The sequence below is a fragment of the Hydractinia symbiolongicarpus genome, chromosome 3, assembly GCF_029227915.1.
Source record: "Hydractinia symbiolongicarpus strain clone_291-10 chromosome 3, HSymV2.1, whole genome shotgun sequence".
In the NCBI taxonomy this organism is placed as follows: domain Eukaryota; kingdom Metazoa; phylum Cnidaria; class Hydrozoa; order Anthoathecata; family Hydractiniidae; genus Hydractinia; species Hydractinia symbiolongicarpus.
This window is the reverse complement of record NC_079877.1, coordinates 28,792,612-28,864,080: the sequence shown is the minus strand read 5'-3', so window position 1 is coordinate 28,864,080 and position 71,469 is coordinate 28,792,612. Positions and strand designations below refer to the sequence as shown.

The 71,469-nt window shown below is 33.2% G+C and overlaps 6 protein-coding genes across 8 annotated transcripts; 3 read left to right on the top strand and 3 right to left on the bottom strand.

The window, feature by feature from the left end:
* Positions 1-3,821: 3,821 nt before the first annotated feature.
* Positions 3,822-6,431, top strand: LOC130636685 (uncharacterized). The gene is made up of 2 exons (XM_057446489.1): positions 3,822-4,113; positions 4,253-6,431. The coding sequence occupies exon 2, from the start codon at positions 4,584-4,586 to the stop codon at positions 6,429-6,431; it is 1,848 nt and encodes a 615-aa protein (XP_057302472.1). The 5' UTR covers positions 3,822-4,113; positions 4,253-4,583.
* Positions 6,432-13,872: 7,441 nt separating this feature from the next.
* Positions 13,873-19,577, top strand: LOC130636689 (sequestosome-1-like). Its single transcript, XM_057446493.1, has 4 exons — positions 13,873-14,162; positions 17,360-17,461; positions 18,127-18,875; positions 19,213-19,577. Exons 1-4 carry the CDS (start codon positions 13,994-13,996, stop codon positions 19,426-19,428), a joined length of 1,236 nt encoding a protein of 411 aa, XP_057302476.1. The 5' UTR covers positions 13,873-13,993; the 3' UTR covers positions 19,429-19,577.
* A 203-nt stretch (positions 19,578-19,780) lies between these two features.
* On the bottom strand, positions 19,781-25,845 carry LOC130636688 (TNF receptor-associated factor 3-like). Its single transcript, XM_057446492.1, has 5 exons — positions 25,364-25,845; positions 24,699-24,750; positions 24,305-24,409; positions 24,106-24,219; positions 19,781-23,733 (listed from the first exon to the last, which is right to left on the bottom strand). The coding sequence occupies exons 1-5, from the start codon at positions 25,531-25,533 to the stop codon at positions 22,594-22,596; spliced, it is 1,581 nt and encodes a 526-aa protein (XP_057302475.1). The 5' UTR covers positions 25,534-25,845; the 3' UTR covers positions 19,781-22,593.
* A 2,187-nt stretch (positions 25,846-28,032) lies between these two features.
* Positions 28,033-38,233, bottom strand: LOC130636684 (gamma-tubulin complex component 3-like). Its single transcript, XM_057446488.1, has 18 exons — positions 38,062-38,233; positions 37,818-37,863; positions 36,722-36,783; positions 36,513-36,580; positions 36,358-36,432; positions 34,994-35,816; positions 34,560-34,837; positions 34,330-34,435; positions 33,376-33,512; positions 32,416-32,480; positions 32,155-32,290; positions 31,667-31,735; positions 31,449-31,584; positions 30,853-30,941; positions 29,990-30,121; positions 29,461-29,601; positions 29,235-29,354; positions 28,033-28,434 (listed from the first exon to the last, which is right to left on the bottom strand). Exons 1-18 carry the CDS (start codon positions 38,159-38,161, stop codon positions 28,261-28,263), a joined length of 2,757 nt encoding a protein of 918 aa, XP_057302471.1. The 5' UTR covers positions 38,162-38,233; the 3' UTR covers positions 28,033-28,260.
* Positions 38,234-45,483: 7,250 nt separating this feature from the next.
* Positions 45,484-50,858, top strand: LOC130636687 (mitochondrial import receptor subunit TOM70-like). The gene is made up of 13 exons (XM_057446491.1): positions 45,484-45,774; positions 45,854-46,027; positions 46,427-46,463; positions 46,718-46,807; positions 46,973-47,082; positions 47,549-47,612; positions 47,976-48,104; positions 48,266-48,393; positions 49,038-49,172; positions 49,504-49,728; positions 49,908-50,005; positions 50,229-50,351; positions 50,568-50,858. The coding sequence occupies exons 1-13, from the start codon at positions 45,553-45,555 to the stop codon at positions 50,731-50,733; spliced, it is 1,701 nt and encodes a 566-aa protein (XP_057302474.1). The 5' UTR covers positions 45,484-45,552; the 3' UTR covers positions 50,734-50,858.
* Positions 50,859-52,510: 1,652 nt separating this feature from the next.
* On the bottom strand, positions 52,511-69,134 carry LOC130636690 (uncharacterized). Of its 3 annotated transcripts, none has more exons than XM_057446495.1 (3): positions 68,464-69,134; positions 54,459-54,817; positions 52,511-54,357 (listed from the first exon to the last, which is right to left on the bottom strand). In XM_057446495.1, the coding sequence occupies exons 1-3, from the start codon at positions 68,742-68,744 to the stop codon at positions 54,122-54,124; spliced, it is 876 nt and encodes a 291-aa protein (XP_057302478.1). In that variant the 5' UTR covers positions 68,745-69,134; the 3' UTR covers positions 52,511-54,121. The 3 variants fall into 3 exon arrangements, with proteins under 3 accessions (XP_057302478.1, XP_057302479.1, XP_057302480.1); XM_057446496.1 differs by lacking the exon at positions 68,464-69,134 and adding an exon at positions 56,899-57,038; XM_057446497.1 differs by lacking the exon at positions 68,464-69,134 and adding an exon at positions 56,678-56,834.
* Between the last annotated feature and the right edge of the window lie 2,335 nt (positions 69,135-71,469).

Genomic DNA, 71,469 nt, shown 5'->3' with positions numbered 1-71,469 from the left:
TTATACTTGTATAACATATTCTCATGATTTCTTTTTCTCTTTTATTTTTATTATTCATTATCTTATTTTTGCCTTTATTTATACCTGGTTTGTCTCAGTGCTGGCGTTGAATTTGATCTCAACAAACCTCAACACCAGATTTCCTTAGTTTCTATTCAAATAAATATCATTACTCCCTCATCTTTTTCTTTACTCATCTATTTTTGTTACCAATTTTTTTTATCTTCTTTTACCTGAAGCTTTTCACAAATGATATGTTCCTGTTTTCGAAGCCCAATTTTTCACTCTTTTTTATTGTATCAATTTGTCTTTGTTTATTGTCTTGATGTCTACCATTTTCTTTTTATTTTTATTCGAACTTATGTTTAGTTGTCAGTATGGATATGATATGTTTGAATTTACTGTCTTTTTCGTGCTTTTAATTAGAGACTAAAGTTAAGTTCTGTTTATATGGAGGCGAGCTGGTTTTTGACTTGTGTTTATATGCACAAAATAATGAAAATAATGTAGAGAATAATAGACACATTAAATGATGTAGAACAAGAGAAATAATTTTCATAACAAAAGGTTTGACTACGTCAGCATAATAAAACATGTCGCCTAGGCGAGCCAGCCCGCTTTGTCAATGTTTATATCTTGTTTGTTAGTGATCACCACCTACGTCATGACTTTGTCGATATTTCTAGACAACTGATGTGTTAGAAAGTATACAGATATATATCGTGTACTCTACTACGTTCCTTTTCATCGCATTTTGCCAGCATATTTTATACATTTGTTTATATAAATCACATTTCTTTCAAATTTAGTTGTAATAATGCCTCTGTTGTGGCCTAGTTAACTAAGCTTTCTTCAAGGATATCAAATTCAGTTTCTCTGAAACAAAAACTTAGACGCAAACAAATGTCAGGAAAATTATAATGCGTCTCCTAGTTACCTCTTTTGTCGTGGTCTAATAATTTATTAGGATAATCCCCCGAAATTCTTTATTGTATTCATCTGGGAAATTAAATTCCCGAAAAATTTTTTGGAAAAAATCAAAAAAAAAAAAGCTTTCACATCACAACAAAATATTATGCACCATCGTGTTCGAAGCTGTTTTAGACTTCTACAACGGTATGCCACACTGGTCACATAACTTTACACAGCTTACCCATTAAAAATGACGTAGTGTAACTTTCATTTTACTAATTTTGTTGAAAAAATATCTGAAGTACACTAAGTTTTACCAGTTTACGATGTGATCTTGCCAATGGCTTCAAGGACTTTAGAAAACTAAATCAAATCAATGTTAATGAAATTGATTTAACATGTACAAAAACGAAGTGGAAAATGCATCTACTTTTTTATCAAAATTGTTTTTATTCGTGGCCGCCGTTTTGCACTTAACGTACCAAAGCAACCCAGCGTATGCAAGGTCTTTTTCCCGCTCATGATTCGCAATAATTTGTCGCAAAATTATCCTTAAATTTGCAATTCGTTAACTTGTTGTCTAGAATTTGCTATACAGTTTAATTTTTGCGATGGTATTCTAATGTTTTAGAGCAATAAAATGACAATACGCAAACTCCCATATCAATTTTTTCACTGCGGTTCTCTTTGTATTTGTATGTTTTTATTGGTTACTTAGTGTTTGTTTTGGACCTCTCCAGCATCTCAAATTTTTTTCAGAAGGAGAAAGGTAGCAATAAATATAGCAACTCATCTTCTCACCATTTTTTATTTTTACGTCATGGTAATGTCAAACATTTTTAAACATCTTTTCTGGAGACAAAGCTTGGTTTCGTAATGTAAGGAAGTTTACTTTGGTTACCAAATAATTCACTAGCTCTTGTTTACCAGTGCACGCACTACAGCTTAAAAAAGTGAAAGTTTTAAAATAGCTGTTTTTGAATGGTGGGGGTAAACAAACCATCAGCATCATCATCAATATTACATGTGGAAGAGCTACTCTGACTTTGGATATCTGATGGAGACAGGCTTTTCCGGGTTTTCTAATTAGAGTCATAATGCAAGTTAGTTGTAGGATCTGGATTTGCAGCTGTTGGGAAACCATCAAGAAAGTGTATAAAACATAGAAATGATTAATTGCTTTTAATTCCCAGTTCCCATTTTAATCACCATTTGTCCATATTTTCTCGTATCGTAGCATTAATCCACTTATACCTTCAACCTCGTCCCCAGGGTCTTGTGGCCCCTGACCCGTTATTACGGAGTGGCCAACAATGACCCTGGAACAGGCTGGTCATGTGACACAAAAATGCCCTATACTGGGCATTTTTGAAATTCCAAAGATAATGAGATACAAATTTGGCGCTCGCCTTACAAGCAAGATGGCGGGCGAAAAAGACACAACGTTAAAGAAACTATTTTGTTGATGAAAGCAAAATTGTCAGAATATTACTGACGTAAAGTCTATTAATCTCGCTTAGCTTGATTGTTTAATATTGGCGAAAGGCTTTTAAATTAGAAAATGTTTTGAAAGTTTGTTTCCATTAAAATTCATGAGCTCTAGCTAGCTAGCTGGGCTGGGCTGGGCTTGTCACGTTAGCCTAGCTAGCTAACGTGACAACCTGAGACAGCTTTACTCAACCACATATTTATAAAGGACATGTTAAATGGTTGCACACAAATTTTTCTAATATGCACAACAAATTTTCCTATTTTTAAAATCAAAAGTAAGAATGACAGGTTGTAGTGCTAAATTTATGGATTATTTTTTTAGATTCATATTTAGAGATTTTGCAAAATCTTATTTTGTTAAAGGGACAATATTTGATATCATTAAACGATATAAATAATAGGTTAAGTTAAAGCTGGTTTATTATATACGTGCAGGGTGTTAATTCCAAAAATGCAATTTGTACTTGGCCACGATATGTAAAAATATGCTGGTGGAGCATAATCAATCACTGGCCTAAAATAAAAATAGGACAATTTGTTCAAAAACCTTACTTGTTTGTTTATATTTGGTCAAGATTTAGAAGTTTTGTTACAAAACCCTTATCGGCCTCATTTAAATTGCTCAAATTCTGAAACTTAGAAAGTATATATAGCTAATACAAAATCATTCTTTATATCTATCCTTAAGTATATAGGTAAATAGGAATAAAATTTGTGATATGACAAATTTGTAAGAGCTTTCTTCATTTAAAAGGCAGTGACAAAAAATGCACAATACAGGTTACATTTAAGTGCCTCACTTAATGTAAATTCCATGGGCCTGGTTAATATATTAAATAAGCTCATCATATTAAATTACATTTTTTAAAGATTCTTGTGCATGGTCAAAAAAATCAGAAAATCGGCAGGCAAAAAAATGCAGACCTTAGGTGAAGAAAGCCAAATTATGGTTAAAGACTTTTGTACTGTTTGTGTTCTAAATCTAAACTATATGCAAGTTATATATATATATTTTTTGATTTCATTTTCAAAATATGTCTCTACCTGAAAAAAAGTTTGGAATGGACGGGCGCACGGCTTACCGTCTGCATTTTTGCCTGCTGCTGGTTTGCGTAAGAGGTTAGGGAATTATAAACAACACACATCAAGATGAAAGTCAGCTGCAAAATTTTGTCAAAGAACACAGTAATAAATAATTGTAAATGTAGGGCACGTATAATGAAATCTACTACTGTTCATTTCGATCAAATAAGTCTTTAAACTTAGTTGTTATGTACCGTGGCTGATTACAACGTTTTGTTTTCATTTAAAATAGGCGCATTGTAAAAGACGCGGCCGCGTGAAATTATGTGCGGCCGCGTTTTAAAAAGCGCGGCCGCGTCTTTATAGCAGCGGCCGCGTGTTTCACCGCCAGTTTTACCGCCAGTTTTCAAATCTGGTCCGCAGAATGTGGCAGTTAAAACAGGTACTAAAATACGCGGCCGCGCTTTTTGCCACTTATTCTGCCGTTAATTTTAAAGTAAAACAGGCGGTAAATGACGCGGCCGCGCTTTTCTTCCGCAGAAGATTTTCGAAAAACAACGGCATGTGGCCAAGGGCGCAGTGTTCTGGTCTGCAAATTAGAGCCCTGGAACACTAGAACGGAATTCTTAGAAAGTTACTTCTCAGAACTCACAGAAAATGGCAGCTGCAGCTGGAAGCTTTGAAAAGGTAAACAAGCAATTAGCTAGCTTATTTCGCTTTATTTTTTGCAAATCTACGAAGATAGTAGGCAAAGAAACACACTGACCTAAGAAAATCTTTCACATCACACAAGTCAGTTTTGATAATAGCTATATGTTTTGTTTAGGTGAAAACTTTCCTTGAGTCCAGAGGTATAGAGTATTTGTTGAATTCGTTCATCCTGAACAAAATTGACGATAATGTGGCTCCTCAAGTTGAACAACAAAAGCTTGTGGAGCTAGGGTTGGCGTATGGAGATATATTATCATATCGGCTGATATTTGCACTCCCTGTGGTTGAAGAGAAGTCCTATTCATGAAAAGGCAGATGAACTAAGAAAAATATTGAAAAGAGCCCACTCTGGGAAATATGATATTCATAACCGTCCGATAACTGTAAGGGAAACCTACAAAGTTAATGTTGGATTGAAGTGTAAAGATAAGTTATCAAAATATACAATGAAAAACAACCAGAGTTATTTGACACTATTTAATCGATCTACAAAATACCCTGAGCTACATGACGAAATACGTAAACACTATGATATACCACAGAAAGATCAAACATTTGTTGGTAATTATAACGGTCACTCTCTGGAGCAAGATTTCATTGATATAGAAACATATGGTTTGAGTTGTAGAGACAAAAAAAAAGGAATACAAGTATATTTATACTATCCTAAATCATTTGCGAAGTTGGAGTTTTCAAAGTTGTGCAATAAGTCATATTCAAGCATGTTTGAATTAGATACAGAAATTATTGGACCAGAAGAAACAGTAATATCATCTGCATGGGCAGAAGGTACCTCAACAATTACTGTGCCACCCAGCTTACCAGGATCGAATTTTGTTGACAGAAGTATATGCAGTGTTTGTTCTTGTACGTATATTGGTAGCTGTCTACGCTGTGAGCAAAATGAAAGTTACACAGCAACTTTGCTAGCAGATCAAACAGACAACATTATGACAGAGGATACTTTTTTAGCATCACCCGATCCAGATGCTGTGACAAATACTGCCAAAACTGACATAGATGTAAACGTAGAAAATTCTACTCTTCGTGATTTGAGATTGAGACATTTTTCAAGAAACACACAAAAACCAGTGAGATATAGACATTCAATTGGCTCACCCTCATTGTCTCTTCAACTAGAATCAACAGAGGACAGTTCAGCATTTGGTGATGATGAAGTGAATCGTTTTATGGAAAATTATGAGACAGATAATTTTGATAATGCTACTCCACAGTTTGAAGAAACAGAAACTGATTCTATCGCATTTATGCAAAACTGTGAAAGCTACTTCACCAATTTACCAAAAGTAAACACAAAGCATATCATCATACAACGAGATTCACAGCGTTTTTGGCCTGTATTATTACGTCAAAATTTTGATCTTTCGTCTGAAAAAATAGCTATCAGATTTGCAGGTGAACCCGGTGCTGATGCAGGTGGACCGCTGCGCGAATTTTACTCATTGTCAATGAGACGGTTTACCACTATCCCTGGGGTATTTTTCGGAGATGACAAAGGAATTTGTTTCAAATTAATGCCAGATGGTGTATTAAAAAAAGTATATTACAAGCTTGGGCAGTTAACAGGTGCATCTATTATACATGTTGGAAGAGGTCCCGAATGTTTCTCTGAGCTCATTTTCAATGCATTGTATGATTTGCCATATCCTGATAAAATAACACCAATAAATGATGCAGAATTCAAGTATAAATTGGATAAAATTGAGAGTGGCGAGAATGAAGATCTACTTGATTTGAACATTGTTCCTGTACCTGATATCGAACAGAACAAGCAAGTTTTTTCAATCAGTTATTTAGTGATGAAAAATCGTGCCGCAATATCACAATTTGGAGAAGGACTAAAAAGTATATGTCCAGAATTTATGTTACAATCCAATTGTCACACTATGAAAGCTTTTTTATTGCCAGATGAAAAGATCTTAACTCTTGATGAGCTTCTTGTTATTCTATGCTTTCACAACGACGAAGAAATTGGTTCTAATTTACACCGTGATATTTCCAATGCCATTTGTGACTGTGAGCTGTTTTTAGCTGATGTTGCTAATGGAAACTATGATGAGATATCTCTTAAAGACATACTGTTTTTATTCACTGGAATGGATAAAATTCCCAGAAAGGGTTTGGATAAAAACATTGATATTTTTTTTAACTGTGATTTCAACTTTCCAAAAATTTCTACATGTGGACTTAATGCCACTCTACCAACAAAAAAAGTTGAGCATAATCTGAAGATTGCTGCTAAATTCGGAGGGACTGGATTTGGTGTTGTTTAAAATATTCATGTTTTGTATCATATATTATTGAAAAAATGTTTTTAGTCTTTTTTTAAATGAAAATTTTGTTATCAAGTTTTTTGGTAATCACTTTTTTAGGACTTTTTAGTGTAACCTTATAACCCCCAAAAGATCTCAGTTCTTCATATACGTTTCATTGAAATTTTTTTGAATTTGTTAAAGTGCTCCCAGTGAAAACGAGCGAATTTCGCCTCTTTTATGATATTGGAAAATTTATTGATTGTTATTCTCATGATTTATATGTGATATTTTGTTTGGATATGTTATGTTTCATCAAAGAGACTTAGTATATAAATGTTTCTTTTTGTTTAGCTTGTTAAACTATAAACCCGTCATTCCTTAAGAATCCAAGTAATTGCAAATATGTTTCCAATGATTGTTGTGCGTCCATGGGTGCTTGCAAGTGATGTATCCCCATATAACAAATCAATAAATCATGCAAATCTTTATTTTGGAAAACTGGATGATGATCAATTCCCATGACATTTTCAGCGACAGATATTTCAGTGCTATCCACAAGCATCCCTTGATTTGAATAGCCACTTGCTGACGGAATATGAAACAATAGGTCTGGACGACCTCCTGGTGCGCTTGATGACTGGCGTACGTTTCTTGAATTCCATGTGATGACAAAATCATTAAATTCTCTCTGTAAAACGGGAATATAACAAAGAAATAAGGCTTCTCTATGGGTTGGTAATTCGGGGTCATATACGAGTGTTGATGTGAGATGTTTGAAATAATTTATCCACCAATTAAGTTTGTACAACTTGAGGCGAGACCAAAATGCTTCTATTCTCTGGTTTCCCGTTGAACGACCGTACTTAAAACTATCGCTGTTACCAGTAAAAAATTCTTGTAAATCCGCACAATAAATGTTTTCCGTCCCTCGGTCCATTCTCAGTATACGCGGACATACACCGTATCTCTTCACGCATTGCAAAAACAAATTTCCGATTACAAGTGGATCATTATTTGTTGTTGAAACAACCAACCATAGTAATTTACGGCTGAAACCATCAATACCACCGTGTATTGCCAATCCCCATCTTTTTAATTTGTCATTTCCATCTATATGATATATGTCACAAGGACCTTTGGTATCATATATGCGTCGTGTAATCACTTTTCCAAGCCTTTTTTCTACTCCTGACGGATCCACCTCCTTCAATATAGTTCGCACAGTCTCCTTAGCAACAATCACGTCAAACTTCAATGCTATCAATTCTGTCATTTGCCGGTAACCGAAACTTGAAGATGACACTTGCAACTCATTCTTAATAATATCTACCAGGATACTGCGAGAAACATTGCTAGTTCGACGTAAGCCCAATCTTGTGCATATTGATTGAAACTTTCTCATAGATAATGACTTGTGATGACGCTTGTTAATCACCATACATATTTCCAAATACTTCAACTTAGGTCGTAGGCTATGATAATACGCCACTAAATCTTCCAATGACACATCGACACCGACTGGCATAGCATCCATCTTGCACTACGAGTAAACACGTTTTCGTCATTGAACGGTGGTAACTCTCAGGACCACATCGAATCACATCTCAAGGAAAACTGCCCGGCCGCGTCATTTACCGCCTGTTTTACCTTGAAATTAGCGGCAAAATCAGCGGCAAAAAGCGCGGCCGCGTATTTTAGCACCTGTTTTAACTTTGACATTCTGCAGACCAGATTTAGAAACCGGCGGTAAAACTGGCGGTAAAACACGCGGCCGCTCCTAAAAACACGCGGCCGCGCTTTTTAAAACGCGGCCGCACATAATTTCACGCGGCCGCGTCTTTTACAGTGCGCCTATTTTAAATGAAAACAAAACGTTGTAATCAGCCACGGTAGTTATGTATCCAATCCTGCTATGTGAAGTTGCAAATTCAGAAAAGTTGCTTTTGAGAAAATGTACAAAACGGCTGGGTACATTTTCACTATTCCTCAAATATTCATCATGAAACTCAGGATTGGTTTCGCGTAATGATTTAAATGCAGCCCAATGAAACTTGGAACCACTGCCTTTTGAATACTTCAACAAAGGATTTTTTTTTTCGTCGCAAGACTCAGAAAGCAAACGTTGCATTAGGTCGTGATTTCGTTTCGCGAAAGTTTTCCACCTGGCATTTAAATCTCGCGTTAACTGATCTTCTTGTTCTAACAAATTAAACAGTATATATCATTTATTTGTAGAAAAAGACATGGCTGTACACACAGAAGACGTTTTCAAAAGAAAAATTCACGCCAGTACTCCTTCCTCTTTGCATTTTCTGAAGTAAAAAAATCAACAATATCAAAGCTTGTATTTAACCTTTCATAACCTGATTATTTCAACGATAAAGGCTCTTTAACTTTTAAATGAACTTGAAAATAAAGACCAGTGAAGGCAAAGAATAAAAAATACTAAACACAATAGTACTGACCTGACTCTGTGAATTTTTCACAAGCAATGCAGACCTAATTACACTTTCCTGTAAGGTCAAAAATAGTTATAGGCGTTAATACCTGTTCAAAAGTTTTTCTTGAACCACAATGGATGAGTTCCTTGCTATGGATTCTTTCAATTATGTCAAACATCTTGTTTCCTGTGCATACCCTCTTAAAATTTCCCAGAGTTGCGTTGCACTGAAAAAGCATTTAGATATATATAAATATTATGTCAAATCAACGATTATATATATATACATACTTACAAAAACATCTACTGTATATAGCCATTATAAAGGACAGAATTGATTCAGACAGGATTTGAACCTGCATTATCCTGTTAACAGGACATCCTACCAATTGGATGACTGAATCGAAAGTCAGTCTATGAATCTTGATTTTATTATCTAAGAATTATGGTATATATACAGAGATAACAATAAAAAAAGAAAAATTACATAACAGGATAAAAAACCATCTCCGTATACCACAGTAACTGAAACATAGTTTAGAGGTCATGCCAAAACTGAACTTGCCAAAGAAACAATCCATGGGTATTAACTAACATGTATCTTTACTCTTCTGCTATTGTAGTTTGTTGTTCATATTTTTGGCCTTTAGAGATGACAAATAGCTAAGCATTGCTCACAATGGAAAGTGAAAAAATTACAAACACCATAAAAAGTATATATATAATATATACCTAGGTACATGAATGTGTAATAAAATGCAGTATAATAAAACTATAAAGGAGAATAAAAAATGACTTACATCAACTGTAGTGCTAGGAACACATAAAATATCCACCAACCCAAGTGTAGGGTAACTCATCAAAACATACTTGTTTCGTCTGATACGCCTTACAGTACTTTCTGATACATCTCTCTTTTGTTTTTTCAAGTATTAAACAATGTCGTGATAGGTCTCTTGGGACATTATTGTGGAGTTCTTTTTGCACGCTTTCACCTCCAACCAGGCCTGGAACTGTTTTTTATGTTCTCCCAGATCATTTTTAGGCAAAAGATTCCATTAAAAACTTAAATCTAAATTATCCCTGAAAGGGATAAAAAAACAAAGTGAAATAACAAACTTATATAAACAAACTGAGGAAAATATAGCTAGCTAGATATCCACAATACCCACGATCCACACACAACAACCGCGCTGCACTAAATTGTCGGTTTACCCATATTGTCGGAGGGCTGCCCATATTGTCTTTTTTCCACAGTTCAAAATATCGAACAACATGGGTCGACAGACATCGCGGGATGGCACAGCACCTTAGAGAACCAACGAAGTGCTATGTTCAGATGGGCAAATCATTTAATAATTTCCAAGTTTGCCCTAGCTACAAGTTTTGCAACCCAGGGCTTGCTAGTCAACCAATTCAGTGAAATACACATAACTAAATTGTTTCTTCAAGTAAACAGCAGCCTAAATAACATTATTGTATATATATATACATTTACACAAAACAATCAAGGGCAATATGTTAGAAGTTTGTGTGTTGCGATGAGAGGAATCCAAACAAACCCGCCGCACGTATCTGTGACGTAAAACGCCGATCTCGCTTAGCTCTGCAAGGTTATATATAAAACTTTGGTACATTGAGACAAATCTCATTAAATATTACACACAGAAATACTGTGTATTGGAGGGTCACGTGACGAGGCCTCCTCCGGGGCCATGTTCGTATCGCCGTCCCGGGGTCAGAGAAGATACAAAATGCCCTGGGGACGAGGTTGCATATATATCAATTTAATTATCGAGATAAATTTGCTTTATATCATGTTGAACTAAAAATGGTATCTTTTTTTAATATATTTCCCAAAAACGAGCCTCTCTAAAGTCGATGTTAAACCTTAGCTAGTATTTTTATCCAGTCCACAAAATAAATCGACCGCCATGTTTGTGTTGTACTCTTGCTTAGTTTACATAAAACTCCCGCGCGGGGGGGGGGGGGGCAGAAATAAATTTTTGCATGGCAAGAACTGCTCATAAATTATTTTTTTGGTTTAATTATCATAAATCATAAGCGATCATGTGACAAGCCTGTTCCATGGCCTTTTCGCCACTTATCAACAAGGCAAAATGCCCTGGGAACGAGGTTGTTATACCTTTGCTCTTTGTAAGGAAAACTGTATATACATCCTGAAAGGGTGGTCACAATTACAGTGTTTATGTTTAACGTTTCCATGTACTTCACATAATTGCTCCCTTCATTCCTTGATTTTCTTAGTGCTGTTAAAGCAGCTAAGAGCAGCACAACTTACGTTAGGATAATTAGATTCACTTCTATTATATTTTAAATGTACAGATTTTAGTAAAAATGTGATGTTTTTGCGGAGAGTAGCGGAGTGCGCGCCAGCGCACGGAGCGTAGCGGAGCCTATTTCCTCATTATATAAGCCAAATATAAGGGAAATAAAGAAGTACGATGGAGAGTATATAGCATTTCTATGCGATTTCGTCCCTATACATCCGAATTATAAAAATTCAAACAAAAAATCACAGTAATTCAGCAATTTAATGTGGTCATTCTTTAGTACAGTTTATAGTAAGCGAGACAGCGTGTTTATCAAGGAGCAAAGCGATGGAGTGTTTGTTGTTTTTTAAAGATGGTGCCAAGAGGAAAATGGGGACGAACTGATATTTTTAAGAAAACGAAAGAGGGAAGTATAAATAGCTAGCTAGTATATCACTATTTTTTACATGTAATGAACCTCTTCTCACCCACACCTAACTAGCAAATAACTACCAACATATGTGGCAAAATAAGCTGGTATAACACTACCAAATTGGCTAGCTAGCAGCATAAACTAGGTAGTCAACCAGCACAAAACTGTTTTTCTCACTAGCTACTTATCTGACATAAAACTGGCTACTTGGCCGGCATAAAATTAGCTATGTAGCTAGATTTAAATGATCCTTAAGACATATTTTCTAGTCATACACATACTGCACAATGAGTTAATTATGCTCTGATTAGGAAAGTACCATCAAATATCTACAATTATCCACAAAATATGTTGGTTCTAACAATTTTAGACAAAAAACTAAGAACCAAAAGTTTAGCCAAATCAGCAAAAGAACATTGGTATAGACATATATTCTTTTTAGCAGAAGAGCCTGGACTTTTTTTATAAATAAAAGAATAAATGCAACCTCCATAATGTGTTTTTTGCAACCTTGTCCATAGTATTTATTTTGAAAAATATAGTGAAAATGGAAGGTTATGTAGAGCTATCACTATTTTTCACTTTTAGGTCATTCACACCTCTAAAAAGCTCCCTAACTAAAGCATAAAACATAATTTAGTGGCTCAGATTTTCTAGCTAAATAAAGAGGGTGCCGATAAGCCGAAAACGCCCGCATATATTTGGGCGAGTTCGGGCGACTTTTCGAATTAAATTGACGGTTGTCGGCCGAAACCGCCCGCACTTTCCCGAACACGCCCGGAACATTCCCGAAATGCAACACCTTGTAACATAAACATGGCGGACGACAGTTAAAAGAATGCGTTTGAAGAGAAAGGAGTTAATAAAGTTTATATATAAGTTATTTATCAAGTAAATCTTATCACAAATCACAAAAAACAGTTCTTTTAAGAACTTCGCTATCACATAGTTCATTTTAATTTTTATACTTTTTTAAATAATTCTTCGAGAGTCATTTGCGGTGAATCTTTTTTTTCTTCGGGCATTGTTCGGGACTATGCGGGTTTTTTCGGGCAAATACCTGACCTTTTTCAAAAAGCCGAACTCGCCCGAAAACGCCCGCACTTTTTACGGCGTATGCGGCTTATCGGCACCCTCGTGCTAAATATACCAAACTAGGTGCCATATTTTTTAGTAAAAAGACTGTGAGCATATATAAGATGCACATGTAAAGTTTTTCATATATATATAATCATGCCCTGTTGGTCTAATGGCTATGACACTCATGCAAATGAGAGATCCAGGTTCAAATCCTGGACAGGGCTAGGAAAAACATAATTATCTTGCACTTACAACAACCAGGTAAATGTTTCGCCTTTTTCGTGGACTTCTCTAATTATTTCTATATCTTGACTTTTTAATGTTGTTGTCATTGGAACCAAGTTAACTTTTAATCTCAGATTTATTAAAAATTGATAGTTTTTTTGGCGTTATGACCGATTGTTTAAATATTTGTATTGGCACATAATTCTGCTAACATGATTCACTGTATATATATTGACCGGATATAAATTTGAGAGCTTTGTTTGAGCTACTGAATTTGAAATATTTGCATCCCAATATTTTCTATACTCCTGGATTAATATGATACATATCTTAGATATATCGAGCATACGAATCTTTGAGTTGTAGGGGGATTCTCTATTAAGGTGCCTGCCCCTGCCTTGCCGTTCCCTTGCCTTGCCTAACCCTGCCTTGCTTATTCCTGTTCCTGTTTCCTTGCCTGCCTTTGCCTACCCTTCCTATGCCTTTTCTGGTGCCTGGCTTCTATGCCCTTGCCTGTGCCTCTATGCCTTGCCTACCCCTGCTTTGCTGATTCCTCTTCCTGTTTCCTTGCCTGCCTTTGCTGTGCCCTTTCCTTGTCGTGCTTTGCCTTGGCAACCTCTCCGCAACACTTTCTATATTGATTACTTCGTTTTCTCGAGTTAAATTGTCCGTCCGTGTTGTGAGGAAAATGCTTAGTTTCCACGTTCTATCATCCATCCATCGATTTTGCCAACCTCGACCCAAGGGTATCTTGAATCTTTTTGACACGGGGAAGGCGATATCGCCGTCCCGGATGTCAGAAGGGTACAAGATGCCCTGGGGACGTGGTTGCAATTTTATAACTCTGGTTAATTGTTAAAGCCTCTGGGCTTCTTATTAACATTGTGGCCGCCATCATAGAACATTTCAAATACTCAGTCACCGGTACCGAAAGCGATTACTTAAAGACATAGCTGGAGATTTCATAACAAACATTCAAAATATTCCAGATCTTTCTTTACCAGAAACCTCCATTGCAGAAAGAAGTGATTTTTTTACAAACTCACGATGACTAACCTGAATTTTCTTTTAAATACTGAAAAGATGAAGAAGCCTGAAACATTGAAACGGTTTAGATTGGAAGGAAAACATGGCGTTATTGAGTGTAAAGGTTTTCTATATCGAGAATAAGGCAACAAAAGAAATTAGAAAGTTTAATATTGATGGGGATGTATCAGAGAATTTTGAGTATTTTACTGGGAAAATTAGACAAGCCTTCCCAGACCTATTGAGGAAGGATCTGGAGTTATTCTGGAAAGGTAGGGTTAGCTCTGTTTTTTTTTGTTTTTTTCCCGAATTTCGGAGGGTTTTTTCTTCCAATAGTTAGCTAACTATTCCAAAAATGCAAAACAACACTTTCAATTACACATGGGCACAAAGAAGACAACCTCCAAGTAATTAGGCTTGTGTGACATTAGCCACATATTTATTATTGAACAAATTCTATCAAATACAGCATCAAGGTTTTAATAAAACCCTAACGTCCATTTGTTCTTCCTGTTTATAATGATTCAAACTTTCGTCAAAAAGTGTGGAATAGGTTGGCGAATTTTTAATTTCTTGGAGCAAGATTTCCATGAAATATGGGGCTAATCCATGTACGATGTAGTACGCACATTTCGTTTTTGATAACTGGAATGACTTTGCTATGTCACTGTCAGGGAACATCACACAAAATAGCTGGTTCAAATTCAAGCAAGAACGAAATGAATGATGTGATGTTAGTACTTTCAGAGCCCAACGAATTTCAGCATGGGAAACTGCTAATGTACTCATCATTAAATCAATCTTGTTAGTGGCGGGGGAGGCGTCTTTGCTTGATGATGGCTTTGGAGGGTTACTTTTGAAGAACAGACCAGAAACTGGACTATAGTTTTTCACATTCACTTGATGCTTGTTGCCCTTAGAATGCGATGCTAAAGCACTTTTTCCCATTATAGTTATGTCTATCACTGTGTTACAAAGTCTACACAATGCTTTGTGTTTATCTGGTCCCCTTTTCAACCATATTTTAAACTGTTCATCGCTCAACCAACTTTCATTAAAAATACTTTTTCCATGCATTCTGGTACTTTTTTTACTAGACATTTTTTTACTATTCTAAAAAGATTTTTCATAGAATTGTAAAAACTCAAGAACATTCAAGAACCAAGGGTGGAAAACATACTATTTCAAGAACAATTCAAGACCAAATAAAATTCAAGAACATTCAAGAACATTCAAGGTTTTCAAGGACGAGTGGCCACCCTGTTTATATACAGGATCCCTTTTTGAACAGATGGTTTAACATCATCATCATCATCATTCTCGGCTTAACGTCCGTTTTCCATGCTAGCATGGGTTGGACGGGGTATATTAATGACCCTCTTCCAATCTGATCTAGACTGTGTTAGATCTAAACTCAACTTCCTCTCTATCAAGTCTGTCCTTATAACCTCCTGCCAAGTCTTTCTCGGTCTGCCTCTTGGCTTTGCCCCAGGAACTATCAAGTCTCTACACTTTCTTACCCAATTATCCTCCTCCATTCTTTCCAAGTGCCCCAGCCAATTCAATCTTCTTATCTGGATAACATCTTTAATTCTACGGAGACTTAGCCTGCTTCTTAGCTCATCTGAACTCTTTTTGTCTCTCAGACTGGCGTTACACATCCACCTAACCATTCTCATATCATTCCTTTCTAAACGGTCAAGATCTTCCTGTTTCACTGCCCATGTCTCACTACCGTATAACATAACACTTCTTACACAGGCCTCATACAACCTACCTTTTACCTCAATTGACAGGACTCTGCTAGTCAACAAAGGAAGTAACTCTCTGAACTTTTTCCAAGCAGAACCTATCCTGCAAGTAACACTTCTTCCAACACCCCCTTCACTGCCCAACATATCACCTAAGTAACAGAAGTTCTCAACTATCTCTAACGAGCCACTGTTGTACATCATTAAAGCTGGAAATACTTATATAATCTCACCTTTGCAACGCTTGCATACAAACTGAATGTCAGCTCTTAACCTTCAGCTAATATTACTGCACTTCTTATGTACCCAATGCTTGCAAGTCTGACAAAAAATTGAGTTACTACCAACCACTTTCCTGCAAACTCCACAAGGCCACTTTTCAACTACAAGGTCACACTTGGCTGCAATGCTACTAATCATGACTTTAGACTTTGCTGTGTTTACCTTTAGCCCTTTCTCTTCTAGTCCTTTCTTCCACTTCTCAAACTTTTCAACTAATTCTTCCATCGACTCTGCTTTAAGAACCAAATCATCTGAATACAATAACTCCCATGGACAACCTGTTCTGAACTCCATCGACAGCGCTTCTAAGACTAGAACAAACAACAAAGGACTAAGTACAGAACCCTGATGTACACCAACCTGTAGGTTAAAAGATCACTGGTTTCAGCGTAGGAACACATCTGTATGCACGAATATGTTAGAAGGGATAAAACAACAACTTTATATCTTTTTAATTGTGGAAAGTAACAAAGGAACAGTTTGCTGCTGATGTTGCTTAGCTGTTTTTATGAAAAAATGTTTTGTTCAATGTATTTGAAAATGACAAGATTGATCTTATGGAATTCATGAAATTGATGAATTTCAAATTTCCCAATTACTGAAAAAATGCGGTATTCTTGTTGTGTTTTCCATAAAACATAAATGTGATAACAGTTATAACGAAAAATTCTGATTGCTTTGGACTTGCCACAGTAAAGTTTCATCTTTGTATAGGCTATAAAAAAGCAGAGCTGTAAATGCTTCCCATTATAGCCTGGAGAAATAAGACATAAGCTTCGTGCAATCAGGTTTTCGCAGAAGAAAAAAAAAATGTGGATATACTGAAATAGTATATCCTGCTATTATAGAATTTCATTGACTGTATGCAAACAAAGTTTGTTCAGGGTATACCATTCACAGTTTGTCCGTCACTGTGTTTTTCATCAATGTTGTACAGGGTTGCTATAGGATAATAGGATTAATTTTGCACCAATAAGTAAAGCGTAAGTATAGCGCACCCATAAATTATGTCTTTGTTTTTTTGTTTTTTTTACTTTGGTAAGTTCCCATAGGGTTCCAAAATATACAACTGGTGCTGTTACAACCAAAAAGTTTTTTAATTTTAAAAAAGATCTTTTCTTTTAGGTTTTTATAAAATAACAAATTTGCTTGAAAGTCCTTGTGGTTATTAAGGTGTTTCAGACAAATCAGTATCCTTTTTTATTGACAATTTTACCATGCATGGTCATAATGTCAGCACCTTCAGCCAAAATATCTAAATCTAAATATCTATAAACGTTGTTTTTCATGGCAACATGTGTATGGAAGGCACCCAAAAAATATGAATTCCAAAAACAACAATTGACTATAGACACTGCCCCCCTTCCCAAAAATCTTAATCACATGTTTCCAGGTTCACCAGTTTTTAAATACTATTATTTTTTATTCCATTTTAGATGATGAAGAAGATTTTATTTCAGTTTCTTCTGATGAAGAATTAACACAAGCTTTGGATAATGTGCCTGAAAATGAAAATTGTTTAAAGTTTTATGTTAAAGGTATATAATTATACATTTGTTTGCCTTTGTATGTTCATTTGAACTCTGAACATAGTTATGGTTTCCTTTTGCATTATTACTTTTCTTTAGAAAATAAAAAATGTTAAGCTTTTTCTGTCAAAAAAAATATATTTCATTTTAATGCAGAAAACATTTAAGAGTCACTGTAAAATTCACGCAAAAATGGAGGTAGTCAGAAAGAGATATATTCAAATTTTGCTTATTTTTATATAACAGAGGAAGTTGAGTTTAGATCTAACACAGTCTAGATCAGATTGGAAGAGGGTCATTAATATACCCCTGCCAACCCATGCTAGCATGGAAAACGAACGTTAAGCTGAGAATGATGATGAATGATGATATATTTTGTAAAATAATCAAATTAAACAATTAGTAGATTTATAGTATATATATCTTAAACCATCTATGTAGAAATTAACTGAGGTTTACAAAGTTATATACCCTGCAAATATTTTTCATTCAAGAATAAAAAGATTTGTGACTATGTTAGTAAAATTGTTGAAATATCTAACAAAAATATCTGAAACTGCTTAATTGCTTGCTTTAACTATTACCCACTCTCTTCGATTTTGATAGACCAATATTTTTTGTGGCTTTTCGATTTTTAAATCAATATAACAGTTTAATATTTCAACTTATTTTAGCAAAGAAATGTGAAAAAGAAAGATCCAATGCCTATGAAGAGCATCCTGGCATAGTTTGTGATGGATGTGACATGATAATCAAGGGGATCAGATACAAATGTATGGTATGTTTTGATTATGACCTGTGTTCATCCTGTGAAAGCAAAGGATTGCATCCAGATGGACATGATTTTATTTGCATCAAGAAACCAAGACCATCTGCACGTTTTGTTGTAAAACCTGGTGTGCTGTTTCCTTGTGAGTTTCGTGGCAAAGATGAATCAGTGGCTTGCCCAAGAGGAAGATTTAGTTACAAGGACACAAAAAATAAGCAGACTGAAAATGATGGACCTTCCATGCCACGGTTTGATGATGTATTGGCCCATATTGCTCATGAGTTTGGATTAGATCTTAATCCTTCAAGACAATCAGAAAAGTCAACCAACTCCTCTCAAATGGAAAAAGAAAACGAAGATTTGCAGGAAAGTGAAAGTAGTGAATCTAAGAAAACAGAAGAGTCGTATTCAAAGCAGGAAGCAATGGAAACTGAAGTAAGAAAAGAGAATGATGAAGCCCCTACTGATGGTGTTAGTCAGGAAGTGGATGTTCAACAAATGCTTCATGGACTTGCACAACAGTTTGGGTTTAACCCTGATCTTCCTCAATCAGGAGGAGTCGGTCAACCGTTTGCAAACCTTGGAGAAGTAATGGGAAGATTGTTTGGTAATATGACAGTACCAGACAAGGTATCACACGATGTAGAGGATAAGGTATGCATCATATCCTTGATAAGATCAAGTGTCTGTTTCTAATCGTATTATTGGTAAGGTCGAGGTTATAGGAACTAGCTAAGGACTATCCTGGCAAGAAGGCAGACTAAAAATACAAAACCAAACAACTAAACAAACGAGCTGGACTTTTACATCGTTTTTAGTAAATGTATATAAGCGTTTTGAAAATTATAATTCCCGAAATAAATGTACTTCTTTAACTTCTGATTTTAGGGAGATTTTGGGGAATTTTTTGATATTTAAGGAATCTAAATAATTGAAACAAGTTACGAATATTAACAGCTTGCTTGCAGATTTTATAACTTGTTATTTATAGCCAACCCAAAAACCAGAAGACTTCATTGTCATGGACAGTAATCCTACAGAAAAAAAGTTAACGGAAGAGCAAAAATATGAACAACGTCTGGAAAAGGCGATCCGTCAAATGGAAGCTATGGGTTTCGACAATGACGGAGGCTGGCTACGTCAGCTGCTAATTTCGAAGGACCTAAGCATTGGAAAAGTTTTAGACGCTTTGAATCCGTCTGTGTAAAGCTGTTGAAATTGGTTACAAGTTGTTCTATTTAGTATTTTAATATTTCAAGGAACGTATATTATTAAGACTTTAGAAAGAATAGCGACAAATTCTTTAAAAACTTTCATTTTCAGGCATTTTAGAAGAATAACTTTAGAAGCCAATATAACACTTCACTAAAGTTGTTCTATTTAGTATTTTAATATTTCAAGGAACGTATATTATTAAGACTTTAGAAAGAATAGCGACAAATTCTTTAAAAACTTTCATTTTCAGGCATTTTAGAAGAATAACTTTAGAAGCCAATATAACACTTCACTAAAGTGATTTTTGAATTTTTACAAACTAATAAATTTTCCCCGCGAAAGTTCTGTTTGTTTTTATAGAATGTCATACCCACGTGGTAGTTTGTAGTTTTAAAAACTAATTTTTATTTATATATTACTGAGTGTTTTTTTGGTAAGTTGGTATGCTGCGTAGAAATTATATGTATAACAAAAAATATGAAAGCAAAATAAAAAAATTAAAATACCAAAATTGTAAAAAAAATATTATTGAATCGTTGTAATTTTATTATATTGAGAAATAAACAGGAAAAAAAATGTTTTAATGTTTTTAGTAACAACTCTTATACACCGCTAGAGGAAGTACTCTACGGTATGAAATAAACAGGTTTATATGCTATAAGGATTTGAAAATGTATTGAAATGTATTTAACCCCAAATTGTTAAATTGTGTCTAAGATCTGCGGTACCCTCTCAAAAGCTCGTCAAACCAACCTCGTTCCCAGCAGCTTTGGCATCAAGCTCTGGGGACGAGGATGCTCGTCAAACATTGCTTTGAAATACTTAATCAATACCACATTTCTTTTGACAACTTCATCTGTAATGTATCGATGTACACCTGTAAGGAAACTAAACATTTGTAGCAGAAATCCAGAAATGAACTTTCCAAAAATGCTTTATTTTGAGGGATATATTTTTGTGGATAACCACATTTCCAATAAATAAAGATTTCTTAATATTCGGTAGAAACAAACTTAGTACCTTAAGAGTAGAAGAATTTGCGAGTTCATGGTCGAAAAAATCGTAAATGGCAGAACTAAAGATTACGAATTCGTGATACAATCATGAATTGCGGAACTAAAGATTGCGAATTGAAGCAATGACCCAATATTTTTTTCACGAAATCGCTTGACAAATTTATTTCATCTTGGTCATAAAGATTTGTTCCTTTGAAAATTTCTTTCGAAATCAATACTTTAGGGAATTCCCCTGTAAACCCTCGCTCTTTTTTTTTTAGAATTGCGGAAGAAAAGATTGCGAATTGCTGCTACTCCTTGCTGAAAATCGCGGAAGAAAAGATTTGGCCAAATTTGCAATCTTTAATCCGCAATCTTTTCTTGCGCAATAATTTCTTCCCTTTAGGTATTTTGCCTTACATAGCTTTCAGAATTTTTCAAATAAACAAAAACAAACGGCTTACACGAGATCGTTGTGAATATGGTAAATTTTGCGGTGTCGCGGACACATTAAATGGAAAATGTTGCGAATGTCCGGTTTTTAATACTTTTAATGCTTTTATTAATGCTTTTGCAAATTCGTTGCTTTTAGGTGTCTTATTTGTTTTCTCTTTGCTGATTTCACGCCTTTAATCTTGTTCTACTACACACAGAAACCACAATTTTAAATTTCAGCAGTTATTAAAGGGCGGTTTTTGTTAGAGGGCGTTTATTGCAGTTTTTTCACAATAGGCATGACATTTATTATAGGGACGTGTTTATTGGTATAATTGAAATAAGTATGCCATCGAAACATTCATTTTTGGGTATATACCTTGCGTACTTTGAACACACTGAAGAGAATGAAATAAGATTTAGGAGTAGCTCAGATAATGCATTTTTGCTTGTTAAATTTTTTTAGCAATGTTTTATTCAAACTAAACACTTCACAAAAATGATGTGATCTGCATTTCTCAAAATACGTATTAAGAGACAATTTTTCTACTGCACAACCTCAGGTTCCGATGTTTTTTTTACACAAAGTCTTGATTTGACGCCAATCACTGTGAAAATTAATAACCTCGAAATTACAAGATCGCATGTGCTGAAAACGTATAAGCAATCATTTTTTTAATTCACCACAACCAACAATAAAACAATTACATAAAATTGCATCGTGAGTGGATGACCAAACAGTCCATATTAAAAAACTTCGAGGTTAACCGAGAGCCCTCATGTAGAAACTACAATCGTAGACATTATTTAGTGGACAAGCATTATATTATTATAGTATTATATTTCGCAACGTTGATTTTACCCGCACTGAGTGAACACTAGTTTTTGTTGCACATATATATTTCAACAGTAAAAAAAAGTACTGCGTGTTATTATATAATAGTACCTTTTTCTAAATTTAAGAATAATTACAACAGAAAGCATTTGCACACCGATTTATCAGGTTATATACAGGTAAGGTCAACTGTATAGTTTAATATAACGTTCCACAATTACTGTGTATAAAGTGCATCAATGAAATATATATTAACATAACTTTTGTTCCCTTAAAATTGTTTTCATTTGCTAACTTATCAAGGACAACTAAATGAATTTTAAAATCTAGTAAATGTTGTCGCCTCACCTTTTTGCTTTTTTGTTGTTGGGAACACAGGTACAGTGTTGTTCACAAGTACAAAGAACATGTTCACAAGTACAAAAACATTTCGAAAATGCGTCATACTGCATAAAAAAATATGTTTTTTCTTTGATAGGAGTCGAATGCCACTGTGGAATGTACAACCTCGTTGTCCGGCGAGCATCCCAAATTAAGAATAGCAAGAGACCTGGGACGAAGGGCTAGGGTATAAAAAAGTATGGGGAACATATGATTGCTAACAGAACTAACAAACAGCTGATTACTATTGTTGATTTAGAGATGTGCAGAGCTTTTGAATTGGATAAAATCAAAATTTGACTTAATCTGAAAAAATTAAGGTCATCTTATCTTTGTTCAAATGTTTCTCTCTCGATAATATACTTAATTCAACGATTTTTAATGTCACAGAGCTTCTAGATAACTTAAAACTGTTTATATTATAGAATCCATTGGACATTCTCTTAAAATGTCTACAAGCAACATCAAACAGTTTACAAAATGTTTATTCGGTTTCATCTTTAAACTCTATTTACTGTGTATCCATTGTTTCGATATAGCAATTTATCACAATACTATCGTCTTTAACAAATTTATCAAGATGACTTCCTAAAAGAAATTTAGAAAATCCATAATCGCCACCAATTTCTGCGCTTGGTTTTTTTCTCCAAGGATACCCTACAGAGTTAGAGCTATCAAGAATACGTTTAACAATATCATCTCCGTTACAACACTCAAATGTAACTTTCATATTAAACGGCCAGATTAGATCATCATCTATTTCGCCAACTTTAAGGTAGATAAAAATTCCAAATTCATTTTTATCTGACCACTGAGCTAAAAGAGCGCACTTGTAACCATTTAAAGTGGAAAAAGGCGAACTACTTATTTTCTTCTGTGAACGTTTACGAGAACATTCAGTTATATTCCATTGAAAATATCCAACTAGCTTTGTGTTTTGTAACACTTTTAGGGAAACTATATCTTTTTTCACATCTTCACAAGCATTTTTATAGCCATTGAAGTTTTTATTTAATATCTTCAATTCACTTTCCACTGTTTCTAATTTAATATTTGTGTTTTTCATTTGTGTTACTAACGAATCCAGTTTGTTATCTTTGGCTTTTAGTTTATCCATAAAGTCTACCATCATTGTTTTTGAATTTGCTTCATTCTCCTTTATTTGCATTTTCAACGCGTTCAACTCGTCATCTTTTGATTTAAATCTCTCCATGACTTCCGAAATCATTGTTTTTGAATTTACTTCATTCTCCTTTATTTGCATTTTCAACGCGTCCAATTGGTCATCTTTCGCTTTCAATCTCTCCATGACATTCGACATCATTGTTTTTAAATTGGCATCATTCTCTTTCATTTGCATTGTCAACGCGTCCAATTGGTCATCTTTGGCTTTAAATCTCTCCATGACTTCCGAAATCTTTGTTTTTGAATTTACTTCATTCTCCTTTATTTGCATTTTCAACGCGTCCAATTGGTCATCTTTCGCTTTCAATCTCTCCATGACATTCGACATCATTTTTCTTGAATTGGCATCATTCTCTTTCATTTGCATTGTCAACGCTTCCAACTGGTCATCTTTGGCTTTCAATCTCTCCATGACTTCCGAAATCATTGTTTCTAGTTTTCTGAGTTTCTGGCTTTGGCTACTCTCCTTGAATAAAAAAATATAAAAAACCATGCACAATAATTTTTGTTTTCGCTGTAAGTCACTAAAGTCGAAAACCAACAGCCGTTCCGTAGCCTTTTAACCCATTTTTCCTTTTTCTCGGAATCCTCCAATTTTTTAGTGTTATTAAGTTTTCACGTGTTTCTACGTGACGATTTTCAATCGAATTTCAGTCAACATTAATTATATTCATTGCCCGCCAAGGTTGTTTTTCATATGAAAAAAAGTCGGCCAAATTTACCAAATTTTCATTTCAGAAGGTGAATTTTAATATACCAGCTTCTTGGTCTGCTTTTCTTTCACAATAAGAAAAAACAAAAAATAGCACTGTAGTACAAAGGGAAACACTTAACGAACCTTCATGGGACATATTTTCTTGTGGTCTTCCAGTTCACTTCTGACACTGTTAATATTACATCCGTCATTGGGACAACAAACCAATGCAAAAAAACATTCATTATTAATATGATTCTACACAATAAACAATAAAACAATCAATTAGTATATTTCTTTATTAAAACGAGTATTGAAAACAAAATTCTGCAGACTTACTTACCTGAAGATGTCGCAATTCATTCATCCATTCACAGCCGTCATTAAGATGATCACACTTGACTTGTAAGTCCAAAATTCTTCTTTCGATTCCTTTATCTGGAAAAACCTTAAGATGAAAAAGGTAACATTGTTGTAACCAAAAGAATAAATTATGGAGTTTATCAGCCTCAACCTTGTTTCCAGCATTTGTGGTCTCTTTTATTACAGGATGCCCTGGGGACGAAGTTGTATTTGGCACATACTGTGAAAACTTTAAAACTGAAAATAAACAATATAAGTAAACTCCTGACTATTATGTATTTTATTTTATCATCTATTACAAGTCTATTTTATATATAAAATCATGTCAGTAACAAGAACAAAAATTACAACAAGGTAACAGATAATATACATACTTGTTTCTCATCTATAACAAGTCTGTCCAGTGGGCACAACAACTCCACATCTCTTAAAACAGAGTAAAACCACATTACACATCCTATTGTTGTTCTCTGGTTGGTGATACAAATACCATTTCTTCATTAGGTAAAACTTCCAATAAAACACGAAATAATATTTCGCCTATCGAACGTCCAAAAACATCTCACAGTTATCAGGAACAACTTTTTAGGAGATTTTGCTTTTTCACACACTTTTTGTTGATTTAAATGAACTACTTTAAAACTCTTTTTAAACTTAATTTATAACAATAATTTAACTCGAAAAACTCATTCGTATATATACATAAACGATGAGAATAAAACATAGAAACGAGGCGAAACGAACATGCACATCACAACAACTTTATGTAACACTACATATACAACAGGACGCAAATTAGTAATCTTTTGATTTCTCATCCCAGCTATACAGGGTTGATTTAAAATTTTAGAAAAGTGGCACCAACGTTTGAAAAAGTTAAAATATTTTACTCAAAAACACATAAGTAAAACAAGAAAAGTGAAAGTTTTGGTTGTTTAGAATGATATTTGTTCTTAATAGAGCTATGTAAAACGAAAAAAATAAGATCATTTCTAAGCAAGATTCCCCTACCCTGCAAAGAAACCAAAAATGTAAATACCTGCTCAACGCATACTCCTTTATCTTTTCATAGCATTCCCTACAAAATCTGTGGCCACACTCAATCACTTGCACAGGACTTTTTAACACAAAATTACAAACAACGCATTTAAGTAAGTCATGTATATCTGTGACAAAATTAGCATCAAACCCACCATCACACTCTGCCATTTTCTTTATTATTTAGATCCTAAAAAATAATTTGAACACTAAAGCAATTTTTCCAGTCTTACTGCTTCCCAACAATTAATTTAGATGTTTTCCGAATGAGCAAAAGTGAACATGAAACAATAATTTTCGAGATAAATTAAGAGCGGTACATTAAAAAAGGGGTACATTAAGAAAGAGGTACATTAAGAAAGTGGTACATTAAGAAAGAGGTATATTAAGAAAGAGGTATATTAAGAAAGAGGTACATTAAGAAAGAGGTATATTAAGAAAGAGGTACGTTAAGAAAGAGGTAAATTAAGAAAGAGGTACATTAAGAAAGAGATAAATTAAGAAAGAGGTACATTAAGAAAGTGGTACATTAAGAAAGAGGTACATTAAGAAAGAGGTATATTAAGAAAGAGGTACATTAAGAAAGAAGTACATTAAGAAAGAGGTATATTAAGAAAGAGGTACGTTAAGAAAGAGGTAAATTAAGAAAGAGGTACATTAAGAAAGAGATAAATTAAGAAAGAGGTACATTAAGAAAGTGGTACATTAAGAAAGAGGTATATTAAGAAAGAGGTACATTAAGAAAGAAGTACATTAAGAAAGAGGTACATTAAGAAAGAGGTACATTAAGAAAGAGGTACATTAAGAAAGAAGTACATTAAGAAAGAGATAAATTAAGAAAGAGGTACATTAAGAAAGTGGTACATTAAGAAAGAGGTATATTAAGAAAGAGGTACATTAAGAAAGAAGTACATTAAGAAAGAGGTACATTAAGAAAGAGGTACATTAAGAAAGAGGTACATTAAGAAAGAAGTACATTAAGAAAGAGGTACATTAAGAAAGAGGTACGTTAAGAAAGAGATAAATTAAGAAAGAAGTAAATTAAGAAAGTGGTACATTAAGAAAGAGATATATTAAGAAAGAGGTACATTAAGAAAGAAGTACATTAAGAAAGAGGTACATTAAGAAAGAGGTACATTAAGAAAGAGGTACATTAAGAAAGAAGTACATTAAGAAAGAGGTACATTAAGAAAGAGGTACGTTAAGAAAGAGATAAATTAAGAAAGAAGTAAATTAATAAAGGGGTGCATTAGGAAAGGTTTATTAAGAAAAAGTGCATGAAAAAGTGGTACATTGAGAAAGAGGTATATTAAGAAAGAGGTACATTAAGAAAGAGGTAAATTAATAAAGGGGTGCTTTAACAAAAAACAAATACCAACATGCCATGTATTGGACGTAGCTTGTGACCACAAAATTATGAGATATAAAAATACACGCTCATGTAAAAGATTTAATATCTTTCCAGCAGTGTCAAACTCAGTCAACGTCAACGTGACAGGAACTAAAAATCGTGTTTAACGGCGAGGGTGTGGAAAAAAGAAAAATAAAGAAAAATGGAGTTTTTTCCCAAATCCGCCGCGTGAAACGTTAAGTGTGAAATTGGAAACATTTGCAAGTGCACTCCCACCATCCACATAGGGTATGCACAACCCGTCTATTGTCAGCCCAAACAGATTCATCATCATCATTAAGACACACAAAATTTATGTGGAGGATAGGAGATTTTTAAAACTGCCTCCTCGCTTATATAAAAAATGTGCAGTACAGTACATATTTCTGGTGACATTTTCCAGAATTACTATGGCATTTTCTAGTTATCTATATACTTAATAACCGCAATTTTAGCATCAATTTAATGTTAAATATGTAAATGGTTAATCCAATAACTATATAACCAACATTAATACTCAAAATTATATCAAACCTCGCGGTATGGCACTTAACCAGCAGGACCCACCTTTGTTCCGACACTAAATAAGTAATGTTGAAGAGGCTCAATTATCGTACTCATTAAGAAAACATTTTCCCTTTCTATTGTATTTAAGGGGGTTAAAAAAGTATTTAATAAGCCTATCCCAGAACGCCTAATTAAACTTACGCTTTAACAGTAGTGAGCCTCATATCAGTCATTAATGAGATATACGACTGACTCTCTGTTTTTCGAAGCTCTGTAATTCGAACAAATAAATCGAATAAATTCGAAATAATTCGAAATCTTCCATCATTCAAACAAAAATTTCATGTCACTTCAGAAAATTTTACTCTTATTCAAATTCTCATGTAGTTTTACCATGAATCGTGTAAACGGATTAATATATCATCATGGAATTTTAAAAGTGTTTTAATAATTTAAGTGTTTTAATTTAAATTTAAAAGTGTTTTAATAATTTAATAGTCTCGTTTAACAACAATGTGTCTCAAACGAAACTTATCTTTTAGCAAGGTTCGCTTAACTAGGATGGCCACTGGTGGTGTGAACAGAAAACTCTTTTTTATTATTCCATTTTTACTTTCTTTTTATTCCGAAGTTTAACTAAATTTTTTTCAAAAAGTCTTTCCTTTATAACTCAAATCTTCCTCTAATTCATCTAAACATTTTGTAACTGATTACAAAATATTTTCCGAATGAATGTGTATAGATACCTAATTTTAAGGAAGGAAAACCACCTGTTCAGACAATCAACTAATATTCCTCCCAAAACAGTTCTTATTAAATATAAAATATACAGATATTTTACAGTTGGTGAAAAAGTTACAAATAAAAAGTTTATTTGATACATTATTATTGGTCTAGATAGTATTCTCTTGAGATCTTTCCTTTTGGTGATACGTGATACACAATATTTCTTATTTAGGAACCATCTCATTATTCACATTTTTATGTTTCCACATTGCCTTTCACACTTTCGTGTTTTCTGCATTGCGTTTGTACCTCATGCTGTATTTCATCGGACTTCTTAACTTTGGTTCAAGTTTTTTGTAATGTTCATTGAAATCTAATCTGAAGCAAAGGAAACGAAGACTGACATCAGAGTGACTGTTCAACATGACCAAAAATTGCTGAAGCATGTCCTAGGAAAGAAAACAATGTAAATAATAAATAGCATTGCACCAAGTCACTTCCTTTTTTAAAAAAACATCCCGGAAACCAATACACTATGGTAAAAAATCTCCTCAAAACAGTATTTTCTTTTTAACGCTTTTTGTATGCTTCGCTACTAGAACAGATGTTTCAAAGTTCAACTTGCTCTACAGCGATAGAAAAATAAAGGTGGTATCCTAATTCCGAAATTGCGTATCTCACAACAACATAAGGTCTTTTATGTGTGAACAGTGAACAAAACTTTCCATATACACATCATCCATACATGTTCTCAGTATATACTGCCGCACATACAGTAATGGGTTCGTTTGCAACTCTCAGTTCTGGGTACAGTGGATCAAACAGCGCTTGTTGCCAGGCAGTATGTATTGATGAATAAGGTAGCTCTGCTTCCATCTCAACACGAGTTTACATATTTTTTTATGCTAATCCAAAATTCCAAAGACAATTTTGGGTCATCCACGGCAAAAGTTTTAAGTCACGTATTAAATCAACATTGTCACAATGACATAATGGTGAAGTGAAAGAGAGGAAAAAAACGTACATAAACAACGTAACTCTAACTAAAAACATAGAACGAAGTACAAAAGACTAACAGAGACATTAAAGTAAGGGAACTGTTTTTTTATTTTCATTTTTTCTAATATTACTATAATTACCAGACATTTCTTAACAAAAACACAACTATTCAGGTTTCAAGATTAATTCATCGAGATTCAGTGTATATCCTTAAGACATTGATTACACAAACGGTGTATAATTTACTAACTTGGTACGATTGATGCAACACTCTTAACTGTGCCCTCGTACTTGGAATAAAAGTTTTAGTGAAATCAGCTATTCGTTTGATATCTTCTTCTGAGTCAGCATCTGTTAATCCCCATTCACCCTAAAAGCATGCAAAATAAATATCCCTCTTTGCCCAATTATCTTTCTTCAATAATGTCTTTTTCAAAACAAACCTATGTTAAAAATACAGTAGAACAAAATCCTACTTCTTCGGTTTTTCGTTGAGCTTTTTTTTCTATTTCTTGTCTTGCTTCCAATTCAGCTGTGGCGGCATTATACATATTCTCTTGTGTTGTTTGAAACTGGATAATCAAGTCAAATATTGCACGCAGTTGAGTTAACATTGCCTAAAAATGTTTTTTTATTGCAATTTACAGTGTTCGTAAGAAAAAGAACATCAAGACACACAACACATCAGAAAGGATTATCAATGGATGACGTTCCTCATCACAAACACTGAAAATTTGTCCTATGCATAATATTTTTGAATTTACGCAGTTTATAAAAAAACTCTTTCTGCAGGTGTCAGGTAGTACTGAATTTTGCAGGAATTATTTCACAGATAATTAAAAATTTATCTTTAGAAAAGATCATCTAAAACTTAATGATAAATATTAAAAAGTTTTTTAGAATTTCGCGAATTTCGCAGACACAACATTTTCTGACAATGAAGTAGTACTATGGTAATAGATTATTCAGAAACATGCAGAGTCAGAAAGAAAACATGAAACCAACTCTCGATTCGTTGTCCATCAGAGCACGTGTCATCACTTGATTTAAGAAGTTATCATGTGCAGTAATTATGTGATCCAAATCTTTTGCTTCGTTAATCTTCACAAGTAGTTCTTCCCAGCAGCATTCTAAAACCTAAAAAGGAGAATACTTGACAGAGCTTTAAGGATGTAACAAACAGTAGAAGTCGGTACTAACAACTGGGAAAGTCTTCATAATATAGGTAAAGCCACAAGAGTTTGTTTTAAAGATTTAAGAAAAGGGAAAACAGATGTTTGTGTACCAAAACAATTCATAAAAAATTCCTGTATAAGTGTCAGAAATTTTCGCAGTAAGAAAATGTCATGATTCGGAAAAAAACACGGAAAATTTGCATTTTCACAGAATAAATTTTCTTAATTGACCCAATCCAATGGATATCGCAAAAATTCATTTTGGCAGATGATGAAAGATTAAATTTCGCTAAAAATTAAATTTCATATTTAATAGTTCTTAGTACTACTTATTATTTTTTTTTTTTTAATTATCAGTGCAATTAGAAAACAATTACATTTTTGCAGTTGTGATTTTCAAAAAAATGCGATTTAAATTCGCGATTTTTAAACCCTGCCTTTTCGGGAAAAGGATTCATAAAAGAAAACGAAGGATTAAACAAGTCAAAGCGTTCAAAACTCTGTGTATCCTAGTAACTGGCTAAAACTACAGCCTATTAAAAAATAGCTGGAAATGGATAGTTTTTATTTATTAATAACTTTATGGGAAAAGGGGAAAGTATAGGTGAATTTTCCTGTTGCTTGACGTTTAAAAACATCTATTGATAAGTGATAAACTTTGGGCTAAAAAAACATTTAGTGTATAAAACTAACCTCAAATGTGATAAAATATTGCATTTGATGTATAAAGTGTAACATTTCTGCTTCTAAACAATGACTGATGTGGAGCAGAGGAGCCACTTCTAAAATCAGACAGTGCGCATTTGACACAACAAGTCAAAAGATATGATATAAACATAATAATAGCATATAAAACAATTACAAAATATGGAATAAAACAAGTAATGAGCAAACAAATAAAAAGTTGAGAAGAAGAGAAAACAGATTAAAGTAAAGAGGACAGTTCCATAAAATATTTTAATGTCAGAAACATTCACAACAATTTTGCATTTCGCGAATGAGTCAATTTAAGGTTTTGCTAACATAAACTTTCGTGATGCTCCTAAATATTTCGTGAGCATTAAGTTTCACTTATCCACTAAAATTAATCTTTAAAATGTCAAGGATTGAACCTCAAAAAAATGTGGGCAGGATTTTTTTTGGGGGAAAACTTTACCTTTCGCGAATTTAAGATAAAAAGATATTTTTGCGTTTAGAAATCTTTTCGAATAAACACTATTGCTTAAAGAAATTGCTCAAAATTCACGAAAATATCTGCCCACAAGTTTCTGTACTTATAAAAAATTTACCAGGGAGCTTGATGAGCAAACGACTACTGCTCATTTGGTTCTTCCAAATACCAGTCAAACAATACTCCATTCTTTTGGCACGCCATAGAAAATTGAATATGCGCAAATAGTGTAATATAACTTCTGGGGTAAATACCTTAAAAGAAAAAAATATTGTAAAGCATAACACAAGAGAATAATATTGCACAAACGTAGATTGTAAGTATAGTGTTTCGTACTGTGGAGATAGGTCCATCCACATGATAGTCTAAACTAAACACATCCCATCCACAATCGCCAGGCGAAATCTAAAAATTAGTTTGCTATTATTTCACAAACATATTAGCCAACTACGGCACAAAAAAATAATTATTTTTTCGCCTATAGGTTTCAAAATATAAGTGTACAGACTATCATAATAGGAATAATGATCAGCCCGGATAGAGCTTGGGTGTTCTTATTAAAAAAAGTGTGTATTCTCTTACCAAACTTCAGCCGAAGTAAATTACTAAAATATGCATACAAACGAAAGTCTGATAATGTTTTTTATGCTGCTTAAACTTGGAAATGGCTTTATTTATAAAATTTCACGGAGTTTTAATAATGTAAAAAAAATTAGTCACAGAAAGTTGTTTCCACAAAATTATTTCCCTTTAATTGTGAAAAGTTAGTTAGTTCTCATCTTGTTAAACTCTTTATACCAGCTTAATTGCACGATCTAACCCACCTCCAACAATCGGCAATCAAGGCGCTTCAATGTCTCACTATCATCAAATTGAGCGTTCGTTGCTCGAATAGCAGCTTCCAGCAATCCTGTCAAATTATGCATGTACAAAGAGTTGGCTGGGCGAACTAAATCAGGCCTAAAATATTCAGTGTATTAAAAAAGGTTAAAATATATTTTTTTTACTATTTAAATAAACACACACAGAAGAAAGAAAAATGAACATTTGGAGAAAGAATAAAAGGATGTTATTGTGTCACTAACTCAAGTAAATCCATCAAATGGCGAATAAAATCTCCCTGGCCAAGCAGCAGGTACCTACGCATTGCCTAAAAGATATAAACAAACAGAATATTCCCATCAGATGAATTTAAACCAGTGTTACTTCTCCAGTAGAGAATAAACACACAGGATGTGCCATGGTAAACTTTGGTTTACATTAAAACTAAAATTTTCGGCGGAAAAACTTTTGGACACAATTCTTTATTTCAGCGGAAAAACTTTAAGACAAGATTTATAAAGTCAAAAATTGTATGGGTAAGTCTTTTGAACAAATTTTAACCAAATTTCAAAAGTATTGATTACGGAAAATGACACAAAAAGAAAGCTAGAAGCATTTATAGTGTATATATATTCAATCAAGATCTAAAATAGGGTCTTCAGGATCCAACTTTATAGATAGAGCCTAAGCTCGGATGTGAAAATAACGAAAATAATAAGTTCAAAAACTGCAGTTTTTATTGATTTTCTGAATACCCTATATATAATTTCTATGCACTGGTCCTTTTTTAAAAAAATTAGAAAAACCAAAATTTAGGCCCAAAAAACTTTTGGCGGACACAAATTTCGGACGGAAAAAAATCCGAAAGTTTTTCCGTCTGAAAATTTTCGTTTCTAACGTATACTCTCATAGGTATTTTATATTTTTGTAACAATTTCATTTATTTTCCATTAACACCTTAGATTCAACTTTAGATTAAGTACCAACTTCTTAGTGAACCAAAAAAATTCCCAGTACAGTTACTACCCATCTGAAATACTCAACAGCTGGAACAGTATTTTTTATTTCTTAGAGACTTTCAGATATACAGAGGCAACTGTATATCTCAAAAAATTAAAAATGGTAAAATAAAAATAGGTTACAACAGAAAACAAAAAAATTAAAGAAAATTTAGACACATAATTTAAAGGACACTGTGTGATTAAAAAGAAACAGAAATGCACCTTTAAATGCTCCATAAACTTATATTTTTTGAAGAGAACATCAAGTAGATGCTTGCTTGTGTTATCATAAACCAGATCGATAAAATCTTGCAAAGACGAACTATTCAACTCCTTTACACGCAAATCTTCATGGTGCTCTAAATAAAGAAAGTATAATATAATCTTTTTTTTCATTTTTTATGACTTTTCTATGGCTAAAATGGGAATCTCCATAACTTGCATGTGTAAAATTGCTTAGTACAAAAACCAAACATTCATGACAATCCATATATTTCCTGACTTTTTCCTAACTTTTGAATTTTTTTGTATTTTTCAGGTTTCCCAGATGGCCGGCTGAACTGTTAAAATATATTTTCAAAATTACAATTCTATGTTTGTCCATGTGCGTTTTCAGGTTTCCAGTGATAAAATAAAACAATTTTCGTAGGATAAGTCAATTGATTGGCGAGTGAAAATCCATGTATTTTCAGGTTTTCCATATTGATTCAAAAATTAAAAGCATTGTCTGTGAAATCTCTTTAATAATAGCCGTATTTTGTCTGTCTGTCCGCGAAACCCGCGTGCCGTAACGGAAGCACGAAATTTTTAAAATGCGCACAAAAAACCAAATGCGATATAATAATAGCCGTCGTCTGTCTGTCTCTGCGCGGACCCCCGCTGAGCTAGAAAATGATGTTACGGAAACACGAATATTAAATGCGATATATTTTTGTCCACTTTGTTTTCACGGGTAAATTTAAAGGACGGGCGACCCCGTGGATTTTTCCACGGGCTAACGACTAGTCTATATTATAATGTCCGTATACGTCTGTCTGTCTGTCTGTCACGCAAAATGGTAGCTTAGCTGCGCAAGTAGCGAGACGCACGCGATGCGGTATAAAAAGGACGGCGAACCCGTGGATTTTTTCACGGGCTAACGACTAGTGACATAAAATATCAAATATACAAAAATACCCGAATCATTTGTTGTAGATATCTTGATATCGGAATGACCAAATATGGGAGATCTGTCCTCACATACAACTCGAATAAAATTAATTGATTTTCCTATGTTAAGAATCTAAATTAAAATAAAAAAACCAATGATATCGCAAAGAAAAGACAACGATGCATCAGATAATACATAATTAAAATGTGAGGTCTCCTGCATACGTTAATGTTGTTAGATTTGTGTATAAACAAACCTTGGTTGCAAGTTCATTCGTTATAAAAGTTGGCAGCATCTGCTTTCGAAGACTGTATTTTTCATGCCATAATCTCTCGTTACGCACAGCAGGATCAGCAGCAATAAAAAACTCATTATAACTGTCTTGTAATTCTCCTTCGAATATCCATCTTTCGAGAATACTTCGAATTGGATGTGAAACCACATGAAGAATGTGTTTCACTAACTTACTGATAAATGGGTCACCAGTCTGTGTGTGTGAATATATTGCTGAAAGCAAGGATCCACCTTTCTTACCTGTTGAAAACAAACAAAAAAGGAAAAATACGACAAAATAAAAAAGATTAATGAAATTATCTGCATTGATGGTTATTACTTTTTGTATTTGGGAAGAATAACAAACAAAACAAAAAATCATTATTGATTTTTGAAGTAGAGCATTATAAAGAATACCTTTACAAACATCAACTAAGGTTGCCAATGCTCTCATTCTTTGTAATGGATCATAAGTCCAAATCATTAGCCGTCTTAATGTAAGTCCGCTTCCTTCCTTGCCCACATCTACTTGGTTCTCTTGAGCTTCCAACACAGCAACAAGTCTGTAATACTCTGTTAATTCTTTCTGAACAGCTGCACAAAAGCTTTGCCCAACTAACCCTAAAGCTTTATCTCCAGCTCTAGCATCTAGGTACTTTCGTACCCTTCTGAAAAGCCAGCCTAATTCGGCTAACTTACCAAGTAAATCACGTACAGGGAGAGGGACACCAATGTCAGAACTTATTTTATACGCATCCATTCCAGAATCAAATTTGATACATTTTCCCTCTATTCCTTGAAAGACATACAAAATGTCTCTCAACAGTAGTCTTTCAGTTATTTCATAAAGTGTTCCATCTAAAGTAGCAAAACACTTTGATAAAATTGTGTTAGTTTCTTCAGGTTTGTAAGGCACAATATCGCTTTCATCCTCAAACGAAGGATCCTGTCGTCTTTGTGCATGTCTGTTCAGAACAACAGACCGTGACACCATTGCAGCAAGGTTAGCAGTATCTTTGTTGCTGGTAGAAGATGTCTCCTTTGATCGGAACTGGATTCCGACATCTCCTGCTTCATTTTTTCGAGGTAAGAATGACGAAGTACTTGGCGTGGGATCATAAGTTGAATTGAACATGCTACCTATGCCACTACTTGAATTCATCTGTGTACTGTTTCCACGTGATTTGTTGGCAAAGTTTGATATTGACAACATGTCCAATGTACCACCAAAATAATTACTCTGAAAGAAAAAATGCATACTGATTGAGTATATTTATTTCTAAACCAAAAATATTAGTACAATGGAAGTACTGATTACAATTAAAAAAAAGAATAAGGATGATTTTTCAAATAATTAAGACACTGTTGTAAAATTAAACGTTAAATTTGTTGTATGTCATGACAATCACTCCTTAATTTTAGTTATAAGTTAACATAAACATCATATCAAATTGAATTGTGAACTACATCTTAAAATCGTCACACTTATTGGCATTCCTCTAATTAACTCCAAAAGTAAAATTACGCCCTTTTAACAAATATTTATCCAATAAACAAGACATGCCAAATAGCAGTGTTTTTACACTATAAAGACTTGAAGTTAAAAAAATATTCCTTTTTAACAAAAGTGGTATCACACAATGAACTATTATTTTACACCTAATACCACTTTTGGTCCAAATTTAAAATAAGTAATTCTCAGTTTCTGACAAAAAGTGACACAAAAAGCAAGAACAGCAAAATTCATTCTTTCAGAATAACATGATATATCATGTACATACCTGATCTTTAGCTTTCGGATCTTTGCTTAGTGCTTGCAACAATGACAAAACAGCCCAACGATTACTTAACAAATCCTACAGACAATAACAAACATAAAAAAAAAATATCTTCAAATGAAAAGAGTTAGTCATACAAAAATAATGCAGACACCAACCTGACTCTGAAGTTTTGCATGCAGTTCTGAAAACAGGGCAGCATCAGATTCACGACCCTGTTTTGCAACTAAAAAATAAATTTAATATTATTTAAAACATGGAAAATGAAATTTAGCCCTTTTAAATTGCTTTTTATGTATTTTTATATGTATTTTATGCTTTTGAGCCTTCTACTTTTTCAATAAATCAAAAAATTAATGATACATACGGTTTTTCTTAATTCTTTCTGATAGCTGAAATTCATCTGTTGAAATTGGGGAAGTGAAACGACTATAGAAGTATAAAAAGTAAAAAAATGTATGCATTATTATAACAGAAATAGTTAGAATTGTTTTTGAGATGTACATTCAAACTCTCATCAGAGATCATTTACCTTACGTCAAGTGCAGAAAATATTTTGTTTTCGTTCAAAAAAGAGAGAAAGACTTGAGAACGAGACAAATTTCAAAGCAAATTGGAAGTGAAAGAAACAACAATTCACAATGTGTAAGAGCTGGAATGGATGCCATAATGTGCTTTAAAATGCATAAGAACAAAAAAAATTGAACACCTGATGAAAATAAACATATCGAAAAGCAGTGGTGTTCTGACGTGGACAACAATTACAGTGATGGTGACTTAAAATCAATAATGATTCGAAATCATGATTACCTCTGTTCTTAATTAAATGGTATTTATGAACAAGTACACCTTACAGGGATAATTATTTTATGATGAAGTTGATGGATATATTTTTTGGCAGTCCAATGCCAATACAATGCTTTGAATTTGGCTTATGGGAATTTGATGCCTAGAAAAACATCTGATGTTCTGGATTGACTTTTGCGAATCAGCAAATAAACAGTATTGTGAATGAGAGGTTTTCATTAAAAACTTCTGCTGGAAATTAAGAAATGGAAATTATTATTGTGAATATGAGCCAAGCATCACAAAACTTAATTCTACAAGATTTAGTCTATAACATTTAATCCTCTTATAGTAGAGTTTTAGGTATAAACCTATGTAAAAAAATGCATTATGCCCCTTCCCACAAAAAACCAAAAGTTATGTTTTGAAATCATCTCAGCCTTTTAAATTCAGGTAAGCACATGTTTTTTCCCAATGCAATAAGTGACACGCTAGCAGACAGGCAAATAACATGTATTAGGCAATGTATATAGGAAATTAAAAACAAATTCAATGAGAAAGACTTTACACAACAAAAGTTTGTTTTATTGGTGCATAATTTCAGATTATGACCTGCAAATTAAAATAAGAAAAGTTATATCTAAATGCTATAATCTAAATCACGACAATCTACATACCTTCCCACAAGACGGAGAGCATACTGATACTGTGATGCAATGATATCTATATACAACAATAACAACTTGTTTTTGTTTTAAAAAAAGAGAAGCATCGACTTGATTATGTTTTATTTACAGGATAGAAAAATAACACATTTTTGATTTTTTGGATCATTTATAGCTTAGTTATGCAAAAAACAAGTACATGTAGAAAGCAACTTGAATAAAAGTAAAAACAACCATTAGACAAAAAAACAATTACCATCAGGTACAGCTGATCTTCCTTTCAAATTTTTTTTGCATAACACATACAAAAGGTTTGTCACAGAATTTGTATCTAACTTCATCGGTTGTGACGACATGATGGTATTGTTACACTATACTATCAAATTTTCACATTCTATACTGTTCTAGAAATAAAGTACATTTTTGTAAAATGTAGAAATTTATCAAAGTACAGGACTTAACAGTGGTGTTTAGAATGTTTATAATAATTTTTCATGAACAACAGTCAATTGTTTGAAGGGCAAGTAGATGTTGTAGAAAGGTAACTATAGAGTGTCAATGCTGAGTAATGAAAGTTATTGAAAGAGCGATTGATAAAAGTTACTTTATGTAATTTAGTCTTTTTCAGAGCATGGTGCTATATAAATTCAACGTTTTACTCAAACAGCTTTCAGAATAGTATTTAGGAAAAAAATCTATATTTTGCCTTTGTAGATTTGGATAAAGCTTTTGCTAGAGTGTCTATTTGGTGGGCTATAAGGAAATTAGATGTATAGAAAAGTGGGTACAGTTAATGGTACTGGAACTCCTTTCAGGGTCAATAATTCACTTAGTGATGAATGTAGTGGTTTGTGTATATCACAGTTCTACAATTTTGTTGTTTGTTGTAGTTCTAAAAGCACTGTTGATGTATTTCAGAATAGAGTATCCATGGGTGTTATTGTATGTAGCAAATTTGGTTCTCTGGGTGGAGTGACTTGGAGAATATATATTAAAAGTAGGAGAAAGGACAAGTAGAGAGAGGATTGATACTATAAATGCAGAAAAGTTTAAACTCATGTTAGTAGCATTGAAGCCAAGTGCAGGTTTGAAGTTGGGAGGTGACCTTACAGAGTTTTTTGGGAATTGGTAACTAAACTCAATGTTAGTCTAAATTGTAAGCAATTGGGTATATATTAGAATTAACGGTATTACAGAAAAGTAAAGAGCTGATATTCAGTATAGTAGCATAGATTTATATTATCTTCAATATTATAATGAATATATCTCTATATTTTGTCAATCTGTCTGTTTAAAATGTTTTTATATATATGTTTAAAATGGTTGCGCACAATTGTTTGATCTTTAGCCTTTCTTAATTCAAATTTTTTACGTCAACCTTTATCATACTGTTTCATGTCGGCATTTAGCCATGTCACTTTGGTAAGTCAGTTTATTCTCATTTAAGCTATACTTTAATTCTATTTAGGGTATAAATAACCAAAATGCTTTGCAACCACGTTATGATCTTTATAATTCTTGTATTTAAGGAATACTCTCCATCGCCGATATCATCAGTATATAGTTACAATAGTTTCACTGCAATTAAAGGATTCTATAAACTGTGAAAAAAAATATAATATGCGAAGAAAAAATTTGCCTCTGCGAAATTTTTTCAGACGTTAACTTAGTTTTCTTCAAATTACCTTGGTTACCATGTGTTGACGTTAATAAGAGAGGTTAAATAAGAATTTGAATAAGAATATAATTTTAAAATATATATCTTGCATATCAGATGCAATATATTTTGTCTTTTGCATGGTTTTACAAAAGTTAAATTTAAAAATTATTTAAAAGTCATGAGTAGTTAGCTTTTATTCCTCCCTTAAACAGTTTCTGTGTTATAAATACATGCACAGAAGTTAACAATGCATTGTTTATTTTAATTTTCTGCACTATTAAAAATAAACAAAAACAAATTTTATGATAAGAAATTAACAAGAAAATTAAATTTAATAGAATAGTGCACACCAGAGACAAGTTTACAACTTGGTAGCTTTAGCCATGTGATATATGGTCACTTTGACTAATATCATGTGACTTTTTCTCGGATAACATAGCGCCTCAAACTTCCGCTTCTCTCCGCAAAAAAGTCAGGAATTCATTTTCTCTTTTTTTAATTATAAAATAGGCTTTAGAAATAATTTAATGGGTCTCACATTGGAATAAGCACATCACTGTCAGAAAGAAGTTGAATTTGCTGGTTTCCTTTTACAGCCACTGACGTAAAACCACTGCAAAAATATTTGGATTTAATACACAACTTTCCAAGACCTAGGAGCATATCGGATTTTACGGTCATGGTTTGGCCTCATCAGCAAGTATCACACTATGAACACCCGGAAGACATCATGAACCCGTTACTGAGTTAATCGTTACTGAGCCCGAAAACACTCTTTCAGTGGACCAATGATCTGGAAGCAACGTTTCAACAGTCAAAGGACAAAATCATCGCAGCAATCAGATTTTTGATCCATCACGCAAAACTTGCCTCAGTTCAAATTGGTCAAAGAACGGTATTGGACAAATCAATCATTGCCGCTAACAATGCTGCACTGAATAAAGTAAGTGCCCTTACTTGGGATCACATACAACGAGCCACCAACAACGACATTTACCTGAACCAATTGATCAACTACATTGTCAACGGCTTCCAGGAAACTGCATAATCCTTACTACCACCACTACAACACAGGATGTCTTCTGCATACCACCCAAGATCAAATGGTCGTGCGGAAGTTGCAGCAAAGTTGATGGACCGCCTCCTACATGATACCATTACAAGCACTGGAACCATTGACACCAATGCATTTGTTAGAGCCATCCCTCAATTCCGCAACACGCCAGATTCGTCAAACAAGCTCTTACCTGCTCAAATCATCTTTGGTCGATCTCTGAAGGATGAGCTTCCTATAAAACCGTGATCATAAATCTTCTCAAACAATGAAATCCTTCCTGCCTGGAAGGAGTTGTGGAAGCAAAGGGAGATCACATTGAAGAATCGTGCACTCAAACAGATGGAGACATTAAATGCTCATACTCGAGATTTGCAACCACTCACCCAGGGTGATACTTGCCATATCCAAAATTAACACAGTAACCATCCTACTCGTTGGGATAAAGTTAGAATTGTTGTTAAAGTAGCGGATCACGATCAATATGTTGTGAAGGTTTCTGGTTCAAATAGACAGACCTTGTGCAACCGAAAACATCTGCGAAAAGCAATTGGGCTACAAACACCCCGATTTACACCAACTTTAGATGCTTCTTCTAAAACACAATCCTCACCATCCATAATGCCAACATGTGTTTCGTCACATGCCCCAGATGAACAACATGACATAGACACAGGTCACTTAACAGCCAATGAACCCACCCAAGGCAACATAGTACAACCACCAGTCGAACACTCGACTCCTGCAACCAACCTCATATTTCCTGACGCCCCCTCCACCATAAATCCTGACCCTCAGCACAACTCCACAAGACCAACTCGACAAAGATGAGCACCGAAGTGGCTCAATGATTATGTACATTAAGGATCACATTACAAAACATTACTAACAAACTGATTCTATCAACTAGGGGGGGATATTCGTTTTTTAACAACGTCTCAGGATCCCGTTTAACATCATCAAATCTTGAAACAGGAAACAGAAAATTTTCAAGTAAATAATAAGAATATTTAGATTTATGGACAAGTTCATAAATATCAGACACTGATTTGGACATTGCAAAAAAGCAAAATTTCCTAATTTGTTTATAAATCCACCTGGTTTGCTAAAATTTTCAGGATTGCTGCGTATGCTTGTTCTTCAAGAACTAAGTTGGTCAAAATACTAAAAAAACCTGTTGTGGTACATGATTTTGACAAAAAAGTAACATTGTTAGAAATTTATCATTTCTTTGGTTATCCTTGTGTTTTCAATCTCCTTATCCTATTTAAAGCACTCTTTAATGGTATATTTACTAAAGAAAATTTCAAGACACAAAGTTATCAGAGTATTTGAACAATTACTGATAAATTTTTAACAAACAAAAATGTCATAATAATAGTCATTAGATAAAAGTCCTGTATTTTGTAAAGAGCATTAAAATCATATCAAGTTTTATTTAATAATGCCTAAAAACTATTTCAGGGGTAAAAAAATGATAAAATCTTAACGATTTACATAACCAAACTCTACTTTATTATTACCTTTTTAAGTTTTTTAGACTGTTATGTTAGACTCATTGAGTATTGAGTGTATAAATGGTTACTGCCACATATGGTTGACAATGTTTACTATATGTATGTTTACCATACTTTGTTTACTATGTTGAAATGCTTCTGGACAGGATTTGATAACAAAATAACTAGAAGTGGAGTATTTACAACGAAAAATATCCCAATTCAGATTTGTTAAGAAATTATCACATTTTTGGTCTACATATATATTCAGTAGATTATTTGATATATTCATATCAAATAAGTACAAAAAAATATGTCTCTTTTATTTTTGGGGTTACAAGCTGATAAAACGTAACAATTGTGTAGCTTTAAAGTGTTATATTTTTACCAATTTTGTGTCCTGGAAATAAAAAAATATGTAAAATTGCTCATATTCAAAGCAAAATACATAACTTATAAAAATAAGGAGTTTAGAGCATTTTTTATCAATTTAAAAATTCTGCGCTTGTTAATTTTTTATCAATTTATTGTTCCTGAAACAAACAATAATAACATGTTTCATATTCAGGAACTTTTTACTATAGTGCTAAGTCTAAAATCAAATTGGTTTTTTAACTTATTCTTTATAAACATTTTCTGATAAACTTAAAACAACAGATTACCAATGTCCAAAAATCATCAAAATATGGTCTGATATTTATGAACTTGTCCTTATCAGCAAAAACTATATAGGACTGGAAATTTAGAATATATACCATACAATTATTAGAACAGTCTTTAACTGCAGTGATACATGTTTACTGAAGTTGATTACATGGTCATTTCTTTATAAAAAAATCAAAAAGTTTGGAAAATATACATGCAATTGTTGTTACATAGTGTATAAACTTAAATATATCCATGTTTCCATCAATTTTGATCCTGAATACAAATATGTTGGTCAATTTTAAGCATGTAAATTCGGTCCCAGAATTGCTTCTTTGTTGGCTTTTAGCTAGCAAGTGATTTAAAGGTTAGTTACCTCCCTCGAAAAATTAAGTTAAGCTTATATGAGAGATCTTTGAAAGTTGTCTAGAAATCTTTTTATTTTTTTAAAAAAATCTTTATCCCTTAATTATGGTAACTAAATATTTAAATTTATGTAAAATGTTAAAACGCATCAAAGTGAACGGCCAGATAACATTTTCACCTCTAACTATAGCTATAATAATGGCTTGTCAAAAATGTTAAATTAAATCCCTTGCAGAGCATACTCATGACATCATGCATAATTATTGAATCTTCTTAGTCCAAATTCTAAAGAACCAATCAAGAATTTTAAAATAAATATTCAAATTCCTAGACAACCTTTCAAGCTCTTTCAAGCTCAACTTAATTTTTCACGGAAGGTAACCTTTAAAAAAGAGATGCTAACACGAAAATTTCTTAAGTGAATCTAACATGACGTTTAAATTGTGAAGATGTTTGGAAATGGAACTAAATTTTAATAAAGAAAAAAAACAGGACAAGAAGAGTAAAACCAGACATGAAACGAAACCAACCTCCTGATCTGATGACTGGCGCGGGGGTTGGGGGGGGGATATGGATTTGTTGCATCAATGTTGGTGTGCAAGAAGCGAGAAATGACCGCGATTGATTGAAAACCCCGTGGTGGAGCATTCGATTTGCACGCATTTGACTGCGCGAAGGTTGTTCGTCTGTGTGCATCAAAGCTGTTTTGCTTATCCATTTTCCCAAACTGTTTTTTGAATTGAATACCTAACTTTTCTGCAATTAACGAAACAATCACGGTCTAGCATTTAGCACAGTAAATCATTTCTGCACCTCTTTTAAAACCCACACAAATTCATGTTGCTTGAACAGAAGAAAAAACTTGGAGGGCTAGAACAAATGCAAGCTCCACAGATTTTAGCTTCAAGTTTCTATGTTTACTCTTGGTAACCCAATTTTAGAACAGACAGCACAAAATTTCAGAATTTTTTCCCACCCATTTCAGTTTAATAACACCCTCTGCCACTTAAAAGCTTACCTCCTGCCTTTTATTAGAATCCCACATTTATCCTGTTAAAAACAATTTTTAGTAGAGTTTGGAAATGAACAAAAATGATGTATATATATTTTTCAAGAAAAGTTGACAAAAAAGAATTAATTAAAGGCATTGTGTTCATAACACAATTTGAATAAAAAATTAAAAAACTCTCCTCAGCTAAAAAGTTATGTGAAAAAGTTTGTTAACATTGTGGTTCATGTTTATTTCATGTTACGCACGAACCACGTGGTGCCGTACATTAGTGGTTATAGCTCTTGTACTCTCTGCGGGAGACTGGGGTTCTATTCCTCTTGACAGCGATTCAACATGAGCGAGTGAATTTTACCATAGCCCCGTGTTAACCCAAGCCATGTGAGGGTAATTTGGGAGATGGCACACTGTGTGGGCCGTTGGATGTTGCCAGGAGTTGTCTACTAGAGCGTTGGATCTGCGTAGCTCAAAATGAGCATTAAATACTCCAGGACTCTCCATTTAAGCCATGCCCCATCCTGGAAATAATAGACAGGGTATATCCCCCGATATTAGTGAGGCTAGCCATGTAAAATATGCACATCTATCTATCTACCACCATAGCCCACAATGCGTTTTTTTTAACAATAGTAGACCTCACGACCATATTTTGTGTACTACACAAAACATTACACCATGGCGTCCACGATAGATAACTTCTATTATAAAACAACAAAGACTGTATTAGTTTACAAATTAAATGAAAAACTGACGGATTAGATTTTAATTGTTCGTGAATCGAAATGCGATGTAAAAAACATTTCTATCGTTTATCAACTTTTAAAATGCGATCTAAAAACAGTTCTATCGCCGTTTTTCTTTTTTAAACTTTTAAAATGCAATCTAAACTAAAGAAGCATTTTTATCGCCGCTCTTTGTTCTTAAACATTTAAAATGCAATCTAAAAAAGCATTTCTATCGCTGCAGACAAATTTAACTTTTCTAGACAAATGACATTTCGTAAATATACAATCGCGTCCATCACGAAAAAGTATACACCAAGCAAAAACTACAAGCAAAAATGCTTTTTTAACTTGATAAAACCTGAAACAAACAAACTAATTTTAATGAAACACTTTTTTAAAAAGAAAAGAAATTAAATTATGCTGGCTATAAAAATTGTGGGACACACGATCCTTAGTGGTAATAATATTAGAGTGGTTGCCACGATAGAATGTTTGAATGTTTGTTATACATAAAGACCAAGATTTTTTATGTGGTTCGTGTGCACCATGCTCACTACACGAAAACGATGTTAGCAAACCTTTTCACAGTATTGTATTGTTAACTTCCCTATTTCATGCCTTAGAATGAAAATCCACCTACTTCAGTTTATTAATACCATTATTCGAACACAAAATCAAAGCATTTGCTTCAAGAAATTGTCTATAATGTATATACTTGTCTGTTGTTCTTTTCCAACCAATTATTGTTGTAGATTTTTACATTAAAATCTATTGGGTAGTATACAGCTGAAAATGGATTCAAATAATACATCAGAAAAAACTGGACTTTCCACAAAAGAGCTTGCAATCTACATTGGAGTGCCTGTTGCTACACTATGTGTTGCTGGAGGATTATATTATTATTATACCAAAAAAACATCCACAAGTGAAACACAAACAAAATCTGTCAAAGGGACTGATGGCGCACCAGTGGCTGTGGTGACGCCCCAAATTACGTCTGGGGAAGAAACTGGTGTAAGAACTATTTAAATTACAATTTAAAATGCTAAGCTTTTTTGTTTTGTCAATGATAACTTTTAAATTGTTTCTATAGACACCACTAGAAATAGCACAGTCGTCCAAATCAAAAGGAAACAAATATTTCAAAGCAGGAAGGTTTGAACAAGCCATAGAGTGTTATACTAAAGCTTTGGAATTCTGTCCAAAGGATAATGTTGGAGAAATAGCAACATTTTATCAAAATAGAGCTGCAGCTTATGAGCAACTGGTATGATGAATTCTTTATTGTGTATTTAGTATACTTTTTGATAATCTGTCACATATCGCAAACTCTCTGCAAATTCCAGTAAAACTTTGAGAGATCATGCTTCAATGTTTAACAGCAAAAAAATTAGGATTAACAAAATAATTTTTTTAAAAATTTATTGTGATTTGAAAAGATATCCTTACTCTTATTATATGAATACCTGTCATGCAATACTTTTCAATGTTTACAATATGTACAAAGCTTATATGATATTTTACTGTTGAATGATTAACTTGGGATAAATTTACTGGGCTCGTGTTTTATGTAAATTTATCCTAAATGTTTTACCATACTAAATGTAAAACTTGTTAATTGCAACTTTCACCTGGACCACCTAGAGTATGTGATTTTATTGTTTAGAAAAAATGGCAAAATGTTGCAGACGATACCTCAAAAGGTATATGTAATATTTAGTTGTAAAACCTTATAATTTTTATTGCACATTAAAACTGTTTTTTTTTTCTGTTCGCAACAAGGAAAGTACCAAGTCCTTTGACCATTGTATTGTTTTAACTGGGTCAGAAATATTTAGTGTAAAAAAAAAACAATTTGATTTAAGGTCAGAAAAAACTTCACAAAATTTTTATTGGTTAAGAAATAATGTCTGATTTCTACATGTGTTATAAACAAGGGTTTTTTATTGCGTTTTAGCTATAGAGTTGAATCCGAAATATACAAAAGCATTGCTAAGAAGAGCAAGGGCACATGAAGCGCTGGACTTAAAAAGAGATTGTCTAGAAGGTTCAAATATTTTTAATTTTATTTATGCTGGTTGCAAATAATCAAGTTTGGTATGATTTTACATGGTTGTGGTAAAAAAAATGCCATTGATGTGTGTTATAAAAGTGTTTTTCAACAAACAAGGCCTATTCAAAGTGATACAGTAACTTTGTGTATTTTTTGCAGATGTCACAGCTGTTTGCTTGTTAGAAGGTTTTCAAAATCAACCCAGTATGATATTAGCAGACCGAATACTGAAAGCAATTGGAAAAGAATTGGGTGCAGAATATTTTAAGGTAGTTATTACAGTTGTTGTTGTTGTTTTCGGTGCTCATAAAAAACTTTTGGAATTTAGCTGGATTTTGCATTCACTTAGAAACACCAGGAATCTTGGGGAATTTAGTGGGATTTGGGCTTCTCAGGGAAAATTTAAATTTGCGAGATTCTTTGGTTCTAGTTAAGACTGGATTATATTTAATGAGTTTTTTAGATGACTCTTAAATACTGTTAGAGTAAACGTTATTTGAGCAAGATGACCTTTATGTTCTATTAATCGCTGCATTAATAGGATCTTGCAGAGAATTATACCTTTTTCTGTTGTGTATAACATCCATTCTAAAAACAGAATCTAGGCAAACATGGTAACTGCTCTTCCAAAAAAGTTGCCAATACATGTTATTACCACGCTGAATGTATAATGGAATCGGTTTATTGTCAGAAAAATTCATGCCACCTACTTGTAAACTGTGTTTGTTGTTTTAGACACGCCCACATGTTCTACCATCACCAGTATTTGTGAAATCTTACTTAGACTCTTTTAATAAAGGTAAGAGTGGTTACATCTGAACATATCGTACTATATCCATTCACTTTTTTACCAAAATCCTCTGCCTTGAATTTTGGAATATTCTGTGATATTAAAATGATCTGAATTAGAGCTGGGTAAACTTACAAGTATTTTCAAGAAAGTTCCTTTTAAGTATTTTTTTAATTATATGCTGTAAAAAATAAAATTTTTAAAACAAGATTCAAAGAACAACTACAAAAAAACCTTGAAAACCATTGATTTGTAATCCTTTTACATTCTATGGTAAAAAGCGTGCTGACTTAGGAAAAATCAGCTGGAATCCCCGGTCATTTGCAACACTGATATATTTGCTGATGTATTTATTGCATGTGTATATTTTAGATGTATTCTCTGTTGACTTCCCCGAAAATGAGCAGACTTCAGAATGTACATATTTTAAAATTTTAACACATATGAAAAATAAAGAATATGAAAATATTGTTGACTTATGTACACAAGAGATAGACAATGGTTAGTATCTGTCGTTTTTGTTGGTGTTGTCGTTATCGTTGTTGTAATCATTGTGTCATTGTTGTCGTCTTTTTTGTCATCGTTGTCCATTGCGCTGTCATTATCATTAAATTTGGTTCGCCTGATATTACACAGCCATTTATATTATCATAATTCTCTAGATGGAAAATATAAAATCTACGCTCTCCTCCTTCGTGGCACAATGTATACCTTAATGTGTTATGTTGGTAAAGCAATGGATGATTTTGATGGTGTTATTCAAGCTGAAGATACTAAAGGATATGAAAAAGTATGTTATCATCCAACAATAACTCGGTAGTCAACGCCACTCCAGCTTTATAATTGTTCCTCAATTTATCAAACCTAGGTTGATTTTTTTGCTTATAATGTTGATTATCTGTTTGGCTTAGCTTTGACAATTATTAAAAAGAAAAAAAAAGACATGATCTTTGTTGGTGGATGAGGTGGAAATGTTGCGAGTCCCCGCGCAGTTCCTCAACGCTGTCAATATCCACGAAGTTATTTTTTTGTAATTTCACAGAAAAAATAATAAACTGATGAAAATTATATTTTTCACTTGCTTGAGGCTTAATTTGTTACACTTCTCTTTGCTCGTCATTTGTTAACTACTATAAAAAATCAATTCTGGATAAACTGACCTTGCTAAAACTCTCCTTTTGTGCTAGCAGAAACCAAGAGGGGGAATAAGAACGTTATGAAAGCAACAAAACTAATACGACTTGATATGGGAAGTTGTGTCTTATGAAATGACTAAACTGTCTATTTTTAAACGGAATTTGTATTTTACATTACAACTTTTTGGACACTTTAAAAGCCTAAGCCAACTAGTAATTCTAGGTGTTGTTTGGTTTTGTTGGTGGACCAATGGTCAGCGTATTATTCATTAATAGACGCGATTGTGTGTTGTTTTAGTTGAAGATTGATGCTCTCATAAAACGAGGAAGTTTAAAAATGCAAGAAGCCAAAGATGCTGAATGCTACGCAGACTTCGATGAAGCTATCAAAATAGATGCTAACAATGCAAATATTTATCACCATAGAGGGCAGGTAAAGTTTTATATTCATGTTTTGTTAGTCACTGTCGTATAAGTGGTATGGAACAAAAAAATACGTTTTATGATTTTGTCGTGTATGGATGTTGCATTGGTGTCTATTTTGTTTCTGATCTGCAATTTTAAATATTTTTTGTTTTGTTTTGTTTATTTTTTATTTCTGACGTCTAGACGTTGTAAAACTTGAATATTGTGGTTATTAGCAATGTTCTTTTCAGAAGTTCAGTTCGTTTGCGGTTTTGTTCGCTCATTAGAAGTAGAATTTCATTTGTTTTTGGTACCACCGTGTGTTCTACGAACCAACAAAACCTTGATTGTTTTTCTAGCTTTACTTCTTGACAGAAAGACTGAGCGAAGGTCAAAAAGAATTCGAGAAAGCTATGTCGCTTGATCCAAACTTTGTAGCACCACGTATTCAATTGGGGTATTGTTTATGTAAAATTGCCATGCAAATGATGTCACCGTCAATGTTGAAGGAAGCAAATGCAGTGTTAGAAGAGACGATCAAACATTTTCCGAATTGCGCAGAAGCCTGGAGTTTATACGGACAGGTAATGTAACTACTTAAACTAATCTTTATCAACTTGATATCAATATAAACCTAAAAAAAATTCCTTTCCAAGCTCTTTTATATGTTATTAACTTATTTTTGGCGGGAGGTAAAGCTTTTTGTGATATTCCAATTCAATTTCGTCATTCTTTCACTCTTCTGAATTCTTGTTCTATTTAGCTTCTCCAAGATCAACAAGATTTGAATTCTGCTTCAGAGAAATTAGAAAAAGCCATCTCATTGGCTCCATACAATCCAACCACTTATGTCTATAAGGCGTAAGTCTCGATGCGCTTTTGTGCATATTATATATGTTCTGACCTCTATGCAACTTGGTTTATGACCTGTTTCTTTTTTAACTCGTTTCTTTGTATTTAATCCGTTTTTTTTAACCAGCCTAAAAATAATTGCGAATTAACTTGCACGCACATGTATTTGGTTTGAAAATGTCGATTTCGCTAACATTTGATGTCACTTTTGCTATTTTGTCCGGGCTTTTAGACTCCTTACGCTGCAATGGAAACAAGATATAGAGGAGGCCACTAAACTTATCAGAAAAGCGATCGAGTTGGACGATAAATGCGACTTTGCTTACGAAACACTTGCAACATTAGAAGTACAGAAGTAAGTCGATGTTTCAAACAGGAGAAATCTATATGTGCACGGTAGGGCGGGGTATATAAACCAATGACAATTTGCTGAACAAAAAGCGATTAATTTTTTCAGTTTCATCGTAAAAAAAAGCGATGAGAGATCATAAGCTGTACAAAATTGACCAATTACTAACCAGTGCTTAACATTTGGTTGAACATCGGTAATATGAGTTATGTTTAATTTTAGAGGTAACAATGAAGAAGCTGTCAGACTTTTCGAACGAGCGATTGATCTTGTTCGCACAGAAGCTGAGATGGCTAGTACATTCTCTTTATTGGAGGCAGCTAAAGCGCAGAGTAAAGTGACTAAATTATACGGAATAACTCTACCCAGCATGCCCGGTATGATGTGATGCAAAGCAATACCATAATGTATTGTGTGTGCAACAAATGGATTAGAAATGTACGATATCGAAGAGTGGTTGAAGCTATTTAGAAATGTATATTGCTTTCTGCTAAATGAGATAGATTTTCATCATTTTATTATTGTAATCTGTTGACGTGGTGGTTGAAATCGTTTTAGCTTTCTTTCATACGAAGGTCTATGCCACGCAGTATGGTCCTCATTTTTCTACAATATAATTTTTATGAAATTTTTATCTTTCACTGCAATTCTGTGTCTTTTTACACTATTTTTGTGATTTTATACATCTTTTGGATTTTTCTTTTAAAAGGAAAACCTTTGTCTTAAATATCTGCTTGTAAATTAAGGATTATTTCAAGCTGTTTAAAAAAGATTAATTTTAGCTAGAACTAATTTTCACTAAGTTGGCAAGTCCTAATATGTCGCGAGAATTACATTTCGCGAAAAGAGGATTTAATGACATTTTCATTCTCAATTTATACCGTTTGTCAAGCGTATTTATGTATAAGACGTTAAATAAAGACTACTGAAGTTGAAATACACATTATATATGTCTGGGTCAAACAGGAGAAAAAGAAATAGTGAAGCATTTTTCAAAAAAAAGAAAAATGTATTTCGTGGGAATAATTTTCGCGAATTTCGCGGATAGCAAGTTTTACAATAATTTTCGCGGAAGCCGATTTTTTGCGAAATTGAACTAGCGAAATTCGCGAAAATTAGTTCTCTTAACGTAGCTTTAACTTGCCTAAATTTTGTTAGAGTTATATTTTGTTTTATGATTACAGCATCAACATGCTTACTTTGTGAAAAGCTACATGAGAAACAAATTTTTCCTGCCTGTAAAAAGGTCTAGATGTTTTTATTCTTGGTCTAAGGTAGACCATTTGTATTTGAGAATTTTAAAATCCTGGAGACAATTTTAGCATAAGATAAACAGTGTGTATGTGTTTTTACATACATACGAACAAACCATATCAAAATTACAAGTTTTTCCGTGATCAAAAAATTAGAATAAGATTCGGCCGATTATGTCCAGTCAGTTTGATATTTCCAATTGTATTCTTGTGCTTGTTGCGCCTGTCTGAAGTAGTATTTTACTTGTGCTTGTTGCGCCTCTCTGAAGTAGAATTTTTTTTTGTTCTTGTTGCGCCTTTCTGAAGTAGTATTTTTTCTTGTGCTTGTTGCGCCTCTCTGAAGTAGTATTTTTTCTTATTCTTGTTGCGCATGTCTGAAGCAATCTCCGTTATTTTGTCTTTAATAAAAATAGATCAGTTTTTTTTACTATTGAAACATTTTTTAATTAAATTTCGTGGTGGTGGGTGGAGGAGGGGGGGGGGGGGTTAGGAATATTGGTAAAAGCGTGCAGGGGAAGAAGGTAAGAAAATGAGCAATATCGTGCGCACGTATCTACTTCATGGATGTTCTTTAAAGTCGTAACGGTGACTATTGTACATCAGCTGTTTGGCAATTTTTATAATAGCGAAAACCAAGCTTTAAGGAAAGCTGTTGTCGCAAATGAATATTAGGATTATCAATCTTCGAGTAACGACAGAAAAATTTCTGACGATTTTTCTACAAGCTAACGACTAGTTTTATTAACTCTGTGACCACATTGGGAAGCTGATAATTGGAATATTGGGTTGTCAAATTTTAGTCACAAATTCGTGCAAAAAGATTTGCAAAAATCTAAACCTTTAGCCTTTAGTTGGATTTTCAAACGACAACATGATTTTGTTAAATATTGGTATTTTAAAGATAAATCCCTATGGAGATAACTTCAATTTTTTTTTCAACTATATATTCCCAAACCTAACATCTACACGTGCGACTTCTACCCAAGAACACTTTCTTCTCCAACAATAAACCAGTGTTGGAGACTTAAGGAAATTCTCTTGGGTCGAGGTCGGTAAATTTGTCGTTATAAAGTTAGTAGCGTAATCACATAAAACGTGTCTGCTTCCTACAAAATATATACACTATGGTTTTTGCTGTATTAAAATTAGCATAACATTACATCGTTCCAACAAAAAAAACTTAAATTCAACCACTCCTTCCCAGGCTTTCCGTATTTTGTTCAATTCTTTTTCTTAGACTTTAGTCTTTCTAGAAAAGTGGCTGTTAAAAAATAAAATAGAATAATAAAATGTTACCAACTTTAAACCCAGTCCTCCCTTTGATATACAAACGAAGATTCCTAGAGTGTTCAATTAAAAAATACTAGCTGACTAATACATATTTTTGCTTTGCTACGATAGGGTTTCTTCCGATGCTAAGAAAGTGATATGAATTGACAAACACGTTGCATGCGTCACTGGGAACATCAAAACAACAAACGTCTTTACAAAAAAACTGCTGACTGTACAGTATCCATATATGGATATGTGTTTATCAAATATGGCATTACGTATTTGGGTATAAAATAAATCATGTTCTGTTCTTCTATAATAAAATGTCAAAAATATGAATATATATATTACTCGTCTGTTTGTCATAAGAAACGCCAATGTGTACAAAACATTGCTATAAGAAACGCCAATGTGTACAAAACATTGCTATAAGAAGCGCCATTGTGTATAAAACATTGCTATAAGAAGCGCCATTGTGTACAGAGTACGTAATGGATACGTCTCCAATTTAACCAAAAAACAAGTTAAAGTATTCAAATGCGTTTTTCGTTTCGTACTAAAAGGCGTTTCCTATCACCATAGCAACTATATAAACGTGTAAATGAGCAAATGATGAAATTTAAATAATTTCATTTTTCTAGTTCACTCGATAACTCGAAATAAATTACAGTATTCCTATAACATAAATAACACTTTTCTCGAAAAAATATTCCAAAAAAAACTTTTTAAACTTGTTCAATAATATTATTTAAAGGCAACCTCTTGTCCCAAGATCTCCTGTCTAGCTGTCACTTTTACAGGGTTGATAGAACAAGAGAGCTTGGGAACGAGGTTGACTTTAATAGTAAGTGTAAAATGCACGCTGTTTCTACGACCAGTAGTTTTTGGGTACCTAGCAGTGAGACTGTCGGGAGACTGAGGCAAAAATAATGGCAGAAAACTGTTCTAAAAAACTTTTTCATGAGCTGTAATGGAGTTTGTTGCTGAATTTGTTTGAACTCTGATTATTGGTAGCTAAAAGCGTGCATTGTGTACATGAAGACGTTTCTCTATCAATATTAAATAAAAGGAAGAAACTTTCTTATTTGCAATCAAGGATTCCGAAAAAATTATAACAAAAACGGCCTAGATATAGATCATTAGTGAAAGTTAACTCCCTAAATTTATGACAAGTCTTCCTGTGAAGAAACCTAAAAATTTGAAAAGTGTTTTTGCAACTAAAAATACACAGAATATGTACAGAACATTTCGTTAGGTGATTTTTGGAGGTTGATCTAGACACAGTGCTTTCTTTAGTCTCGTTTGGAAGTCGTCATATAAACGCTCTCCTCCATCTGGTACTCGGAACATAAACATACTGAGATCCATCAGACATAATGCTTTTCCGTTCATTTGAAATCGTTCTGAAGGAATGGATTTTAACTTGTAAGAAAAACTAGCCCACTGGATCCATTTCTGTACGTCAGATGCTGACCATTCTCTTGGATCTATAAACAAAACAACAGAAGTGAACTTAGACTGAAGAAAAGAAAATTTCGGCGTGACGAAGCATAAACATACAAATAACAGTTGGGAAGAATCCACATACCTGATGGCATGGTGTCATGCATTGACGTGTGTCTACTCGAGTCGTGACTTTGGCTGTATCTGTTAGAGTCAGGAATGGAAGAATATCTGGTTGATTCCTGGGGAGTCGCATATCTGCCAGGATCTTGCATTTGCGCGAATCGATTTGAAGATACCATACTAGGTTCGTTATTATTTCGTTCGTAAGCCGTCATTGCAGCCATCCCTGGTGACCAAGATGGAGACTGATGCTCGTTATGCACTCCTCCACTGCTGTTAACGATAGGTGGGCTAAAGGATTGCTGTTGTGAAATCCAAGATGGTTGAGATGAATAATGTGGAAGATGAGGTAAAGATGGCGGATGATACTGTGGAGGTCGACTAAACATAAACAAAAATATATAAATATTTTTTATTTGGCTATTACAGTTTTAATTTTTTTTATAAATCATAGAGTTGATTAAAAAGTCAATTTTTGTGGCAATGTGTCCAAAAAAAATATTATAATTATATTTTTACAAATTTATTTTATCAGTTTGATTGACAGGTCAGTGGGAAGTATCAATCATCTATCAAATAGTCCATCAATTATCCTAATTTACACTAAAAAAATCTGAAAAAATTTTTTTTAAACGGTAACTCTTCAAAAGAGGATCGAGCTCCGCAACCACAAATAAAAACACAAAAGAAAAAATTTTGACCGCAGTAAAAGCACATGAAACAAAAGAAGAAAAAAGTTCCCAACAATAACAACATAAGAACGACAACCGTACAAATGATTGAAGGCAGTTGACTATTCTCATTTGTTTAGTTCTGTAAATTTGTTAATTCATTCTGCAAACTATTTGTCACCCATATTGTTTTTCTGCAACACAGGGGATTTTGAACGATACTGTAAGTCTCTTGTGCGATGTCACAACAGGCTGTCCGTCATCATGTAGAAATGAAAGTCCTTAAATGTTATTTGTAAAATTCCATAAGAGATATAAAAAGTGAAAAGAATTCAAACTATGAATTAATTCATAGCAGTTTTATTCCGTATAGCGATTACTCATACTACATCTTGGTCAACGAGGAAAAAAAATTATGAATAACATATGACTCATAAAATATTATTATCAGCATACCCTTCAGTTTTTATATCAAAAATAGCACTTCTAAAAATGTGAAGTCAGGCCCAAACAAAACAAGCCGCAAATTAATGGACGAACAAAAATAAACTTTCAATCATTTCTCCTCGTGTTGTCAACTCGGACAGCAAATTAATATGACGCACGTCACAATCGCATGTCTACAGCATGATACACACCAATGTGGTGTGTTACGCATCTTTTAAGGTTATTTATATGTTTTTTTATTGCTATTCTGACATGTTTCTATGCTTTTTGTTGACGGGTAATAAAACACGTCAAAACGCAAGGAATTGTTTATTTCATTTTATTTAAGCGGAAAAACTTACCACAAAAATCCAATCACATGCCTACAAAAATGAACACTAAAATATCTAGGACAATAAAAGGACGTCCCAAATGCGGCTTTGGACCCGAAAAAAAACTTTAATTTGTTCCCATCTAACTAATTCCCCCCCCCCCCCCCCCCTTAATATGTTGTATGAAGAAAAAGTAAAGTCGTTAGAACGCGTTAAAAAAGCCTTGAGGTTTAAAAATGTAAAAAATTACCATAAAATTTTTCTCGTGCTGCTGTACTGTGGTCACACTTCTTAAAAACTTCAACCTGCTTTATTAGATTACCCTTCTTTGGTGATAGACTAAACTTCGGAAAAATTTTTGGATATGAAGCCTTAAGTCGTAACTCGTTTTATTTTAAACCCACGGAAGACTACATTCTAATTTGGTTTGTTCTTGTGCTTGACAGACCTTTTGTGAAAACACTCCTCCTGCAAGATGTATTGACCGTGTGTCCATAAAAATAATTAGGCGAAGTTAAAATTAACCAAAACTACTTCCCATGAACGTCAGAATGATTTTAGATATTAAAAATGCGAAGTCATAGTATGGTATTTAACCTTTATCTCACCACACTCCTTAATAGAAAAACCTTTCAGAGATTATGAGCTTTCTTTTCAGTCTTTCTATATGAAGTCGTTTTTTACAGTATACTTCACAACTTGATTATTTCACCTACAAATCTTTGATATCCTTCTTAATAATCAATCGGACGCGCAAACTATATTGACTTACTATTTGCTTCCTCAAGCATAACATTAAAAAAGAAACTTACCATAACTCGTAGTCAGGTATAACCGCCATATTTTTATTTAAATGTTATATTTGAAAGAACACTTTCGCTTTTTATGTTGCAGTCATGTAAATCATGACATAACGGTCTGTCATCTGATCATCAGAGAAAAGAGTGTTAAGACAAAAAAAAAAGTTGAAAGAAAAGAATTAAAACCATATCGGATATGTGACGTCACACATAAAGGAAACTTGCGTTCTTACTGTAGTCTTATAACGGATGCATAAGGTGGTTTTTGCATGCTTGAATTCGAGATGATCTTTATTAAAAACTTCCCCAAGCCACCATGTGTATATACAATGTTCCAAGAAAAAAGATGCTTTGTTAAGAAAAAACAGTTTCACAACAACAAAATGAAATTCTTGCATGAAAATACATGGTGTCCATTTCATATGCCGTATTATTTTTTAAATAATTGTTAATGAGGCGCCTTTATGAACAATAGAACGCTTAATTAAAAGAATTGAACAATAAACGATATATAATTGTATTTATTTCTTTCCTTAAGAAATTACGATAAAAACAAAACAAAACAAAAAGGGCTCTCCATCGTAGCAGCTATATTATGGCTTTTAGAACATTAGAGATAAAACTAAAAATTATAATGATAAATCGGAGATAATTCCAAACTTAAATTTTCAAAAAAGTTTAATTTTTGATTTTTGTGGGTTTTTTGTATCCAATTTACTTACGTTTACTAATTTCACTTTCTTTTTTTCCCCCACTATAAAATTTATAGCGTGACGTCACATCTAGTCAACATCCAAAGGGGATAAAGCCTTGGTGCTCTAAGGAAGGATTTAAGAATTTATTTTGAAATAAAAATTGTATGGATATCAGGACACCATGAAAATTATTCCTAAAACGAATGTGAGCTTGTAAAAAACGTTTTAATTTAATTTAATTTATTTCATGATTGATATTTTTAAAATTAATTTCAGTAGGAAAGAAATTTACAAGAAAATCAACGTGTACGAACACGATCTATCATTTGCGGTGGAGAGTGTTCTATATTTTTGATTTTTAAAACAATTAAGTTGTTAATTAAGAATTTTGTTAATGTAATGAGAAGCGGGACACCATAACAAAATATACTTAAAAAAGAAAAAAAATTCATTCATTCCAATATTTTGGCGGACATAGCGGAAACGCAATACATCCGGGCGAGAAATAAAACAAAACAAAATAGAAAAATAAGCTTAAATCGGGCTAGACTTAGTGAAGTGATTTTTTCTTGCTTCTTGCGCGGTTTTCCTGAATGTTTCGCATAGCATATAGTATAGCGTTAACGCATGCGCGAAACATGGGTTGAATTAATTTCACAGTCCTTTATACTGCTTTAAACTTTGTCCAAAATTTTGAAAAACAATTTTTTTAAAAAGAATGTCTCGTTGATGCTCCAATTATATTAAAACCTTAACGCTGGCCGCTTAACAGGAAGTTTTAAAAGCCTAACGGATTGTGGGTGCACGAGCGCTTAATCAAAACATTGAAAGTAAAGCATAGTTTTAACAAATATCTTTACAAGTTCGTTTTTATGGACTAACCCCCATTCAAATATTATTTATATCATAATTTTTATCATAGCACTCATACACATTTTTATTTTACCACAAAAATAGAACACAACAATTTTTTGATAGTGATAGTGACCTCCTCTAAGGAAATTCAAATTTTAAAATACCTCCGTCACCCGGAAGTTTGTCCCTCTCTCTTTCCAGTCCCCTAACATCCTGTGAACTAATAATATCTGCAACATATTCTAAGCCCTTATTTCATGTTGTTGCATCAACTTTACTCGAATTTCTGTGTGCGAAGCGAGTAGCGGCGGGTTATTTCCTATTTCTTGCTTGTTTGCTTGTTCTTTGCTTTCGACGGGCTAATTATAACAGGAATACTTTTTGCATAAAACTAAAAAACGGCTTTTTATTCTCATTATTTATTATACTATTATATATATTATTTATTCTCACTCCAGAAAATCTCAGGACTTGTTTTAAATTTTTGACTAATGAAAGTTAAGTTACCTATGGTTCATCAAAAGAATGTAATGATTGCCCACTGTTCAGTAACCGGGGCACCTTTTAATAGCTATAAAAATTGACTTCAGCTTAAAATTGTTTTTATTTTATTTTTGTTTATTTTAATTATTTTAAGATCTGAATAAATCCACGTATACATTTTGTTGTTTTTCTGTCAAGAAAGAAGAGAAAATTAGAAAATATTTTAAACCTTATTTTTTGGCTATTCCCAGCTTCATTGTTTTTACAAAATTGTTCTTATGAGATAATCATAAAATTATGAAAATAAATCTTGACAACTCTTTACAATGTTCTAATTGATGTCAATACCTACTAACGCAAAATCGATGATCGTGAATCCCTTCTACATTTTAATGCAAAGTCCAACAATAAAAGAACGCCCAGGTGGTTAGGCGGGATTCTTATTTAGAGGACTCAATCAATCAAGACTTATGAGGGTGGTCCGTGTGCGACTGTGTTAATCTCTATAAAAGTTTTATCTCCAAAAACTACAAAGCTCTTTATCCGATAAACAGATTTTTAAGATAACGAATAAATAAATAAAAGATAGTTGTTGTTATGGTGACGTAACTGGCAAAACGTAATATTTTGCAACTGCATGAAATTTATCCAATCTATAAATTCTAAAGAAGGCGAACTGTTGGATTGTTTTATCAGTTAACTCCGGGCAACACGCACGCGCATTAAAGGATAACTCATAAATCGAAAATTGCATCCAAGACTTTGTATTTTACCTCTCACTTCCTCCCATAAAAATCCCTCCCCTTTCCCCTTTTCCCCCTCCCCCTACAACCCTCTCCCCCCCCGTCACCCGAACTTTAAATTTCAAAATCAACAAATGTAAGATTTAATTTTTTTAACAATCCTCGAAATCACGCTCCTGTGCTACCATTATTTCTCTACTCAGTGTTTGTGCCACCCTGTAGTGCAAAGGTCTTAAAAGTTATTTATGTATTATTCCGTTTCAAAATATATATTTTCTAGTTTTAAAAAAATAGGCCAATTGTTTTTTTTTTTCATTTTCAGTGAAGCGTGATGACAAAAGTCATTTTAAAACATTTTATGCTCCAAAAAATTAATAATTAACGGAAATAAAATTGCTATCTCGCCTACCAATTGGAGCTCAATAAATGGCTCCAAAAGAGATGACAACACTAAATTTAAAACCAGAGTAAAGAGTCGACAACTTTATAAGTCAAATACGACATCACTATATTACCTCAGTGTAAAGATTAAATCAAAATTTATAACAAGGCTCAAAATTTGTCATTTTTTTCAATAATTTATTCAGAGTTAAAATGGATGTTTAAGAATACAGAAAACAAATCAGGATTCTATGAATGGAGTTTGTTGTGATATATACGATAAAATACTTTAAATACGTTGCTTTTAAAAATGACTTGACTTTCAACGTGGTAACTGATAAACTATAGTTTGTAGAGAAGTTGCTTGATGGTCACTGGGTAGAGGGTTAAAAAACTTTAAAACTTATCAACTTAACCTGCTAAATAATGGCTTCCGCATCCCAAAAATAATTTGCTGTTTGAATAAAATGTTGCTGTGCTAAAGTTGATCAAAAAAATGCAGATTTTAGATCATTCCTCTAATTTAATGTGTCTTCGAAAGAACTCTTTTTCTAAATTTCCTTAATTTATTTCCTCTAATTTTCAATGTGACATTCTCTTTTCACTAATTAATTTAAGGACATGTTTTCTTATTTTCTTTTTTACCTAATAAAATGGCACAAGCAGCTGTACAGAAGAAAATACGTACAACAACAAAATGAAAATCGATGAAAGAAAAGAGTCATAAACAAAACTGATAGAAAAAATGAAGAGGTTAATAAATATAATATAATATAATAAATATAATAAATTTTCTCTATTTTAGTGCGACTAAGGTCAAATTTCCCTCTTATTTTTAGTCCAAAATTATATTTCCGAAACAAGATAATTTATTTCCTCTAATTAGATAATTTATTTCCTTTAATTATTAGTGCGATCCTTCGAAAATAATTAATTTTTCAATCGCACTAAATTAGAGGAATAACGGTATAGTATATACCTAATGAATTTCTTCTATTTCGTTCAAACTGGTATCAAAGTAACCAAGAGAGCCTCCTCTCGCTTTGTTCCCACGAACCGTACTTTCCATGTGAAAATCGCGAGCAGAAAAAGGTCAGTGAGAAAGGAAAAGGAACTTGTTAATTTTTATTCCTATGTGTGTTTTTTAAGTTTTCGGGAAATCCGATCTTAAAGAGATTTTGTAACGACAACAAAAGATAAAGGAAACATTGGTATTGTTAATTTTTCATGTGAAAAAAAAGGGGAAAGAAATAGTTAAATCTGTACTAAAAACATGCCATCCTAAATCCCCATCTAACTGTTTGTTATATTTTATGTAATGGCTTGTGAAAATTGTCTGAAATTTGATTTAAAAAATTTCAAGTACCAATTCTAACGAAATGTGATCAAAGTAAAAACTAATCAAAATTTAAATTGCTTCACCGCTATACTTTTTTTGTCAAACCAGAGTGCACATTCAATGGAAGGGGCGGCCCTCCCTCTTCTCCCCCCCCCCTCCCCCCGAAAAATATCTAACACGATACCGTTCCACTTCTGCGTAATGGGCTTTGGTTTCTTGGGATAAGAAAATGGTCCATTTATTTATTATTTTACTTCTTTAACCTAGAAACCTGTCGCTAGGCCTCTTCGTGGTAGCTAAGGCATTTTTGAGGATAAAATTCAAAGAAAAAGAACAAAAAGTTTGGAGCAGTGTGCAAACATTTTGGGCTTTACTTCTTAATTTCATGAGAATTACAAAGTTCGAAAGCACACCCATCCAACATCTGAATTATTTTGTACACCAAGTCAAATTTTTTTGACCTGTTTCTAACAATGAAATTATGTGTCTAAAATCTCTCCTCATACATTTAGGATGATCTTGGAGAAAGGATAACCAACAAACTGATACTTAAAACTTTAGTTGGAAGGGAAGAAGCAATACTTTGACATTTAAATACTTAATAATATCGTGAAAAAAATTTTTTGGAGAATAGAAAATAAACATTCAAATTAGAATCATTCAGGCTTAAAACACAGATTATATTTAAGAATTACTGATACTAAGATACGAAAAAAGATAATCTAAAGTTAATTGACATCTACAAAACGACATCGTTTTGCTGATAAGAATCAAAAACCACTTCCATCTATTTTTCAATGACGCAACCTCTGTTCACCGCTAATTAGGTAAAAGGTCGGCTGTCTTGGATGGACATGTAAACAAAAACATTTTGATAAGTCAAATGTATTTTCCCGCCAGAACCAATAACAAAAGCAATAAAAAATCATTTACGAACAACATTATGCGGTGATTTTGCTCGATTAAAAGAAAAAAGAAAGAAAAACTTGAAATTACATAAAATATTTAAAGACGATCACTACTACGCCAAGAAAATTAAAAGAAAACAAATTTGACATATCACTACAGGTAAGCAAAGTTGACATATCACTGCAAGAGAAAAAAGTTGACATATCACTGCAATAGAGCAAAGTTGACATATCACTACAAAAAAAGGATACATACGTTTCATTATAAGAACAAATTTTATAAGAACATATGGCTTCAGAATTCAAAAACTTCGGAACATTTAAGGATTTGTTAAAGAAGTACTAAAATGCGCCTTTAAACTTCAAAAATAACAAAAGAGAAAAATTAAGACAGTTTAAGAACATTTTGAAGCTTTAAATTGAAAAATTAAAAAACATTTAAAGGCTTCTTTCAAGTTGAGTGTTTTTAATAAATCATGTATAAATTAATGGGAGAAGATAAAGAAAATGTATACCCTATTTATAAAATATTGAAAACTATCAAAACGTGATACCTGTTTCTTTAGTTATGTCTAGCTTCTGTTTATTGTTTCTTAATAACAAGTAATGAAAATTAGTGTTGTTAAAAATTCGTTAAAAAATCTTTCAACTTCCGGTTACTCCGTCATTAATGACTTGCTTATTAAGTTAATCAAGCAAAAACGACATCAGTTAACAAAGAAAGGATACAATCATGTTAATGATTTTTTTTAACAAGCGTTACGTAATTCTTACATAGTTACATGAGTACAGTTGTCTGTTGTAGGAGGGGGAGGGGGAGGGGAGAGGTCTATTACGAAACGGGTAGGGGATAGGGCTAGAGGTAGATCTATTATGTCAGGGGGAAGATATGCTAAGGTTGGGGATAGATATATTATGTCAGGGGCAGATTTGTTATGGCTAGGGGTAGATCTGTTATGGTTGGGGTAGATCTATTATAACTGGGGTACATATATTATGGTTGGGGATAGATCTATTTAGGCTGGGATAGATCTGTTATGGTTCGGGGGTACATCTATTACGCCAGGGGTAGATCTTTAATGGTTAGGGGATAGATCTGTTTTGGTTGGGGTAGATCTATTATGGTTGGGGGTAGATCTGTTAAGGCTGGAATTAGTTCTATTATGGTTTGCGTAGATCTATTATTGTTGGGGTTAGATCTATTATACCTGGGGGAATCTTCTATTACAGAGGAAAAATCTATTAATACAACCAGAAACCTCAGATAGTGGGTGTGGATACAAAAGGAGGACTAAATATGATGGTTAATTTGATAATTTGGGGAAGGTATAATTACCGTGGACATTAAATTTCGAAAAATTGTAATAAAACAAATTTTGTAGGTAATAAATATTCCTTGAGACACAATGCTGGCAAACTACAATAGAAAGCAACATCAAATATTCAACTGTCTGCTTTGCATCTGATATTGACGACAAGAACATGTGTATCGAATATTTGCAATTACTTCTTACAATTGATGATATTGTCTTGAAAAAATATTTTTACCTATAACAACGCCACCCTCCCCCCTCAGCTTGATACTTTCAAGTATAGACAGATTCTTCTAAAAATATCCACCCCTCCAATTAATCCAACCTTTCTTCTTGTCGAAGACCCCGCCCCCTTATCATCACGACAAAGATAATTATAAATCCATCTACTATTATAAGTTGTGTTGTTTAAATAAACAAAGAATTGGCTTCTTCAAATAAAACTCGTTTGGAAAAGGAAGATAAAATCCCACGTTATTTCCAGCAAAATTTCCTGACCTGAAAATAAAATTAACAATTTAAAATTTTTTAACGATCATAGGAATTTGGATTATAGTTTTGAAAAGTCTTTAAAATATCTAGAGTATCGCATTTTGTATTGTAGATTTCTTTTACCTATTATCACAGTCTTTAAAATTCATCCAATCTCCAAACTAATTTCAGGACCTAATTTTCGCGAGTATCGCAAGTTTTTGTTAAAATCTCTAACAATAGTTCCAGTGAAAATTATTGAAAAACGTGCTGTTTGACTTTTCATTAACTGTAACTAAATCTTTTTTCTATCGTTGACATATTCTTCTAAATGTAAAATTACCTTCATAAATACTGGCAAATTTATTTAGGAATCTTCAGTTTTAGTTAATAATTTCAGGTTAAAAAATGTCGTTCCTTACGTGACCGGAAATACAGAGTTCCGGTCCATAATAAGTTATAACCTGTACGAATAATAGCCACGGTTATTTATAGTGCACCAGTTGAGATTTTTATTAGCAGCTATCAACATTTTGGTGCGTGTTGAGGTTAAAATGTGAACATTGGTAGGCTTTTATATTTGCCATCTAAAAAAAAAACAATCCACTAAGGGTTTTAAATGTTCTCTGAATGGAAATGGATGTCCAGGAAACATAAAATGACTGGAAAACCCTAAAATATGTCAGCATTTCAATGCTTTTTCATTTAGCCAAAATGGCCGAACACCCACCCTGCCCCAACATGCTATCAATATTTAAGTGGATCACGTTGTTTTACCGTGTAAATCTTAAAAGCACCTTTTTGTCTTTAAAACAGCCTGGGCACGAAGTTACAAATCTTAAAATAGTCAGATAATAATTTGAACTTGGCGGGAGAAGCGTCTTATGTAACCCCCCTACAAGCTGAGTTAATACCATTTCAAAAAAAGAGGACAGTCTTAACGGATGTTTTGAAATGTACAGAATTCGAAATTATTACATTGTTGTCTGTGTCTCTGCTTAGTTGCCATGGAGATAATTTACACAGCATGTGCGACCGCTGCTGAGAGATATTATTACCTTGGGTCATGCCTCATTCTGTCAATAAAAAGAACGAAAAATTGGTTACCATGTTTTGGGCTTAGGTTTACCATCGCGTAAGACGAACGATGTTCCCGTGAGGCTTATGTAAAACAAACGTCAGAGCGGAGCTTTTTAAGGGCTTTGCTTATACGGGTTTTGTTAACAAACCATACAGAAACAAACTTTTAGCTATAAAAATGTTAAGACACTCAAAAACAATTAACGCTTATTTCCCAATCTCAAGCTGTCTTTAATATTGATAAAAAAACCTTGTGTTTTCGTATATCACAAAAAAAGAAGGTGAAACCACTGTAACGTTGAAACATTCCCTAAACATTCCCATTTATTCGAGGACGCATTTTTTACAAAAACAACCCTCGAGGCATGCGTACCGAGAATAATAATTTTTCTTATTGTTTTGGAACTAAATTGTTGATAAAGTAATGCTGCTTTGAGGTAATCTTTTTTTTTAAGCAGCTTACAAACAAATTATTATTTAATGTCACCTATTTACAACAAAGATTTCTGTGACTCAGGCACTTTGCAGCAACCTCGTACCAAGACTCTTTCTCGTAAAAGCTATAGGAAAAGCGTAGTGAATACTAGATTCTAGATTTGAAGTTGCATACACAGTAAGTTGTTATTATACTTTGCAAATTGCAGAAATTTTACAAGATTATAAGTTATGGTCTTGTTGTTTAAAAAAACGCGTTCGTCTTGCTGAGACGATCGTCAGATTATATTTGCTGTCTAGACAAAATATCCACTGACGAGAAGGTATTTAAAACCATATTAACTCGCGAAAACTTTGTTGAATATTCCATTCTATACAATATGTTTGAAAATGAGGCTATTTTAAAGGAGAATCGTCCTCTGTCTACGGCGCAAAAATAAACTCCACCACGTACAAGCAGCACGTATATGTACAAAAACACTTGTGCTATACATTCATAATGATCGGCGAAAATTCGCTCGTGATGTCGCAAATCACGTAATGCAATGTAGCTAAAAATTATCGAACAAATGATGTGTATTAAAATGTTTTTGATAAGAAATAGGTTTCTGGCAATCTTAAAATACTCGCAAACTCAGCACGGACTTCCATTTTGTGGTTTTATCACTGATCTGATTCGGAAAAAATTTGGGGCGGATTTAATTTGGCGATTTTTGCTATTTTGCGCCAATTACTCCAAAGTTTTCGCGATAAAATTTATTCGAATAAAGTTACTGACTATAACATATGTTGGCATTCTCAATAACAAAATTTTGAATAGCTACGGATGAAAAAAACAACTTTATTTTTATGTTTTATTCGTTCTGAAATTATGTTATAAACTGAATTGTTGTAAGATGAAAGTAAAAACACGATGTTCTAAATTTCACCTGAGTGTGATAGTTGAGGAAAAATAGATACCTTAAAGTTGTGAATGAGAGGGCTAATTAAAATCTTCCCTCTCTTTACTATTAGCCCTATTCTGTCTGTCTGTCCGCATGAAAAACGTCGTGCTACAGGTACACGGAATAGCGTTTAATTTAAAGACGGGCGACCCCGTGAATTTTTTTCACGGGTTAACGACTCCTTTTTATTTGGTCTGCCCTAGGATAAACTGTTTATCTATCCTCTCAAAATACACTTTCTTATATAAGAATATTGGTCTATTGTTTAGAACAATGTTAAATTAAGAATAATGGCCAACCTTGTTAGAATTTTGTGTTCTTATAAAAAAGTGGGTATTCATTTTCTTGAAAACAGCGTAACAATATTTTGATTTTTCCAACTTTGAAAATTTGAGCTATTCAAGGCATCATTAAATTTTAGCCCAGAATGCCATTCTAAGTTCATATGAGCTTGTTCTAGTAAAACACATATAAACACCCCTAGTGAAATAACACTTTAGCAAAAAAATTGACGACACATGAAGAGATTTGAACGTTTCTTGGTGTTTATTCAAAATGGTCGCTATTTGATGAGCGCCGGTCATTTAAATATACATTTACAATCTCTTCTTTAAAGAATAAACCACACTTCCTTTAACCAATGTTTTTGATTGTGTTTATACGTTCTGTGGTTCCGTGCTAATAACTAATTGTGGATGATATTGTCCGTGGTCTCGCAACAACCATAAATTGCTCGCCCTGCGTACGGCGGTTTTGCTATATTTCGGAATTAAAATACATGACAAAAATAATACGATAAAATCTTAGTAGTCAGAGGACTACCAAAAAATTGGAAATGGGAATGAAGAGGAATATTAGATCGTTACAGTTATATAATTTGTAAAGATTTCCTATCTATATTTATTGATTCATTTAGTACCTTAAAAATTGTCACCAAACGAGATTAACGAGTTACACATCAAAACAACACGTAAATAATACTGAGAAATTGAGGTTTAAACATTTTTTTCAAACAAGTGTAAAAAGACCGGGGGACCGAAGAAGCAATAGTTTGAAGATATCAAGTATGCGTTATCGAGTGTCCGAGTTATTGAGATCAAGAAAAGAAGAAATAAACTATCACAACTCCCGAGTTATTCGAGTTATATAAAAATGGTTAACCGTTCTAACTATTTTTTACCTATAAGTAAACAGTTTGTACAAGTAGGTTAAACCACAGATCCTCAAAATTCTTTCTTTAGATGAAGAGTGCATAAATTTGACACCGTTACTAAAAGAACTTGCTTTATTCATTCGGTCGCTTCCTGGAATATGAACCTGATGGAATTTAACATTACAAACTTCAACAAGTTTAACGTCTATTTTCAACTTGATGCGGTTCACAATTATTTTATAGTCTTGTAGGTCAGGCGTAGACTATTCTCCTCCCCAGTGCTCTATGAGATCAACCTGCTTTTTTAAAGAGGCTGAAAATAGTGATTAATAACGATGTTTATATTTGATGTATTCACCACTCATATTGAGTGTAAAAATCAAAACCATGGCACGCGTATACCAAAAGGGAGGGAATTTAAGAATTTTATTTGTAAAGTACAATATTTTTTTAGTATTATTTCAGTATTATGTTTCAGTATTATTTTCTAAACGTAAAAAAATTTAGCATTTAAAAAAAATATAGAGAGATTTTTTTTTGATCTTTTGGATCTTGTTTGTGATCATTCCCTAAAGAAACCAGCACCCGTCTTAACTTAAACGCACTTTGCCCTCACTTCATAGAAAAAAAAGAAAGAAGATTTTTATGAGGGGAATTAATTCACAACGATCAGAACGCGATGAATTAATTTTTTATTTAAAATTATCAGTTGCAAACATTGGACATGCAGTGTTTTTTTTTGTATATTATAATGAGAAAACATGGATTTTAACTGTAAAATCTTAACATGATAGGAGAAAAAAAAAATCTCTCCACACAAAAAACAGTAAACACTATGAAAAAAACATGGCTAGAAAACCACCATTAGATTTCCCTAATAAACAATCTATGTGATTACTGCAATACATAAACTAAAAACCTGAGATTGTAAATAGAAAGTAAAATAAAATCACAAGTAAACAAATAACAAATAAAAAGAATGTAAACATCGAACCTACTTGCATGATGTACACATACATCCACTTGAGATTGGTCCCTCATTTGAAGGATGTGGAGTCAGGGACGGTGGTGGCGGTGAAACACCAGGCGATATTCCACCATAGTGTGGTGAACTATAATTTGGAAGTGGGTGTCTGTGCCAGGAAGGTGTAGATCTTGAGTCTGTTCTATATTCATCTTGATGATAAAGTTTATTTGTGTGCGAATTCGGACTATATGGAGTATTAGTTTGTGGTGGCTGGTAGCCATAGGACATGATGTTGCGTATAGCTTCAACCATTTATATAATTCTTTTTTCTTTCCCTTGATTATCTTATATTGTTCGTTTCTTTAATCCCACTCGTGGAGATCGTCGGTTATTCTCGTGCAATTGTCGTTCTTATAATATCCTTTTCTTCTAGTTTTCCTGATTATCTCCTGCGCTGAAAAAAATTTTTTTTATATATAAACCAGAGAACGCTTCGTATCACGTGTAAAAGAAAGTGCGAATGCAAAATATTAAGCCGAAATTACAAACGTCGTGGGCGCACTTCCCTTAATCATCACATGTTTATATTTCAATAAATTCGGTAAAACGTGTTTGAAACAGAAAGATCTTAAAAACTAACTGGTACTGCAAATATGCTATTACTGTGTTTTTTTTATCATATCGAACAGCGTTAATTAAATTCTACAGAATAACATAAAAGAACATAGAAAACGACGTATAAAGGAGAATAAAAAGCTCCTAAAAGCTACGAAATGTTTTGAATTTGCAAAATACTTAAATAACTCCGTGGTAGCTACACTTCTTTTATTATGCTGAACTTTTAAAATTAGTTCCATTAAAAAATATTCTTAACAAAACATTAAAGCTATTCCTGTTTTTATTGTTTCAAAAACATGCACGGAAACGAATGTTCTCGTGCTCCTCCCGAATACACACGGAAATTGTCGCTACCACGGTGATGCCCACAAAGAATTGCTAAAGCTGATTACACACCAAATAAATACTAAACAACTGCTATGACATCCCCATAATAAAATTTACACCATCAAGCCACTGAAAATGTTGCTGCATTTCTGCAAACGTATTGATGCAATGGCTTCGGATTACAAATCTACATTTATATGCTGCAGGAAATAATAGAAAAAAAATCTCACTCTATCTTAAATCTGGTTATAAGGATCAAAATTAAATATCCATTTGTCTATCTAGTGCAGACACTTTTTTATTTTCATGACCTGTTCAGCGACAGTGGCTATTAACTAACAAAGAAAAATACTCACTCCCTAGCACGTAATTACGAATTATGATGTGCATTATTTTTTTTTCATTTCTGTTTAATCCCAATTAAAAAATGTAGGAGCTTGATCTTTTATATGTGCCTATTCATTCAAACGACAAACCTGTTTGCAGTATAAACAATGCAAGTGTAGACAGAGCTTTAAAACCGTTATGTATTTCGAATGAATAGTCCCTACAGCTATGCTTCCTGTTCACTACAGAATGAATGAACAGATTGACTTGATTGACAAGTTGTCAATTATCATTCCAATACTTTTGGATTTGTTGTACAACTTCTAACGAACTTAACGTTTTTGTTTCCTTCGGGTGGACATTTGACAAATGGAACTATCAGTGAATTCGTTGTTTGATTAATCAGTGCTTACATAGGAAGCATTACTCTCGGCTTTTCGCTAAATGTGACGCCATATTCCTAATTTAGCGTTTCTTTACAAGCAAAATATGATAACAGAATAAAAAAGTTTAATTTGTTAAAAGGTCGAGTCAGACTTTTAGATGTTTTTATTTCCAAGAAGATTTTTGCAAATATAAAAACATCTTGGATTCAGATCTACGTCATGGGTTAGTGTCGTTCTCAGAAAACGTGATGTTGTTATTATTGTTGTTTTCATTTCACTATGGTGATGTGTCATTTCATGGAGTGACGCAAGCCTAATTAATGCCAGGCTGTCATGTTAAAAAGTTAAATACAAAATTGACATGCTTCCAACTTAAAAGCAACTTGAGTCTCACGCCGCTTGGAAACAACACTGCTTTTTTTTCAGATACTGGGTCGAGTTGAAATAAAGATATGCACGTCTGAACTTCGTCTCCTGTTAAAAATTGAATTATAAGTAAATTAATATTTTTTATTTATTTATTTTTTTGCTCATTCAACATAAGTTCCAAAGTGTGCTAGATTTGTCCTGTGCAGGGTTGTATTAAATCTGGGCAGTCTCGATTGCAATCCATCTCGTTCCACAACTTTGATCTTTTTCTAATGGGACTGCAAGACGAATACTTTTTTTCCGGTACTTTACATCAGAAACACACAGAAGGAGCTGAGAAAAGATTGGATAGCAAAACATTGGAAATGAATTGCACAGCGAAAGTAGGTCAAACTTCATTAGTTCCCGAGACATTGTTTTCAGAATTTGCCAACATTTTTGCATGGTTCTATAATTTTGACCGTCAAAATATACATTGTTGTTCCTTATTGTCATTTTTTCAAAAAAAAATCATTTTCAAAACGTTTGAGTGATTTTTATTGGGTCTTTCAACTGTCAATTTGATGCCTTTGTAGTCATAGCAACATTGCAGTTTAAAACTCATTTAAAACGACTGCATGGCTACAACAAAACATTTAGCATATCAATCGTGCAAAATAGTTTCCTGTAACATTATTTGATTGCTCTAAATTTCTTTAATGACGTCATAAGCCCCTATATCCGGGTTCAATCGTGCTTGTCTTAAAAAATATTCAAACATCCTTGATAATATGCAGACCGGAATTCCTCCCGGATTATGCGTATCTTTTAAGAGTAAACCAAAAACACACGGATGATAGCTAAAAAGGATTTAAATGATAACACGAAACCTTAAGAGTAGCACATGAATCAAGGGGAATACATAACCACTCTTGTTTTGAGGTTGAAATTAAACAGTTTTAAAAGACGAAATCCTTACAAGTAATGGACGTTATGTTTCGAAAAATAACAAAACCAAGCTTTCTTATGCT

What these genes read in the sequence shown, in the direction of transcription:
- LOC130636685 (XM_057446489.1), top strand. Translation starts at nt 4,584, where the DNA reads ATGAAAAACAACCAGAGTTATTTGACACTATTTAATCGATCTACAAAA.
- LOC130636689 (XM_057446493.1), top strand. Translation starts at nt 13,994, where the DNA reads ATGGCGTTATTGAGTGTAAAGGTTTTCTATATCGAGAATAAGGCAACA. An exon ending in TCTGGAGTTATTCTGGAAAG is followed by an intron (nt 14,163 to 17,359) that starts GTAGGGTTAGCT and finishes ATTCCATTTTAG; the next exon opens with ATGATGAAGAAGATTTTATT. An exon ending in TTTAAAGTTTTATGTTAAAG is followed by an intron (nt 17,462 to 18,126) that starts GTATATAATTAT and finishes AACTTATTTTAG; the next exon opens with CAAAGAAATGTGAAAAAGAA.
- LOC130636688 (XM_057446492.1), bottom strand. Translation starts at nt 25,533, where the DNA reads ATGGCAGAGTGTGATGGTGGGTTTGATGCTAATTTTGTCACAGATATA. An exon ending in ATGAATTGCGACATCTTCAG is followed by an intron (nt 24,220 to 24,304) that starts GTAAGTAAGTCT and finishes TTTATTGTGTAG; the next exon opens with AATCATATTAATAATGAATG. An exon ending in AGAAAATATGTCCCATGAAG is followed by an intron (nt 23,734 to 24,105) that starts GTTCGTTAAGTG and finishes TTTTTATTCAAG; the next exon opens with GAGAGTAGCCAAAGCCAGAA.
- LOC130636684 (XM_057446488.1), bottom strand. Translation starts at nt 38,161, where the DNA reads ATGTCGTCACAACCGATGAAGTTAGATACAAATTCTGTGACAAACCTT. An exon ending in AAGATCAGCTGTACCTGATG is followed by an intron (nt 37,864 to 38,061) that starts GTAATTGTTTTT and finishes TGTTGTATATAG; the next exon opens with ATATCATTGCATCACAGTAT. An exon ending in TGGATGGACCTATCTCCACA is followed by an intron (nt 31,585 to 31,666) that starts GTACGAAACACT and finishes TTTTCTTTTAAG; the next exon opens with GTATTTACCCCAGAAGTTAT.
- LOC130636687 (XM_057446491.1), top strand. Translation starts at nt 45,553, where the DNA reads ATGGATTCAAATAATACATCAGAAAAAACTGGACTTTCCACAAAAGAG. An exon ending in TGCAGACGATACCTCAAAAG is followed by an intron (nt 46,464 to 46,717) that starts GTATATGTAATA and finishes ATTGCGTTTTAG; the next exon opens with CTATAGAGTTGAATCCGAAA. An exon ending in ACCACTTATGTCTATAAGGC is followed by an intron (nt 50,006 to 50,228) that starts GTAAGTCTCGAT and finishes CCGGGCTTTTAG; the next exon opens with ACTCCTTACGCTGCAATGGA.
- LOC130636690 (XM_057446495.1), bottom strand. Translation starts at nt 68,744, where the DNA reads ATGGTTGAAGCTATACGCAACATCATGTCCTATGGCTACCAGCCACCA. An exon ending in TGTATGTGTACATCATGCAA is followed by an intron (nt 54,818 to 68,463) that starts GTAGGTTCGATG and finishes GTTTATGTTTAG; the next exon opens with TCGACCTCCACAGTATCATC. An exon ending in GCATGACACCATGCCATCAG is followed by an intron (nt 54,358 to 54,458) that starts GTATGTGGATTC and finishes TTTTGTTTATAG; the next exon opens with ATCCAAGAGAATGGTCAGCA.